Genomic DNA, 68,717 nt, shown 5'->3' on the forward strand with positions numbered 1-68,717 from the left:
CTATGGTCGAAATAAATATTGTTTTAAGGGCCCACATGCGCCACGTAGGTCAAACTGGAGATTTTATGGTATTTTCAGAGCATAATCCTAGACATTCCTTAAATTCGCAATTAGTAATGTGTGATCGTGCTGTTATATACACTCATAATACATCACACCTATTTAATTTACAATGCTATTTGATTATAGCATCATATAAACTTTAAGCTTTTAAAGTAATATAATATAAACATTTATGCACCCACTTGAACGTGTCAACTTAAGAAATGTTCAAAAAGATCTCACAGTATTCAGTTCAACATCTAAAAGCAGTATATTAACTAAAATAACGTCTTAAAGCACACCTGCAGAAATAAATAGAGTGATATATGTATCTTTTTATACAAATAACACTTTAAAACCAAAGTAAGAAAATCTCTCAACAGGTGCATCTTTCTCACCCCCTTTTAAAATACTGACACGAGTTAAGACATACACTTAACTGTTATTATTTACGAGTTCATGAAATCTATTCTCACCCTTTTGGAGTAAACAGCTGCATTCACCCCTACTTTAACTATGTTGATTTCAAACAAGTACATCATTATGAAATGGATCTGACGCTTTTGCAAGCTTAGAGATGAACCAGAAAAAGCACTTAACTGGTAATTATCAGTTTTATTTACGAGCTTATGTTTTATACTTGAAGAAGTAAAGCAATTTGTTATCTACATTAATTGCACAAATGTGCATCTTTTTGGATTAGTTTAGACACTTATGAACACCTGCACAGTGGAATAATGTCATAAATGTTATTTCTTGTTAATGTAAAAGCATATATCATAACGGACACGTGCAGTCTGTTCAAGCCAAAAACCCATTAAAGAGAATAGTATAAAACCTCAGGGAATGTTACCCCTGTTTGTCTTTTAGTCTCCAACCATAGTACTGTACGTAACTTATGTCTGTCAAACACTTTGTACTAAAATTATTACTGAAATAAATAGTAATGTTTTACTTCACGTAAAACACTATTTTCTCCGCTGTGTTCACAATCAATTACAAACGCCCACCGCTCAAGCAATCCTAAGAAGGTAAATCTCCTGACAAAACTACCTTCAAGACGTACAGTCTATAACCGTACAAGAAAACTGTGAAGAATTACATCAAGGAGATTCACAGAGTGTCCCAATTCTGGTAAGAAACTTAAGGAAGGTTAATATCATCAAACCATACAGGACCTGCCAACCCAGATCTCCTACTCCATTAAGCTACTCATCACTGGGACATAACAGTGCGATGAAATATAAATACTACGAAACGACAAATCAAGTGTTTCCTTAATGGCGGACGTGCTCAGCGTGTGTCAAAATGGAGCTTTTTTTCTATTTTCAAAGCATGATCCTGGACATACCATACACGTTGTAGATAATCTATTTATATAATTTTTAAGCCTTATTATCATTTATATTTATTTTAAACATTTGATGACTGCATAAAGTATTTTATTACGTCATAAAATAGTATTCTTTTAAACTTCTCGATCTAATATTTTAGAATATAGTCATATTTCAGTACAGCCATGTGCAGCGCCGGCGCCGCTAAATACCATCAATATAGTGTATACGGCGGAGCTACGGAATGCTGGTTTGACCTGGAACGAAGCAAAAAGATTGGGTAGGGACAGCGATTCTTGGAGGTGCCGCGTGGTGTCCATATGCTCCAGGGGCGGACATGGAAAAAGAAGAATAAGATGTATTGAGACGATTAATTGCTACAATAATTTAACCATCTAAACACAGTCTAAACTGTCAAAAAGTGCTATGTTTTAACAGCCTCTCCCTTGGCTGTGTTAACATTTAGTTAGAACGAGATAAACAGTTTTCATAGTTTATAGTGTTTATACGGCTAACTTATTGTAACTATTAAGCGCATCAATACATAAATATGATATTATTTATCACTTTAGTCGTCGATAGCCGCCTTGTGTATATAGACCCACAGGTGGTCATTCAAAATCTCACGGAGTACCATTTTATCACATATGCCCTAGGAATAGTCAGTAGTAAGTCGTCAATTTCGTACATATAGGTTATATAAAAATACATTAAGAACTACATGGTCCATGCACAGTTGAAAAAGCATCGGTATTTGAGAAACACTGAATAATGCGTGTGGATTATCGTATAGATTTAATGGAGGTTATTTTGCAAATTTAACGTTCATATTGATTTGGACGTTGTAACGAATACTCGTTTTCTCGTCTGTAAAACTTCAGTTAAAGTTATTTTGAAAGCCGTATGTGAATTATAATAAATGGTGAAAGAATATTACAATAATTATTGTTTTAAAATAAAAATATAGTGTTAAAAATACACACATCCATTTTTATAATTTATATGATTATTTTTTAGTACATTTGTGAAAATATTAGTGCAATAAACATGATACCTCGCAATATGCATAGGTGAGTAATTTTAAAATGTATTAATTTATGAAATAATTAATAGTAGTTTTTCAGCAAACACATTTCAGTTCTTAAGTGATAATTTTTTAAACTCGATTATTATTTTAAAACCATAAATTGATATGCATACGATATTACTTTGCATACAATATGTTTCATTTAATAAAATAATAATATTTTTAATTTTCAATTTTACATCTAGTACTACAAAATTTTGGGTACTGTTCGGTTATACCGGAGACAGCGGAAAACGCATTTTGAAAATAGCCGATAAACTGGATTATTTGTTAGTTTGGGTTAGTTTAGGTTCGGTTAGGTTGGGTTAGGTTAGGTTAGGTTAGGTTAGGTTAGGTTAGGTTAGGTTAGGTTAGGTTAGGTTTCAAAATGCGTTTTCCGCTGTCTCCGGTATAACCGAACAGTACCAAATTTTGTTTTAAATATCAGATACATAAAACTCCATAAAATTTCAACAAAATAAACGAAGTTTTCCTCAAGTTTTCATCATAGTAGTATTTACCATAATATACATACTGAATATCGGACTGTACGTACCTATAGTCAAATTTATTTTTCCTTGGAAGGTGTAATTTATTTATTATTCAATTTAGTTCGATGTTTTGTCATTTAAATTTTAAAAACCTGTTATGGAATTACGACTAGGTATATGACTTCTCCGTAAACTACAATTAATTACGCGTGTATTAAATACTGTGTAGCAGTAGCGAAGGGTGGAAGTAGGCTGTTAAGATCCGTCATAAATAGTGCACATTAAACTTTGTTGGTTATGCGTATTTGTTATTATTGAACTAAGACTACAATTTACAGATGATATTGGTATGATTTAATTGCATAATTTTAGATGTTTCATAGATAGACGACTATTTTGTAACTATTATTAATTATGACTTGGTTTTGCAGGGTTTAATTGAATTTTAAAAACTTAACATCAATCACCGTCTGTGTATTAATTGTATTATATTTCAGTATATAAATGTGCACATTTATGTACTGAAATATGACTATATTCTAAAAATACTATTTTATGTAATAAAAATACTTTATGCAGTCATCAAATGTTTAAAATAAATATAAAGGATAATAAGGCTTCAAAATTATATAAATAGATTATCTACAACGTTTAAGGTATGTCCAGGATCATGCTTTGAAAAAAGAACAAAAGCTCCATTTTTACCTACGCTAAGCATGTCCCCACTTAAGTTAACGATGTCGTGGTATTTCCAAATTTACTTTAGTACTTTAATGCCAATAAACTGCTAGACTGATCATTCATTAATTATGCCTAATGACATACTAAGCACTGACTTTTAAGATTATCTACATTTTAAGCAAATTTTAGACTGTGACCTTATATTTCTAAGACTTATGCACACATATTATTTAAATGTATACTAAATGATTCGAAGGCATGTACCAAACCTTAAGGTCCTTTTGGACGTTAGTTCTGTTGACGTTTCAGTCGAGGTTTCCGTTTTGGTCCGTTCAGTTTTGAAACGGTGGTGCATTTAGACGATCTGTTTAGTTCTCCGTTCAGTCTCAATTGCCAGTTCAGTTGGCAAACGACGATGTATATTTACGTATTTTAATCCATTAAAATGAATATTATTTTTATAATAACAATAACTTTCTAAACATATTGGTTGGCATACTTAATACAGTACTTATATTTGAAAAAATAATAATATTTCAAACGAAATTAGAAAAGTAGTGTGAAATACGGCAACACGGTAATTTACGTGTGAATTTAACTGGAAACTCTCGAAACGGATACGATAACTGATAGAAAATCCATCCTATCTCGTCTCCGTTTTGGTTTCAGTCAGCCGCGTCAGTTTTGCATTTCATTCGTTTAACTGACAGACTGAGTGGACAGCAAAAGTGATCGATTAAAAGCATCTATTGAGCGCGTATACCTACGCATTATGGCGACGAATGATATTATATAAATCTACTAATCTAATAAACTATTATGATCTCATCTTCTACGTTTGTTTGTCATATTTTATTTTGTCTGTACGAAAGAAAAACATATTTTTATCGATGATTTCAATGCGTCAAAATAAATGAAAAAGCGACTGGTTTTAATTTTTTTCTATATATTAACTTCACGAGTGTTTTACAACCTGATTCCGCGACAATTCGGAGAATTCCGCGAGAAGAAGCGGGCACTTGAGGTTTTTTGGTAATAAAGTAAACAAGGTCAACTTGGTTATAAATATCGCGCCAATCGTGAGACTGGGATTTATATAGCAGAATGAAGTATTTATTAAACATTGATGCCAGCTACTCTAACTTTTGTTTCTGGTAACCGTTTAATTTGTTTAATAAGTTTAGTATTTCAATTTATTGATAAAATTAGACCACAGTATTGATGAATTGGTATATATTGTTATGTATGTTAATTACCAAAACTAATGTTTTGGATAACTCAAGTATCCGAAGATGTGTATCTGAAACGTAGGCTATAAATTCTATTTTAGTATTTTTTACTAAAGTATTAGTTAATTTATTATTGTTTTTCAACCCTTCTAGAAGTGGCATCACGTGCGAATAGGCAGGTCGTGCAATGAATGCATGGGGATGGAAAATTTACAAATATAACTTATTTTGAAAATAAATGTCGTGGATAGACTTTGATTGTTTACGGTTGTGTATTTAGAATTTTAAATTTTTTATACGTATGTTTTCGTTTAATATAATACAGTAACAAAAAAATCGGTGTGTATACTTATGTACGCGCGTTAGAAGTTATACTTCTTTGGCGTAACAAAACAAAAACAAAACTCGTGATAACCTAGATTCTTCGACTAGCAGCTCTTAATTATCTTGTTAAATTACATACTCAAGAAAAAGGACCGCTTATTGGAACGCCGTTGGTTTATTTCTATACACTTTAACTTAAATTACTAAATTATGTACTTAATTATTTATCGTTGTTTTTATTTTTAAAGTAACAAATGCCACTATGATGTTTAATAGTTTGTTTACGTAAGGAATCGCAAATGACCGACAATAATAAATTCGCTGCCTAGGCAACGAAACAATTCTAAACTATAATATTATTCTGTATAATCGTCACGATTGGAGTATCATACTGTGCGTTCGGCTGATAACCGAACAATCGGTGGTTCGAATCCAATCGAGTGCGTTTATTTTTGTGCGAAAAAATAAATGATGTGTTACAATATGTTACACGCCAAAAATACACTCCGATCTGATTTTCCAAACGCACCTAAAGAAGTATAACTTCAAAAATATGGTAGGTAATGCATTTACATAAAAGTTTAGACAAAAACTAGTATTACTAAATTTAATTCTTCACCTTAATAATTTTTTAGCTAAGGAAGGGTTCCGCGAGCTTAAAAAGTGTCAAGAGTTCCGCTTGATAAAATAATTTGAAAATCACTGGCACACTTTAAAAAAATTAGCTTTATATTCTTTCGCAACACCATTTATGTTGCAGTAGGATTAAAGAAGTGACACACTGTTCATTTATACGACCAGTATTAACTACCACGTTTTTATTAGCTCGTATTCTTGTTTGTCCGGTATAGATTTTTTCTTGTGCTGTACAAATTTTTTAGCTAGACATTTGAAACTTTTAGAATATATCAGAACACGACGACAATGCATTCTTTTAATACTTTTGGCCATTTTTAAGCAGAATAGAATTCATTTTCAGTTAATTCTGTTTTGTATGTTTCGGAAAAAATTCGTTAAAAGTATTATTTACTACTCACTATTATTGGTTACTAAGTGGGTCCTAGCAACTAAATTATTAATATATACGTGCGTTACTATGGAAATCAATATGAAATGTCAAAATGACATATCTGTATTCTATAATATTTATTCAGTATTTCTATCAAGTACAATATTTTTTTTTATTAATACATATAATTTTCAAGTTTATATGATTCAACAGAAATTTAAAAAAACGTGGTATATAAAAAGTTCTTTTTATCTTGTAATTATTTTTGATTATATCGTGTGGAATCCATAATACATTACAAACGTAAACCTCCGCAAAGAAATACAGTAAATACACAATATGTAGATTTCTGAAGCACATACATATTGGTATATACTGTTATGATTCACAGGACCACCGCGAAGACTACAGCCACCTGTCTACGAAAAGAAATGCCACCCTTACCTAGAAATAGTCTGCAGATAAAAAAGCTCATTTAAATGCGGAACATGTTATTTTAAAGCCGGTTTCACTCGTTCAGATATATAACTTATTTAGATAGGTCTCTCTTCTTGGTCGTCCACTCATGGCTGAGGATCGTGACCAATTTTTAATTTTGCCATCCTTTGAGCGACCAAGACTTTCCATCCTTCTCGATCTTCCGCTTCTCTCAGGGCAGTATGAATGGTGTCCTCAGTCAGCTCTTTCACTTGCATGCATTTAACTTATACACAAACCAACTCAACACAACACAGCCTACTTTATTGTTTATCGGGCTTTTGTCTATTACTCTCGGTGTACCTATACCATGGCCCCTACATCCTGAAATGGGCCCTCAGGCTAGGATATTTGGCGGGCCCTATACCTACTGCTAAGATTAAAGACAGTGTGAAACACTACATTCACGTTTTTCAAATTGATATGGAAGGATCGGGGAATTTTGATGGCCACAAAAATGATGCTTGTGCAAACATTAGTGTTCTTGATATTTCTATACGGAGTCAAGTCGTGGACCCTGAAGACAAGAGAACGGAAGGCAATTGATGCCTTCGAGATGTGGTGTTGGCGTCGAATGCTTCGCATTTCTTGGACGGAGCACATGACGAACCAGTCGATCATCCAGAGACTGAAGATAAAGGAACGGGTCTCGACGATATGTCTGAGAAGAATTCTGAAGTTTTTTGGACATATTGTCAGGCGCGGACCGGACAACCTGGAGAGACTGGTAGTTTTGGGTAGCCTCCAGGAAAGACGAAGCAGAGGAAGAGCGTCTGCGCGATGGAGCGACCAAGTGAAAGAGCTGACTGGGGGCACCATCCATTCTGCCCTGAGAGAAGCGGAAGATCGATAAGGATGGAAAGTCTTGGTCGCTCAAAGGATGGCGAAAATTTAAATGTGGTCACAATCCTCAGCCATGAGTGCATGACCATGAAGCGATACAGTGAATTATTAGCGATTTTTAATACATCTACTTTAATAATGGAGCTGTCGAGTATCGATATATAATAATCAGAAAATATTCACTATTAATTCACAATAATTCACAATTATATAATTTTAAAATGTTCATGGCAACGAAGTATAAAAGCGCCTGGACTAGACTTTTTTTTACTATTAAAGCTTATTTATGATGTGTGTTTATCTCACTTATTTGGTCAACCCGACACGCCGGGCCCCCCACAGCCCGGGCCCGCAGGCTAAAGCCCCGTCAGTCCTCCCCAGCCATGACCTACACCACTCCAGAATTCGGGTGGACACCGAGAATTTTTTGACAGTTCCATTAGGGATTGGGTTTCTAAAAAAACCCGACATTGGTGTTTCGAAATTTTTGTGTTAGAAATTAAAATTTGAGAAATTTTTCTAAAAAGGGTGCTAGAGAAATCAAATCATTTTTCTGCCATAATTTTTATAGTTTATTGGCTTTCAATTTCAATGTTTAAAATCATTCTGATAATTTTTGGTTTGGCGGGTGCTAGGGCCCCTTGCCCCCCTCTCCCCTGGGTGCGCCACTGGTCGCTCCAGCGTGCAGGCGCTCTTCCTCTGCTTCGCCTTCCCGAGAGGCCACCCAAAACCACCAGTCTCTCCAAGTTGTCTGGTCCGCGCCGGAAAACATGTCCAAACAACTGCAGAATGCGTCCTAGACATACTGTCGAGAGCCGTTCCTTTATCTGCAGTCTCTGCCTGATTGACTGGTTCGTCCTGGTTCCGTCCAAGAAATACAAAGCATTCGGCGCCAACACCACATCTCAAAGGCATCGATTGCCTTCCGCTCTCTTGCCTTCAGGGTCCATGACTCGACTCCGTATAAAATATAGAGGACAGTCATGTTTCACAAGCATCATTTTTGTGGCAATCGAAATTCCCCGATCCTTCCATAGTGGTAAGACGTATCATCGCATTTTTTGCAATCTGTGTGCGCCTTCTTATTTCCGCTTCACATTCGCCCTTTCCACTGATGGTTGATTCCAGATATACAAACTCTTCCACTGTTTCTAAGGTATATAAGTTATATCATGACTATGAGGCGGTCGGTGCAAAGAACGCGACGAGTAACCGCCCCTTGGTCTAGCCGCACACATTACACAGAAGGGTACACAGCCCCTATCCACTGTTTATTCTATTTACAGCTTGCATGGCTTCTTGTAGCTGTATTTTAAAAAAATCGAATTAAGAATTAATCCGAGGGAGTGTATCAGTCAAAAAATGCTCGCAAGTATTATAGGTTTGGTATAATATATTTTGAGGTAGATCAACTCGGTGTTGTGTTCAAAACTATTTTACAACTGTCTTATTGAAGTTTGGAATTGTCCGTTAGTATATAATGTATTTTATATTCAATTATTAAACCATGTAGCAACATACGTCTTTATTGATTTATAATGTTTTTAAAAAACGTTTTTTTTTTATTTGAAAAATAGCTCTAACTTTTGACGGAAGCCGTCTTAATCGTATATTATAGTACCAACATTAACTTTAGCAATTTACTTCACCGTATGAATAATGATCACCAGTTTATTATAAAACTGCATTTTTAAAATAACAATAACTTTATTAGCTTATAACCATTATTCGTGAATTAAATATTCTCCATTATAAATTACTATTCACACGATAGTAAAATATTAATTTTCCAGAAAATGCAGAAGCATAATTATCTTTACTTCCATACCTACTGAATTTCACTACGCATGACTCAAAATATTACAAAATACCTACCCATTTTAAAATAACAAAGTTTTAAATAACCAAAATCATCAAGCGTTCTTAGTTTTTACATGTATTTTTACATACGAGATGTTAACACTATTTCCATGCCCGAAAAATAAAATGTAATAATTAATCAGTATAATGATGACGAAAAGGATTTTAACAGTTTCCGATGCTTAAGATTAATTTTATGTAAACACTATATTATCGTCTCTGTTCTGGCAGAACACACTAACTGGAGAACACTAATTTTGAGTAATTTGACTTTGAAGTTGTTAAAATGTTTGAAATAATGGTCTATCATGTGAGTTTATTAAGTAATCTTAAAAAGGATGACTTTGAAATAAAGACTGTTTATTTATTAAGAAGGTTTCCAGACGGTAAAGTTTGAAATAAGGAACATTTTGGTACTAACTCAATATGTCATTTTTTCGAATTAGTGTTTTCTGCCAGAACAGTGACGAATTATTGTAGATGCGCAATTGATCTTCGTTCAAATTACTATAATATATAATAATGATAATATACATATTAAAATATATAATAATATTGAAAACCCACGAAGAAAAATAATCCACAATGTTGAGCAATGTTTAAAAAATTGCAAGCAGTGCAGTGCACTTGTATGATGTTCGACCAGCCGCCACTGATTTTATAATATAATACTGGTTGTTTTCATAAATACAGAATATATATCTACCTAAAAGGTCGTTACGAAAAAAACAGAATTCAAAATGTCATTATCAGCACGAGGTTAAATCGAAGTCGAGCTTGTATACTATATCGCGGACGCTGAGCATTGATAAATTTGATTGAATTTAGCAATGTTGCTAGATATCAGTTATTTGCATTTATTATGTTTACGTTAAATTTTTCATTAGAAAGGTTGTACTTTTGCCACTTGTGACTAGAATGACACGATACAAAATACTTAATACATAGGGTTGAACATGTTTCATTTATCGTATTTACGCTTTACGTCTTTACGCTATCATATATAATCTAAATTAATCCCGAGATGTACGCGTATTAATGGATGTTTTTCTGAATATTGTCACTTGCTCACTTGGACCAAACATATATGCCTTGACTAAAGTTAAATGATTTTGTAGTACAAAGAATAATTACGTTGAAGCGATATTTATCTTATTTTGATAATTAGTATGTTCACAGTTCACCGTGAAATATTGTAACGGAAAACCGATGGCTGTATAGCATTGAGATGAATGTCTTAATACATAATAAAATAACGTAAAACAAACCACCGGAATACAAGGGAAAGACAGATAAAAGTAGATATCTAAGTAAATTAGAAATACAATTATATCGTCCGGACCCGAACCCCCCTCCCCCATTGTGTGCACGCCTGTCTAGTTATAATATTATTTACTGTACTAATATTATCATATTATTATTGTTACAGTTGGACCGCATCTGCAATAACTCATGAATTGATATCAGGAGATCGCAATAATTACACCAAAAATGATTCCAAAGCACGCAAAGAAAGATTTGAAACAGAATTATATATTATATATCAACGATGGTAAGTTATATACCATTATTTAAACCTACGAAAGAACTTAGATAAATACTAATATAGTAACATACAGTAGCACCATATCTTCTTCATCTTCAGTAATATACGTCACAAGTTCTTGGCACTGGGCAAGATCCTTGCATCTTACATTGACACTGTTCTCCCAGCGAATCCATGGTTTCCCGACTGGTCACTTTAGGACACTCAATCGCGTGAAAAACAAATGGTAGCAGAGCATGTCAAGATTCGAAACTCCTTTTGCGCGGTTGTCCGTACGGTTTTGTGTCGGAACAAGGAAGTGAGGCATGAATCGTTTATTACAATAGCGGTCATACACAAATCGAACCTGCACATACATGACGGGTGGAGATGGGGGGTAACATAATATTATAATATAGTTACACAATTACTTATAAATTATAAATATGATTACATTTATTTTCTCTATAATTTTATTAAAATTAATTAAAATAAATAATATAGGTACGAGTAAAAAATAAATATTTACATTATTATCTATGATCCTGGCAGTCCTAATTCGATATTTGAAAATTTTGTTCTGAAAAAAACCATGTTTTGTTTTGTTTATCGTGTCGTAAAAGAAAATAAATGAACTGATGTTACTCTGACAGATAATACGACAGATACATACCAGTTCGGTGTAAATCAAATTATATTTTTGTAGTAATGAGTGAGGGAATAGCCATTTTTTATTCTCTACTTCATCGTTTTAAGATTTAAATGTGCGAGAATAATAATTATTGTGATTTTTGATAAATCTAGTATAAAGTATTAAACAACATCACAATTAATTCGTGGCAAATTAGCGGAAAGGTACAAAAAAGTGTCTTGTCGGAAATGAAATACTATTTTGAAAATATTTCTGAAAATATCAATTTCTTTATGAATATGCTCGATTCAAATTGAGGACATTCCGGGAGTCCATAAATCGAAGTGAAAGAGTTAAAAAGTGGCGTTTAGATAATATATATAATAATATTAGTGTGTTATAAAAATTTAAGAGAAATAATTATAAGAATCCCTGCAATTGCAACAAACACTTAATACGTACCTACTCCAAAATACCTTCGTATATCTGATATTTTTTCACGATTTAAAAAAATATGTATCCCTGTAAATTCAAAAATATGTGTTGTATATTGCACTTAAATATTGTATTTTATTGATGTCTGTGTAAAAAATATAAATAACACTAAACTACCGTTATAAAAATTGAATAGGCAGTAGTATGGTTTACATCACATAACTATACAATTATTTGATATAACGCTTTTTTGTCACATATTAACGGTACACAGATTGACGTTTGAGTTTTTGTTTATACTATATCACTATTATAAATTATCAATGCTCCTTCCACTCTTCTCGTCCCTAGTTCTACGCTGCTGGATAATTCGTCGAGTTCGTCGATCTTTCGGATTTTTGGCTGATCATTTAGTGATCATTGGGTGTCATTGAATTATTGCATTTGTCGAGAATCTCGCGATTCTGGTCAATTTTACCAAACTTAAGAAATACATTTTTATCATTTTATCGCATTATATTTATAACATATTATTAATTAGTATTGTTTCCTGGTATCAGCCAATGTTATATAATAAAATACGTAGATTGATTTATTTGAATCCATCAACTGCATAGTTTTTCTTTAGCGATGGGATCATATGATAAATTGAATTTAATGATGGGGTCAAGAATCACGTCATTACCTACATTACAATTTATAATTAAAACATTTTGTTTTCACGCTTAATGTCTTTGAAATAGAAATTGTCCCAAAATACGTACGCTTAATAAATTAATAATAAACTTTGACAGAAATAAAATTAGCCGTGCGTAGTAGGCATTGATATTCATAACCTATTGGAAACTGAACTTTTTCAATCTGTGTTGCTATAAAAATCTAATTTTCAAGAAAACGCAATTTAAACATTACATTATCGTTGTTTTGTGCGTTTTACGAAGTGAGGGTGGGGTCTATCGGTTAAACGAAAAATACTGTATCATCATCAACATTAGCCGGAGTTAATCCACTGGTAGATGAAGGACTCCCCTAGCTCTATCCACTCTTCTCGGTCCCTAGTTCTTTGTTGCCACGTACATCCACCAAACTTTATTAGCTCGTCTATCCAGCGGGGCGTAGAGCGTCCTGCGGACGTTTAGTGCCCTTTGGGTATCACTGTTGTCTACTCGCCGAGTGACACGTCCAACCCATTGCCATTTTGTCTGCTTAGCGACCTCACACCGTGCAATCTTGTATCCTTCTTTATCCATTAGTATTTTGTGATCTTTACGCGTTATTCTCAACATGCACCTTTCCATGCCACGTTGCGCTACTAGTAATTTTTGGATTTCTCTTACATTAAAAGTCTATGTTTCACGTGGATACGTGAGCGTTGTTAGCACTCATTGATCGAACACTTCACTCTCTAGATACACTGGGAGGTCACTTTTGAAGATACTATTCAGGCACCCAAATGCGCTCCTTGCCAGTTTGGTTCTGCGGGCAATCTAGTAATGCATATCACTGTCTTTTTTTTGTTTCCACAGGAAAAAATCTAATATAATGTATTGTTATATTTCATTTTACAATCGTGTCTCATGGGAAGTAATAGGTATTAGACTTTCTATGATGAAATGCTTTATTTTTTTTATGTAACAAGCTAATATTAAATCACCTAATCATTACTGATGGTCCACGATGGCCGCGCAGCTTAAGCGTCGGCCTATGACGTCGTGGGTCCCAGGTCGAATCCTGGGTCTGGCAAGTACACATATTGTTTTTCAATTTGTGTATGATTCAGAGTATGTACCTTTTAGGTTGAGCAAGTGGTTAACATCCATTTCTCGTATAAACAAAATGTGTTAACACAAAACCTCCAATGAGGCCTATATCTTATTGATCAGATACGGTCAAAAATAATCACAACTTTGCTTTTTTACGAGTGTTTAATATTTTTTTCAATCAAGGTTCAATGATGAACGTTAGAAACAACGTTAGAAATTTTATGTTGTAAAATGGATTATTCCCATTTTTTATTTAGATTAATTTTGTTCGCTTTAATTTGGTATGCCAAATATTAATCTAACAGAATATGGCAAGCCAAGGAGATTTTATTAACATCTAAATAAAGAACTGAACCGTCACATAACACTTCGATCAATGTTTTTTGTATTCACTAAAGAGGTTATTACTAACTATTTATCTCGTACGATTACTACACTGATAGATTCATTCAGCCTCGGCAACGAAATTTAATTTAGATAATTTGAAAAATATCTGATTTCAGTGCTTAAAATGTACAAAATCCGACCGGCGCTATTGTAGTATTTTGCTATACATATTTTTCGGCGATTTACATTTCTATATAAATATGTACTTACACGAATTCACGTTAATATTAGAAACACACGCGACTACAACTTCTTGCACGTTTCGGTCGTTTTAGTAGTTATTGATATACAATATACTAATTTATGAGAATTTTGTACTATTCCAGCGACCCGTCCGTCATTCTTAAGTTTATCTAGATATATTTTGTCTCATAACAGACTAAATTATCCTAAATTAAATATTATTATAAGTACAAATCAGTAGCGCTCAGTATGAATGTGCAGGTCGAGCACTGCTTAGGGGCAGCAGATTAAGTAAGAAAATAGAATAACACTATTTTTAAGAGTACATTTAGTAAATATGAATAAGAAATAAGAAACAACACAGAGTTAAGTAATCTAGATTTAACGAAATACCTGATCATACCAATTACTAGGCATAGTGTCTAGTTCTAGTATAATTAGTATATGGGTAGGATATTAAATTTTATTAATTTGTCCAATATTTTATTTATTTTAATATTTTTTCCAACTTTCATTAGATCCTTGTACTATACTTTTGCTTTATAGAATCATTTTAATGGTACATTCCGATATTTTTGAAAAATAATCGAGCGTTCCGCTTTTTGAAATTTTATATTTCGACCACTGTCTGTACCATCGATTGGTAAAAAATAGTTACTAGTCACTCTTACACCATTATAAAAATGGAACGTACAACAGGATATTTGTGATGCAAAAAAGTATTGCGTATATATTTTTTTTGAATTTTGCAATTATATATTAACCGCTCAAGGTGAATGACTTCAGGCAGTGAATACTAAACTATATTATTATCGTCAGCTATAATCAAATGAAATGTTCTCTCTCCTTTGCTCGGTATTAACGTATGAATTAAAATGCTGTGTACTTAGCAAGTGGGTGAGAGAAAAGAAGTATTAAAAATAATGTTCGGGGCTCTTAGACCTTTCGCTCATTAAGAAACGAATGAACTGAATGCTGATGGAACTCATAATCTGGCCAATGATGATTCGCACACGGCGCTATTTGAAATCCACTTGAAATAATAATCTCATAACCTCAAACTGCCAAATTATAAAATATTATACAACATATAAACAGGAATATTCTGGCTGCCTGTAACTATACCGACTATACTCGACCTCTTCCACAAATTTTAAATTAAAAATCGGTTCGCCTTTCTTTAACCTTTGACGTCTTGACTTGTTACTGCTTGTTCAGTTCAGTTCAGTGCTACCAATTTTGGTAAGAAAATGTGATTTTTCATCGAATCTACCGATATTGGCACCACTGTTTTATGGGGGACTGGAAACTGGGAGACTGTGAGATTAGCATATGGCGTCTCAGTTTAATAGCGAGCGTTTTGAAACTGACAGATTTCAGTCTTGCCGTGAGCGAGCCGCCATTGAATTACATTAGCTAGATACTGGCTGGAATTTTAGTTTCAGTCTCCTCGTTTTTGAGTATTCTCGTAAGGCATTAGGGAAAATGACATTTCGAGGACGAGATAATAATATTATATTATAATGAAGAGTTATAGGTTCTCATTTTATCAAATTTCGTGTACCTTAGCGAAAATATCACGTAGCACATAAAATACAACGGCAGAACTGTTACGCATACTATATTAAATAAAAATACATATAAAGTGAGACATGATCCCCACAAGGGAAGAATTAACAGAACTATAGCCCTTTGGCCCAAAGTTTAGGAGGGGGGAGGGCGTCGTGGTGGGTCGACCAGTTAAATGAGATAAACACATACTTACCACAAATTTGCTCTAATAATAAAATAAGTACCTAGTCGATGCAAATTGATATGATATATGATGATTGATATAATTTGATGATAGCTCACGTGTAGAATATTATTTTACAATTATTTTTTTTTAAATATTATGACGTATGATTGACTTTGATAACTTTTTTAACATTGATTAAATCGGCCCATTGGAGACTCAATATGCGTATATAAATAAATATAGATTACAAGTTTACATTAGATATTATATTATAAGGTTTATATTTATTTTAAAATGTTCAATAGAATAACCGAGTAATTAAACTTTAAATAAATTAAGGTAATCAGTGGATAACTTTCGGGAATATTCTTTTATTTCCATCTACATACGCTCATAAGAGATTATCTACTGTACACCTGAAAGATGAATTCATTCAATAATAATTTTGAGTTGGGGTTGAGAGAGAGGGGTTAGTGGCGGGGTACGACTTGTGCTTAGGCACCAAAAAACTAAAACATTCGAAACGAGTCTAAAATATGTAGGCATGCAGAAAATTTAAAAAAACGTTTGAGTTATGCGGTCGGCGATATAGCGCGATACGCGTGAGGTAACCTCTTCGTTGTTCCAGCCATTTTGCTAACTGACAATGTTTGTTTAAACTTTAAAGTGTGGTTAACCAACCTTATTTCTGCCAAGCCTCACTTCAACGCATCAAAATTTTATAGTTACCTAATTCTGAAAAAAAAATGAATTACCTCAAATTAAAAATGTACACAAGCAATACTATTTTTAATTTAACTTAGGTAGGTAAATATGTATATCACATTACATGTACAACTCGGATTAAACAAATGTGTTAATCTTGCCCATTTTTTGAATAATAAAATGCCTAATTCTTGTCAAATTTGGGATCACAGAGATTATCAATATATTTTTTTATCGTAAATATTTCACTATAATAATGTCGACATAAATTATACTGATGGTTTTATAAATGCGTTTAAAAATTAATAAATGTAAAAAATCTTAACACCACTTCACATTTATGTACTGAAATATGACTATATTCTAAACTAAAACATTAGAGCAAGAGGTTTAAAAGAATACTATTTTATGTAATAAAAATACTTTATGCAATCATCAAATGTTTAAAATAAATATAAAGGATAATAAGGCTTCAAAATTATATAAATAGATTATCTACAACGTTTAAGGAATGTCCAGGATCATGCTTTGAAAATTCAATAAAAGCTCTATTTTGACCTACGCTGAGCACGTCCGCCCTTAAGTAATTGTCGCGATGAATTATCATAATATTATTTCGAAACAGAAAACATCCGTGATCCTATAATTATTGATGACCGTGCAAGCGTTGAATTTGAAGCTTTTCCTGCAGCCAGGACTTATTTGCACTTGATGAACTTTTGAGGGCTTTAGTTATAATTATCAATATATTCTAATTATTTGTAAAAAATCACTAGTTCTACAATTATGATGAATACATATTTTTGAATGTCAACATAATAAATGTAGGTATGTAGGTTATTGCTATAAAATGATATCTTAAAACGATTTTAATAGCTATATTTATTGATAAGCACCTACTTCTGTTTTTTTAATGTTTAAAAAATACCGGTATTCAATAAGAAATACCGAAAAACCGGTATTGACATTTTCATTCGGTTTTGCAATCCATAATCTGGATATACGCCAATTTTTTACACCTTAATAAATAACCTATCTGCAATATAAGGTACAATGAGGGTTTTAAATGTTTTATAGAGACGTTATAAAAATATAAAGAGATGTAGTAGCAGATAAAATGTCTTATTCTGATCCCTACATAATTATGCTCACTATAATTATTTTGATGGCTATAATTTCATACATTTTTTTTGTATGGTAACAAGTGTTACAAATCGTTCAGTATTTAAATTGCACACTATTATTCAACTTTACTGGAGATCAATTGAATAATTATACACATTTTATAATGATGTACTTAGCTGTTTCATATGTAAAACTAATCGCAAAAAATATTATTAACAATTTATTATCTGACTACCGTTATGGACTTGATTCGAAAAAGTTGTATGTATCAATCAGACAAAAAATGTTGGCGTTGTATCAATTAGTTTTTTTTTTTGAACTTACAGTTAGTAAAGAAAATGACACAATTACTATTATTATTTACATTTTTATTTATTTAGGTACTGCAATAAAATTGATCGATGCCTTCTTTCGATGGCGATGTCGATTGTATCGACTCCATGGATAGTAGAGGATGCATATTTCCGTTCTTAAATAAATAATTAACGAGATAATAAATATTTATAAAAAAAACATCGAGATGTGGCTGCATGATGAGGATTTCCTATGTTGATCACATGGTATATGTAGGAACCTATAGATGCTGTATCTGGTGTTTCTTGGTGGTAAGCAATGACATATCATTGGTGGCAAGAAATACAGCTTCTATTATATTGTTCGGCAGACGGTTGCTTCTTATACATGTGTGTGACAAGGAATTATCGGCACATTAAGGAAACACTTGATTTGTCGTTTCGAAGTATTTATATTTCATCTCACTATCACACATTACTAATTGCGAATATATTATACACATCTTACATTATAACGTTTTACAATACTCTAGCGTGCAACACTTAGGCTGCGCGCACACGGCAAAGCGAAGTTTCGGATTCATCCGCCAAACGACGTTTGCGTTTTATTTGCGTTTTATTTGCGAGCCGATTGCGTTTTAAATGCGTTTCAAATGCGTCAATATTTCGACAATGCTGTCCAAGAGAAAACACGGTTTTCAAGGGGATTCATAAACGCCTTTTTTTGAAACTGCACCCTGCTGCGAGAGTATTTATCTTTCATTACAGTGGCGTACAAAGGTAAATAAATCAATATAAAATCAGTACGTAATATTGCATTATACCTACATTTATTTTCCCACTATTGCTTCTTTTGGAGCTGGACTGTTTTATATCGAAAGCGTTTTGAAAATTACCTATTGTTGAGCCTATTATATACCATCATCATCAATACTATCGACCGAGGGTACTTGATGGAGTTTGAATTTAAATTCTAATTGATTTAAGTTTTGTACTATTATTATTTATTAATACAATAAAAAAAGATTATAAGTTAATACACGAAGAAAGGGTAAAAACCTTATTACCTAGATACCTACTAAGTAAAGGATTAAGTACAAAAACATAATATTTTGAATAATTTGAATATTTGCAGTATTCTAAAAACCTGTTGTAAATACTATTAATACATTCGGTAGGTAAGCAGTTTTACAAAATATAATAAAAAGTTGTGACACAGCACAGCTATGAGAAGAAGTATTTCACGAGAAGAAAGGCTCGCCATATCTATACGGTAAACTAAACTATTATTATTTATTTTGTAGTATGTACTTATTTAATTAATTTTTTTATTAGTTGACACTGTCATCTTCTATAGATACACTAAAATGGAAACGGGTACTAATAATAATATATTGAAGTGAGAATAATGAATACCCACCTACTACTATTGATAGGTATGTGCTTGTGTACTTGTATCGGTACAAGTATATTTATATTAATTATTGTTTTTTTTGTTATAATATATTAGTTGCGATTAATTGACAATAAAATTTTGATAATGTATCTATTTAGCCGCTACAGTACCATATTATTCAATTACATATTCAAAAAAAGTTGGTAGTTATGAATTCAAAACACCTTTCATAAAAAATAGATTGAAATATTAGTAGGTATACCATCATCAATACTATCAACCGAGGGTACTTGATGGAATTTGAATTTAAATTCTAATTGATTTAAGTTTTGTACTATTATTATTTATTAATACAATAAAAAAGATTATAAGTTAATACACGAAGAAAGGGTAAAAACCTTATTACCTAGATACCTACTAAGTAAATGATGAAGTATAAAAACATAATATTTTGAATAATTTGAATATTTGCAGTGTTTCTAAAAAAACCCGTTGTAAATACGATTAATACATTCGGTAGGTAAGCGTATTAAAATGTCATTTCTCGTAAACAATAGTTTTCTCGTTGTGCAATATGTTGGGAGTTTAATAATATTAACTAATGAGAGATGTCACCAACTGTAACTACTCACTAAATAAAAAAAAAACGAATAAACAATGTTAAGGTATAGTTCGTAATATGCAAATTTAAATAATTTTTGATGAATACCTATATACCTATACCGAAAATATTTATATAAGTACCTATAGATACGTATTGAATTACCCACCTACCTATTCATATTATATGAAATACATATTTAAAATAACACCATTCTTTTGGGAAGAATACAAGTAGGTATGCATTTGGTTATATTCGATATTAAATAAGTATGTATCTTTAATAGAATCATGCCTCCTTTTTAGTAGTAGAATCTTTATGTAGGTATCGAATCTATAAAATATTTTTATTAAATTTAATCTGTTTTTAAGCGTGAAGGCTCGCCATAACTATAAGGTAAACTAAACCATTATTATTTATTTTGTAGTAAGTATGTACTTCTTTAATTATTTTTTTATTAGTTGACACTTTTATCTTCTATAGATACACTAAAATGGAAACGGGTGCCAATAATAACATATTGAAGTGAGAATAATGAATACCTTCCTACTACTATCGATAGGTATGTTCCTGTGTACTTGTGTAGGTACATGTATATTTATATTAATTATTGTTTTCGTGTTATAATATATTATTTGCGATTAATTGATAACAAAATTTAGATAATTTATCTATTCACCCGCTACAGTAAAATCTATAAAATATTTTAATTAAATTATATCTGTTGCTCTACATTGCATGAACGCCACTGAAGCAATGGAGTAATTAATTATGTCATACAATACGTGCCATGAATATACTACCTACCACATGTTCTTTTAAATCTTCCCATTTAGGCCAGGACCGAACTTTTGAAAGCTTAAATTTATGGGGGCGCGTATTAAGAAATATTACTGATTAACCACATAATTATGTTCAGAAAGGCCTAATAAATTTTATTTACCAATGACAAACTCATGACCGGATGAGTGGGTATTTTTCATTAAAAACTTGGGTATAATGTAAAGGTTTAAGCCTACGCAATCTGCACCTAGCACATTGTCATATATAATAATATGAAGAATGTTAAATCTCAGTCGGTTCCATGACAAAACAGGACAGTGACAAAACAGAACATGACAAAACAGAACACCTGGAGAAAACCTGGCTGTTCTGTTTTATCATGTTCTGTATTGTTATTGTTGTCGAAGTCATGATGAATTGTTTGCAACCAGAAAGATTCACTTGAATGATTAATGCTTATTTGGACTATGTCTGCATTTGCGTATAGCTAACAAAAATCCGCATGAAAGTCATTAAAAATAATTTCTACACTATGAAAATATCATCAAATTAAAAAACGCTTTCGATATAATATAACAGAATTCTATTCCAAATCAAGCAATAGTGGAAAAAATAAATATAGGTAAAATGGTAAAAAAGAAATACTTAATAATTATGTAGGTAATGTTTACATATTATATTTTTATATTTTATTTATCTTAGTTCGCCACTGGCGACAAAAAAAAGGTTTTTTTTAATTCTTCGGATAGTGCAATAAATAAATTCTTACATAATAACACTAACGGTGAAAACAAAAAGTACTAATATCCATAATAGCTATAAGTTGGCGAACACAATAAGGCACATATTGTATGACATAATTTATTACTTTAGTCCGAAAAAATTAAAAAAATCTTCCTTCTTTCTTAATTAGTGTCATCAAGAATTTCACAGTGGCGTTAATGCAATGGGGAAAACAGATATAATTTAATTAAAATATTTTATAGGTTTTTTGTATATAATTTGTTAGAACAATGTAATATATTATTATACCTATTGTATCTTTTATTAAATAAACATTTAAAACATATTATTCATAAACATTTGAAATATCTCCCCTTAAAATCTGTTCATATTTCCAATAGAATATTATTGCTTAGAATTCAATAGCTACACATTAAAAAGATAGCTATTGTAATGAGACTCGACTCGGAGACTCAGGTAATTTCGTGTTAGTGTACCTACTAATATTTCAATCTATTTTTTATGAAAGGTGTTTTGAATTCATAACTACCAACTTTTTTTGAATATGTAATTGAATAATATGGTACTGTAGCGGCTAAATAGATAAATTATCAAAATTTTATTGTCAATTAATCGCAACTAATATATTATAACAAAAAAACAATAATTAATATAAATATACTTGTACCGATACAAGTACACAAGCACATACCTATCAATAGTAGTAGGTGGGTATTCATTATTCTCACTTCAATATATTATTATTAGTACCCGTTTCCATTTTAGTGTATCTATAGAAGATGACAGTGTCAACTAATAAAAAAATTAATTAAATAAGTACATACTACAAAATAAATAATAATAGTTTAGTTTACCGTATAGATATGGCGAGCCTTTCTTCTCGTGAAATACTTCTTCTCATAGCTGTGCTGTGTCACAACTTTTTATTATATTTTTTAAAACTGCTTACCTACCGAATGTATTAATAGTATTTACAACAGGTTTTTAGAATACTGCAAATATTCAAATTATTCAAAATATTATGTTTTTGTACTTAATCCTTTACTTAGTAGGTATCTAGGTAATAAGGTTTTTACCCTTTCTTCGTGTATTAACTTATAATCTTTTTTTATTGTATTAATAAATAATAATAGTACAAAACTTAAATCAATTAGAATTTAAATTCAAACTCCATCAAGTACCCTCGGTCGATAGTATTGATGATGATGGTATATAATAGGCTCAACAATAGGTAATTTTCAAAACGCTTTCGATATAAAACAGTCCAGCTCCCAAAGAAGCAATAGTGGGAAAATAAATGTAGGTATAATGCAATATTACGTACTGATTTTATATTGATTTATTTACCCTTGTACGCCACTGTAATGAAAGATAAATACTCTCGCAGCAGGGTGCAGTTTCAAAAAAAGGCGTTTATGAATCCCCTTGAAAACCGTGTTTTCTCTTGGACAGCATTGTCGAAATATTGACGCATTTGACACGCATTTAAAACGCAATCGGCTCGCAAATAAAACGCAAATAAAACGCAAACGTCGTTTGGCGGATGAATCCGAAACTTCGCTTTGCCGTGTGCGCGCAGCCTTATGCGGACAGGTGCATCCAGGCGAACACTACTGACGGAAGCGAGTTAATAATATCCTGTCATTTGGGGATCCGTTTCTCGGTTATTTATGCGCCAGTATGGGCATAGACAACCGTACGAAAGCTAGGTAAAACCTCTACAAACCCTCCATACTTTGTGCGTTGGAGACAGTGACCTGCCTAATTTTTAGTCCTAAATTGTATGAAAATTTGTTAATTACCTACCCAGCTATTTTGTTATTTATTTCGAGCCTTAAACAAACATATGCAACAAAAATAAAAAATTACATCCACAATATTAACTATCTACTAAGGATTAGAACATTTCCACGAAATATACTCGCAGACAACGATGTTTCTAGATACGTAAGGGTCTGGGGCGCTGCTAGTTATAAAGGCTCCTTTGTAAAAAAATACCTGTTGTCTGAATGTCACTGGTTAGAGATCTGTGTGACTGACCCATGATAAGGAGATGTTGGTACTGCAATTTGAGCGCCAACCTTTCATAGAAGACGAAAACCGAAGAAAAAGAAGGACATAAAAGACCGACTTTTTAAAATATGTCTCCAGAGAATTCTTCGGTTCTCCAGAAGAATCCGAAGTCGACGTGGATGAGTGGGGTCGACTACACGATGATCCCGCCAAGCGAAGGGCGCTACGGGCCTCCCAATACAACCAGTTAAGCTGATGGCAGCATGCATGATCGCTGGATGGACATAACTCACATACAAATGACATTTAAAATATTCTCAACAGTGATGGCCACAGAAACTATGAATTATAATAACTATCTTGTTATTTATTGAATTATTATGTCTATCTATAAAAAAAATGTTATTGAAATTAATTATACATTACCTATGTATTTCGATAAAACTTTAACTTGTTCTTTCTTTTTTTTCAGCTATGATTTCTTCTTATGGTGTTTTGGGATTTTGCAGACTATTATATTTTTCCCCTCATCCGCCGTGAAAGTTCTGGGATATTTTGGATCATATCAAAAGTGAGCTTATATTTATATTAATTCAATAATTTCTTAAAATATAACTGATCAATATTACAATATCTTTGTTTTTTTTTAATCTCTACCTAATGCGGAGTATTTTTGTTTTTATTATTATTACCTTTTCTCTACATAAATACATTTTGTCAATTTTGAAACTTATTTTGGAAATATGCCATATATCTATTTACATGAAATGACTATCCTACAGTGGCGAAGGGTGGAGGTAGGTAGTTAAGATACGAAATAAATAGTGCACACTAGTCTATCAGTCATACGTATTAATTGTTTTCATTGAATTAAGACTACAAATTGAAGATAGTATTAGTTAGTTTTTAAAATTCAAGTAAACCCTGTGTATACCAAGTCGTAATAAATAGTCAAAAAGTATTCTATAAAATATATAAAATTATGCTATTTAATCATAAATAATTTTGGATATTTAATCAATCCTCAAATTGCAAGCATTATATTTTCCCGTCAGGTGCGTTCTTCTATTGTGTTGATTGTGGTTTCACGCAAAAATACGAGTATCACGTAATTTTTGCTGCACAATTGAAATTCAACTATTATTTTGATAATATTTTTTTACGATTTGTACCCGTTGTAAGTTATGATTTTCCACAAATAATTTCCCATAACCCTCTATACTAGAATTTCTCAACCGGAGATCACAGAAAATGTCAGGGGGAATAGCAAACTCTGGGAGCGGGGCAGACGGAATACAATATTTCAATAAATTATACAAAAACTATGTAATGAAAACGATTAAAATTTATACATTACTAGCTGAGCCAGCTGGCTCTCGTCAGTCTGTCTCGCTAGGTCTTGCAGACGGCTTGGCGGTATTGGATATTAATATAATTGTGTAGTATGCATAGACGGCGCCATAGTTTTCCCTTCGGGATGGATTTTCATTCACCTCAGACAGTTTGACATTTCGCAGATTTGTCAGTTTTACGATTTGCAAGTCGTCACTGCCAATATAAATTTGAGGTCATATGCGTCTATTCTGGAGTCTGGCCTTCACAATACCGTCTGACTGATATGCCTAGTAAAACAGCTGGCTATCGCCGATTGCTACCACTGACATTTTAGTAGAATATGTTTATATATTGCACTTTTTCATTCATACTTATTTGTTTTCGTTGAACCAAGAAAACATATTACACATGTTGTTTGTTAGTTTTTTTATAATTCATTAAACCCTGCCTAAGCCAAAAAATAGTAGATAAAATATTATTATATCTATAAAATATCCAAAATGATGTATGATTTAATAGCATAATTTAAAATATTTTATGGACAGATACGTATTATGGCTTTATTTCCCACGGATTAATTGAATTTTAAAAACTAACCAACACCATCTGTAAACTGTAGTCTTAGTTCAATGTAAATAAATACGTATAACTGACAAAGTTTAGTCTGTACTATGGTGGATCCACCCTACCTCCACCCATCGCCACTGCAGGATAGACTTATTTTTTATACATTTAGATTATAGCGTTATAATACGTTTTATTTATTCAATGGGGGAAGATTCCATTTGAATGAAAAAAATGTAAAAACTATTTCTCATAATAAGTCTTTTAAGATACTCGTCATTACCACTCTGAAGGGGTGTGTCCATATTATGCTTTGCTTCGGAGCAAAGATGGTACTTTATTGTAAAATTCGTAACTACTTAACTCATTTAGTGCTAACACCGCGACTGGCGCGTTTGGTGCAATTGGCCATTATATATAATTAGCGTGTTATTTAAACGCGGTAATTTAAATGAATTTAAAACTTCAGCAGTGATTGTGAATACTAAGGAATAAATTTCAACATGCTAAAATTATTATTTAACAAATTATCTGTGGGAAAAAAAATATATAATATGTATATACCTATATCATGTAACAAAAATGGAAAAAGTAGCAGGTACTTACTTATTGTACCTAATTGTGTCGTAAAAAGGTGATAATTGACTATATTTGACTAAAAATATATAATATTTCACTTAGAAGTTATCAAAAATAAATTAGCAAACAACGTGCATAATGTCTTTATTAAAAGAAACATTATTGCAATTTATTTTTTGTTGAGTATTAATAGTTACTTAAATAATGATATACCTGAAAGAAGAAGAAAGGTTACTGTAATTTTATATATAATTATTATTATAAAATATATAAACATCATTTATTTTTAATTAAGTACTTGTTTGAAACCTCACATGAATTTCATTTACCTACCTAAATGTAAAAATAATTCAAAAATATTACTGAATCACGATAAATATCTATCTATTTTATATGGAAGTATATGATACTTACTATAATATCGAGAAGAACGTAATATATATAATATAATGTAGTTTCATATATTACTCGTAAGTCTGAAATTATTCAATTTATTGATAGCAGTATTAAAATTATCTTCATCTTACAATAAATGTCTTGATTGAAATTGATTATTTATGGGTGCTAATAGAAATGTCACATTTTTCTAAATTCTAAATTTGAATTCTGACTCGTCAAATGAACTTGTTTTAGGTGGCTCGCGAAAGAAAACAAATGACAATCATTAGTCTATTAGTTTGACAGATAAGTGGCAGTAAAGTGGTTTTAGATTATATTTTAGTAGTAATTAGTGAGGAAACATGCATTTAATTCTTGTTAAATTTCTTAGTACGCCAATGTGCTGCTTACAGATTTGAATAGTTCTGTGGAATATTAATTTAGATTTGTGAAATATCGGTTATATAGAAAGTATTAAGCGACAATATAATCAATTTGAGGTAGACGGACAGCAAGATGCGAAAATGTATGGTGACGGATATAAAACGCTATTTAAAAACGATATTATCTGTGATTGTGTCGAGTTTTATCAGATTGTGCCGGATTCAAATAGAAGTAGATTCTGGACTGCAAAAATTGAAGTAAATTCCTTTAATAATCAACAAAACGGTATTTAAATAAAAAAGTTGGTGCGTTTTCCAAAATCTCTTAGGATAATAATATATAGGAGATGCATACATACATACAAGATACTTAATAAAGAAATTACAAAATTATTACAATTCAAAAATATATATAACGTTGCACCTACGTAGTTCATAAAATATATTTTAATTATTTTTATTAAACATTCATTTTTAAATTTTAAAATAAGCTGTCCAATATGTAATGTTTATTTCAAAAATATTCCTCCAATAAACTATTACGGATGGAGACACCATTGTAAGATGGCGGCAAAATTAAAACAGTCGACCCTATAATATGCACTAAATAATATGTTTTTTTTATAATGTAAATTAAATAATAAAATTTGTGGTTAAATTGATACTTCTATTGAACTAATACGTAACAGGTAATTTTGTTATTCAGGTTCTTATCTCCTCTGATATCCGCACCGCTATTCAATGGAGTTTGTAAAACCGATGCACGACTGGATGGAAAAACTGCCATCGTAACCGGATGCACTTCGGGGATTGGAAAAGAGACGGCGTTAGAATTTTATAAAAGAGGCAAGAAACTTGGCTTTTTCTGTAAATGTTTAACACACCTTTGCACGTTCACTTTTGATTCAATTAATACGTGTATAATATAGATAATTACCAGTAGTATAGTGGTACATAAAAATAAGCAGATGGTAGTTTTTAAACATCCTAATTATCAACGAGCCCGAAACGTTGAGGAAAGAAGGAGGAAGAACACGTGTTGAAAACTCAAAAATCTCTTACGATCCTAATCCCCTCTCTCCATTCACCATTTTTCTAAAGCATAATATGTTTTAATAACTGCAATGATAAAGATTATTAATAAATCAAATGGAAGCGATGGGATGCATTTTCCCATAATCACTCACAGGAATTGAACTGACTGATTGCTTCTTCACATATTTACGCCCAATTTTATAATTGTTTTTAAGTTAAAAATAACAATGGCAATATATTTCTTTATTCACGAGACTCAAAACTACGTAGAACATAATATTGGTGAAAAATACATGAAAAGGTCCCCGGCTTCACTACATCACTGGTAATTATACTAACTATACTAACGGATCCAGAAAGATAGTCAAGGGGAAGAGGGGTGGTGATTCAGTATGAAAACATAAGTCGAATAATAAATGATTTTTTACAGGAGCACGTGTTGTAATGTGCTGCCTTACCACCGCAGAAGCTGAATCTACAATAACTGACATCGAACAAAAATGCATCGGTCTAACAGGACTTGGGAAACTGGTGTACTATATCTTAGATCTTGGGTCATTGGATTCCGTCCGTCAATGCTGTGAGGAAATCGTGGCAAACGAGGCCAGCGTGCATATTCTAGTGAATAATGCCGGCATCATGATGTATCCTCAAGGAAAGACGGTCGATGGATTCGAAACGCATTTCGGAGTGAATTATTTGGGACATTTTCTTTTTACACTGACGCTTCTGCCGATTGTGGTCAGGTCGAAAACGGCGAGGATTATTAATATAACATCAAGCGTGCATTTTTGTGAGTATTACCTAATATTATTTATAATAATATACCAAGCATAAACATATACACAGGCGGGCGTGGAGCCTTTGGATTAATTGAATTTTAAATTCATTCTATAAACATTTTACCATTGTGATTTAACTATTAGTGTCATCGAGCATCGAATATCAACCCTGGTTGGATAAGATAATAGTGTTCTACGCATGTTAAAGCTTTGTGTAAGTACTCGGACACTAAACAACAAAATAAATAATGTTTTCAGTCGGCTTAACATAAAAAGTAAAATTAATTAAACTTCAAATACTCGTAAACACAACCGGTATATTAAAACGTGTACTTTGTATTATAACTTTTGATTAACTTATGTTTTCTTATTATTAAACCACTGTTGTTTTATTATTAATAACCATGTCCTTGCTTTTTCGTACAAGGTGGTTGTTAGCAATTTTTAACAATAACAAAGCACCAGTCTTTGAGAAAATCACATAAATATATTGTATCATCACCGGGAATCGAACCCAGAGCTCCCGGAAGGAAGGCTAGAGCCTTACGCACTTCACCACGAGAGCAACCTCAAACTAATGTTATGAAGCGTAGTCTACCCCAGATAGGCTGTTGATGGTGATGGCAATGCATAAAAAATCAAATATCGTTTTTCAAGAAAATTTTACTAAATACACCACGTTACTTTCTATATAATAATACTGAACATACATATATTTGAAAAAACCTCTGAGACGCCGCCCGACGGGACTGGAATCTGTGATCACTGGATTCGCGCCGATGTATTTTACCAATTAAGCTGTGGGCATAATAAGACAGCAGAGGAAATAAAAATCCGCCTTATCTCCGGGAATAAATGCTGGCATGCCTGCAAGCGACTGGTGGGGTCGAAAATTCTAGGCCGAAGAAGTAAACTTCTAATTTATAAAACAATTATAAGGCCAGTGGTCACTTATGGCTGTGAGACTTGGTGCTTAACTCAAAACGATGAAAACAAATTAGCTGTCTTCGAGCGCAAAATACTCCGCAAAATCTTTGAACCCACATTGAAAAATGGAACTACAGAATAAAAATGAACCACGAGTTGGAAGAGCTGATTGAACAGCAAACAATCATAAGATACTGTAAGTCCCAAAGACTACAATGAGCGGGACATGTGAAGAGAATGCCTGAAGTTAGAGCACCAAGGATCATGACAAAGTGGCTACCCCAACGGAAGAGACCCAGAGGCCGTACAAGAAGGAGATGGGCTGACGCCGTAGAAGTGGACTGGCTTCATATAGGAAGACATTGAAGTTAAAGTCCCTCCACCAAACCCGCCCCATACCACCCTCGGTCTTAATCGAGAGTATCACGGGACCCATCAATTGGTGATGTGAAGCATCTAAGAATTGGCCTGGGAGTGTCCTGGGAGAAGATGCCCAAGACTTAGATTGCTACGCTCAGAGTGAGCTCTGACTGAGTTTACTGAGTTTACTCTAATGCAAAGTGCCAGGGAGAGAAAAAGCACATGGAAATTACTAAAAAGAAAATGAATCTACTTGTTTATTAAATTAAAGAACGAAGCTAATCATACAGGCAGCAAAATTTATGTGAAGAGATCTTCACGCCCGTAGTAAGACGCCGCAAATTTTTTGAAAGCAAGATAATTGGCCTTAGTAGCAACCAGGTCGGACGGGCCGATGGGTCCAACAACTGGTTGGACCGACCTGAGCATTTCCTCCCGTTCGGAGCACATACTCAGACACTCCCATAGGATGTGGTTGGCATCCTGTATTTCCCCTCCGCATGGACATGTCGGACGGCTTACAAGTCCAAGCTCGAAGAGCTTGCCAGCGAATCCACCATGACCAGTCACAAATTGACTGGTGTAATGGTCTGGAGTCAGATATTTGGTTATCTCCATTCGCCACTGTATGTTTGGAAAAAACGTATATGTGTGCCGGCCCTTGGTCGATTCGTCCCACTTTCGCTGCCAGGTTGTAATGGCCGCGTTGAGCGACATGAGTCTAATTCTGCGCCTCAATAATGCTACTCCTTCGCCAGCTAGCCGAGGGGGAGGAACGAGGTGAAAATCACCAACGTCGGCCTCCTCGCCATTGAGGAGCAATATTGAAGCGCCGCTGACCTGAATATGCAGGTCAAGTGGGAGAATGCCGGCCAGGACCGGGAGCGCGTCAGTTGAGGAAGTACGGTAGGCCTTGGTAATGGACAGAAGCGCGATGCGCTGTCCTCTTAAAAGAGAGATTCTAAGTTTGACACTTTTGGGAATGCGCGGGCACCAAGCACTGGCGGCATAAGCCGCGATTCCCATAAAAATGGCGCCGTAGGCGATCTTGAGCGCCCTATATAAGAAGCCTCATATAGGAAGACCCGGTAACTGAAGAAGTGTGGCGAGAGACCGGAGTGAGTGGAGAGCGGTTGTGGAGGAGGCCAAATCCCACCCCGGGATGTAGCGCCGTGGAAGAAGAAGAATAAGCTATGGGCATACTGTCTAATTTAGAGGAAATTAATGGGTGCATGAAATGTTTATAGAATTACGTTAATTTTGGATATCGGGTTTTATGTTTTAAATCAATTAAATGCCCTAATTACTAACCGACGTCCAGATCACTTATTTCCTTATAGTTATATAACGTACTTGCACGTGCTTATAATTTAATAAACTATTTTTTGTATTCAACACATAATAATAATAATAATCTGTTAATACAAACCTCTACTCTGTAGAGACCCATATGACCGTATTAGGATCAGACAGGGTCAAAAGAAAAAAAGAGAAAAGAAACCGAACCATAATAGACTAAAAATATTCTTCTATCATATCATATAAGACAAGTAATGCCGCATATTATCCTACTATGATAATGATTTGTACCTGTGTCGAAGAATATCTGTATTCTCCAGGTACGATTTAAATATGCAGATTAATAAATGTCAGTCATTTTAAGTGTTTAAATACATTAGTGATTAAACTTACTTCTATCATTTAAAATTTATAATCCATACCTATAATTTTTTCAAATAACGCGACAAAAAGCCACAGCTGTTTACTGGGTATGGAATATGGATATTTTGAAGTATGAAAAATAGAACAATTTGCCAATTAAATAAATGCTTTCAATACATATTTTTTGCGTTAATTCATTACCTATGTTTATAATAAGAAACTATTTGTGCAAACTATGAAGAGTTTGTCTCGATTATGAAACTAATAGATCATAATATAGTGCAAGGAAAACTTACACTATTTAAAACACTTTTTTTCAGTTGGTGCCATTAATTTTAATGATCTTCATTATGACAACACCGAATACTGTTGCTTCAAGGCCTATGCCCAGAGTAAACTCGCCGTTATTTTATTTTCAAAGGAGTTGGCTAGACGACTTCAGGTAACGTACCTATTATTAATTAGTTGTAGATATTATAAAAAAACTTAGCAATTACTGGACCAATGTGGATGAATTTTTCACAGCTTACAGATATTGTTAGTACTAGTAGCTTAGCTTAATATGAGTTTGGTAATAGGATCCGATTTTAAGATAAAACTTATCGAAAAAACGCACTTGCATCAATTCATCAATAGAGGTTGTGATCGTCATTTATTCGTCTCGAGAATTCTCGACATATCATGAAAAAAAAATCTCATTACTCGAGACTTTGTTCTTTAGAGAATTTCTTTGAGAATTTCGAGATTCTCATTTCTCAAGAATGAAGTTAGAAAATTTTAAGTTTAAGAGTTGAGAACCAAAAAGGTATCGTTTCTAAAATTTCTTTGAATGAAAGAGCTAAAAAAATTGGTTTTCTTAATTTTTTTCATTCGCGAAAGACAATTTTTCAAGCAAAACAAAAAAAAATCGAGACCGTCGGATCTGTACAGTTTTTTTTCAGAAATTTACAGTACCTACATAGTCTGCTCGTCTTATAACTTATATCTTCAAAATATATTAAAATCTCGAAGAATATAAAAAATCTTAATCTCAGACGAGAACTCATCCTTCACAGGGCGGGGCGGACCGCTTAATTTTAATCCCCTATTTCTATTAAATGTAACGTAATGTTTGTAAACTGTACGTTATTTAATCTTTAAACTGTTCTCTCCGGCAAGTTGTTGTTTATTAGATTCACCACACCATAGCTTTAACACCAAGTACATTGTATTTTCCATAATATATATATTTTTTGATACGGCTACACCGCTACATAGTGGACATTTACTAAGTATCTCCCCTTATTATCCGTACATAAAAATGGTTGAATGTGTGCGACGAATTAACTTTTCTTTGTTGGCAAACAACATTGAGGAAGTGGTCGTGCACGCAGTCCACCCGGGCGTCCTCCGCTGCAAAATTGGACCGCACTTAGACCAACTTCTGGTCAAGGGCGCCAATGTAATGTGGTACATGGTCGGATGCGTCACGCTGAAGTCACCAAAATCTGGAGCACAGACCACGCTGCACTGTGCACTAGACGAGTCGTGCGCCAAGGAATCCGGACTGTATTACTGGTAAGTCGATCTCTGAAGTATTTTTCGTCTTCTATGCCCTGATATTTTGTAATCAATTTGATGACGGCCGTTCATGTGGCATGCGAAAAAGGTATTCCTCTCGTCGATATCCAATTCGGTTACAAGAGTCCACCGTCTGCCAGCTTGTCATCACGCTTCGATAATACCTATCCAAAGAATAATTATTATGAAGCTTGCCCATGTGTAATTATTATATCGACCAACATACATTCACTTTTCGATATTCGATTGAATGATAAATTGATAAAGAACTATGGACGCTTTTAAATCAACGATTTGGCGATAGATGTCACTCTAAGCTTGACGGAAAATAATAATTTATAGAATAAATCAACTTACCTCGCAAAAGACGCGTTGAAAATATAGATCTCTAAAGTAAAAGATAAATAAAATTAATTTTGCGTGCAATTTGAGACAGAGTTATTTTTTGAGTATCACTTAAAAAGGCACACTGATTACTAAAATAATTGTTATAACTCATTTATTATTCATTTAATTCAAATAAATCCTTTGCATATTTGTACGTATTGAATTCTTCTATTATTTATTTATATTTTAAGTTAATTTTATGTATCAGTGGAATCCAGAAAACATGTCAAATAATAGGTTTTTGTGTTTTTTAGCCTTTTTTTATGACAAATGACAAAGGTAAAAAGTCTATGATAGAATTAAAAATTAAATGATAAAATAAAACTGGAGCTAAATATACTCTTCAAGATATTTAGATAATAGAGGGCCGTTATATGTTTTTTACTCGCTCAACACCTCATACCTACCAAACTGGTCATTATTTTGACAGATTTAAATAAAAATAGATTGTATAACTCAAATAATTCTTAATAAATATATGGGACTCTATATAACTAATACCATAAAATGATGGCTACATCTATTATTAAGTAAGTAACTTAAACTTTAAAAAAGTCAAAATATGATTAAAAATATTTTATTTTCACCATGTCCTGCACCCTATAACGATTGTCTCCAATGGGTTAACGTACAAAGCATTTATATGTATGTTATTTAATTTACATTGTATTTACGGCAAATAATATTATTTATTATGTAATGATTGTATTATTTCTTGGTTCATAGTGACTGCACTCCACAAACCCCATCCGAAGAAGCCAGGGATCCTGAAGTAGCCTCAAAGTTATGGGATGTCTCATGCCAAATGGTGGGATTGGACGTTAACCAAAAGAATCAGCTGTTACCATGCTCAAAATTATTATGAATACGATTAAATAATAAATTTAAACTATTATAATTATTTATTGTCATCTAACATCTAAGTTGTATACGGAGCTCTTTGAGGTTTTCGTATTAAAGTCACTGGCGAATTGCAGTTTGTTATATCTCTACGTAACACACAATGAGTTTCTTCTTTTCTTTTCACAGTTTGTATGAAAATTATAATACTAGGGTTCTTTTTTGGCTTCCAATTAATATAGTTAGGTTTTATCTCTATAGAAAAGGGTCTTCTTCAATATCGATGTAGAAACGTCATTTTAATTATTAATATTAATTCGATTTCTACATTATGTGTCAACGTATCTGTATATCTTACAATATGTATAAAGTTGTGTTGAAATGCTTTAATGCTTTGATGTCCTTTTATTTTTAGTATTCAGTAACGTCCGTTATTATGTAAATTATCATGAATAATGGTAGCTAGATGTAATTACATGAATATGTAATGTGCACGATAATACGGATCATAGAGAAATACTGCCACTTTGGGTTTTTAAAAGGTTCTTGAATTCCCGCCTCTTAACCAGGCAACAAGATCTTATTATAGCAATAATTATAATTTATTTCAATAAAATATATCATTAATTTATAATTGAAATTTTAGTGAGTATAAAAAAATCGCTAAAATATGTGGAAACGATTTTCTATAGCCTGATAAAAACAGCCAAACTGTATGTGGAAAAGATATAACTATGACTTCGATCAAAGCGAAAGTTTGAAGCGGAATTGTAGGAACATGGAATAAACTAACATTGTCCAAAATTTTAGTGTACATATTTGAGGTGTTGAATCTAATTATGTACCTAAAATAGTGGAGGTTATGAAAGACAATATAGAAGTTTGTATTTAAGGAATATTTTACGTGCACACAATAAATACAACGAATACACAAGATTTGAGAATGCAACTGACCTTTTCTTAGTGAGGTTTTCCAAAGTATGTATATTTAATAAAGAATAATCTCATGTGAAATATTCATTGAATAAAAAATTGTCTGTTATTGATTATTAGCTAGTGCCAGTGTCTACGTTCAGACTAAAATTTGAAGAGATCTTGACACTGGCTAGTAAATCTACTATTTGTACCTTGATTGAAAATTGTAAAGCGCTTAAGTTGCATGACTATTAGTTCTGTTGTAATGAAGTAGGGGGCAGGTGTCAAAGCACATTAGTCAGAATTAGATGTCCTGCGCCATATTTTTTCAAGACTTTTTCTAATAGGTATGCTTCTGAGGTGTTGTAAACTTAAATGCTGAAGAACCCATATACCTCAACATTATTTTGTCTACTTCACGTAGACGCGGATGTACTGTGATATCATAATTTTAGGTATTTGCAAAATGATTGTTTTTATCCCGGTGATTGACTTTTCAAATAAAATAATATATGAATATTATTTCGTATATTTTACTGCAATAGTTTTTATTGGATTTAATTGTATGTTGCTGGCTGACGTATAAAATATTAACTAACTTGGATTTCAATACTTTGTAATTACATTACCAAGCAGTGTTTCCATCTGTTTGTCACCGAATTATAGTACACAGTCCCAAAAAGTATAGTACGCATTATCTTCGGTTGAAAATGTATAGGTTTTTGTTTGTCACAAAAACCTAATGGGGAATTTGAGTCATATTTTTTTTATCTCTTCCGGTCAAACAAATTTTATTTTCTCGGATCGACAAATTTTTTCCTCTATTACGAAATTAAAGTACTTCGCTCCAAATTATGGTACGGAAATACCGAAATTATGGTAGTTTTGGTGATTTTTTTAACTGTATAAACGAAATCATTAGGAAAAAGGTACATTTTCCCGATACCTGTTAAAAATTATAGTATTTCGGGCGTACTATACTTACCCTTTTTATATCGTACATAGTACGCGGACCAAAATTATAGTACAACTACTATTAATAGTTATAGTACGGTTGGCAACACTGTTACTAAGATAATTTTATTTTATCTATTCTTTATGTTAAAACAGGATACAGTGACATAATTAATGATTTTTAATTGTGATTTTCACGTTGTTAAACTTAAAAATATATTAATTAGTAGTAATTTAAGTATTACTTGTTTTAAACGCCCAAGATGGCCGAGCGGCATATACGTCGGCTTATATTATGGTCGTAGGTCCCAGGTTCGAATCCTGGGTCTGGAAAATACACATATTGTTTTTCAATTTGTATTTGGAGTCAGAGTATGGACAGGTTGCGCAAGTGGCTAACATCCATTTCACGTAAAAAAACTGTTTGTACAAAACCTCTTCTCTGTGGAGGCCCATGTGATGTTATTAGGATCGGACATGGTAAAATAGTAATAATAATAATAATTTTGGTATATTATTGTATTTATCAAATATTATATTGATGGTATGTATAGGTATAATAAATAATCTTTTTTATGTAATTTAGATTAACAATTTATTAACCGAACGATGTTGAATACAACCTTATTTACATATGGATCCCTCTCCGTTTTTCCTATCAATTTTCAGTTTGTCAGTAGTACGATTTCTATGCAATAAACAATGAATGCCTTTTTAACTTTTCATGGTTCGTTTGCATATTTTTAGTAGGCCAAAGGTAATTTTTTTACATTCATATTATTATATATTTTTTGGTTTTTAAAGAACGAGGTTTTCTTAAAAATCTTTGAATATACTCTGAGAATATACCCATGCGTATTATATTTTGTTAATTAGTATTGATTGAAATGGCAATTGTGCGCAGTAATAATGTACCTATACAATAAATCTTATTAAATTGGTCAAAATTGTGTTTTTAATTATTTTTCTCTAAATAATATCCATTTTTAACTATTTATTATGCAAAAATTAATTTAAACAACGGTGATATTTAGTTTTTTTGTAGCATGAATATTATCCCACACTGCATTTTATTTTTTGTACGCGCAATATGGCATTACGCGAAAACAATTTGCAGATGGTGCTGGTCAGTTTATAAAATGCAATGAAGCCCTGTCTAAATCAAATCATATTAGTTTAGATATGCTATGGGCGACCCGAAAAACATAGTGCACAGTTTTTCGTGCATATATATTTGTTTTAGTTGAATTAAGAGTACATATTTATGGTGTTGGTTAGTATTGTAAAATTCATTAAGCCCTGCCTAAACCAACCCACAATCGATTAAAAATATTCTTCTACTTATCTGTAACACATCTAAAATTATGTACGCTTTAATTGCATAATTTTAGATATTTTATGGATAAAAGAATATTTTTTTACTATTATCTACTATGGCTTGGATTAGGCAGGGTTTAATTGAATTTTAAAAACTAACAAACACTATCTACACATTGTAGTCTTAGTTCAATAAAAACAAATAACCACGACTGACAAAATTTAGTTTGCACTATTTATGTCGAATTTTAACAGCCAACCCCCTTCGCTTCTGCAATATATTGTATTGAATACACAACGTTCGATATATTGAAATATAAATAAAATGAAACCATGGGTTGATAATAATTTCTTTTTACCATTGAAATGTTTTTATATTACCTAAACAATCGAATCTACACATGACTAATAGATGGAAAGAAATGGGGACGTCTGCAGACTGAAGAAAACTTAATCTCAAGCCAAAATAATAAATTTGTTTGAAGTCAACCCAGTGACCTAAACCCAAACGATGCAATACGAATTGGGGATGGAGGGTAAAAAACTGAGGCATTCAGTTCTGGCACTGTATATTTTAATATTTACATAGGTATACCCTCTCAGGTTATTTCACTTTCGTCATCATATTACTTCTTATCATATATTACGATTAATGATGTCAAAAAAGAATGAATACTTTTTATTCAATACCTAAATACTTTTATTTTAATGTGGTACCGGTATCGATATTTCGTTTATATTATTTTCGGTATTCGTTCTTTCAATAGAATACCGGGTATCAGGTATCGAGACGATATTATTTTCTTTCAACACATGCCGTTTTTTTTATTTTTAGGTTGATTTAAAAAAAAGCTCTTCTTTGGATTACGGCCGGTATTTGCAAGTATGGACAATTTTTGTTCCGATATAATATCAATGCCAGCGGGTCTATTCTTTACACATATTTTTATAGTTACAATAAGTTAGTCGTCTAAACTGTCAAAACTGTATATCTCGCTCTAAAATTTAACACAGCCAAGAGAGGGGGCACTTTAGGTTATCATAGCACTTTTTGACAGTTAACCCCTTGTAAAAATTATTATAATCATCAATACATAAATATGATAAACTATCGTCGATAGCCGCCGATAGCCACATTGTGTATAGAATAGATCCGCAGATATCGATACCATTTCCTGTGACACGAATTTTTCTTTCACGTCTTGCGACTTTCTTTGTTGTTGAATGAAACTTAAAATTATGCTTTGCCGACAAAAAAATTCGTTCGATGGATACTACCCACCACGTCTCCACACCCATTATACAGGCGTATGCCGTGGCGTAACCAACGTTGGCGTCCATCAAAGTTGTGCTGAGAGTGTCCCAGGAGAAACTTCCCAAGACCTTGATTGGCATATACGGTCAATTTTCAATGAGAAAAGACCTTCTCGCTCACCGTAAAATGCCGCAAACTTTTTGAAAGCTGACAAATTTCCCCTCATAAATATTGAGTTGCAATGGCCAACCGGTCCAACTGAGAGTCGGACCGACTTTAAAAGCTATTCCCTCTCAACTGAGATATGGGGACACTCCCAGAAGATGTAATCGGTATCCTGGATACCTACAAATATTTTCAAGTAGGTATCAATACTTTTTCTTTCGATATGACATCCATGTTCACGTGGATTATTTTTAATAGTTTGTAAACATGGTGATAGCGACTAATTTATTATTTTTTTATGCATTCGACGTTCAGTTCATCATTCTGGTTGTTGCGTTCGAACATAATATTATATATATTTTACGTTTTACAAAACATCCAGTAAATTAAAAAATTCCACGAAGTCATTTGTAGAGATCACATTTAAAGTATAATTTAAAAGGATTTGATCCCATTGTTTATTTTTAATAATAAGTTAATAGTGCAGTAATATATAATTTTGTTATATGGAGGATTATAAATAAAATTTAAAGAAGTATAATGGACATCATAATTAATATTATGTATGTCAGAAATGTCAGATGATGACAATTATTATTAGTAACAAATTATTAGCATAAAGTTTAATTTAAGAACTGACTGTTATTAATTATGTCTAATGAAATTTTGTGAAAATGCATTCAATTTTTTATTACCCATTGGCGACCGACTTTATTTTTGTATACAGAATACAAAATTGACTTCAGACTGACCAACAATCAAATGTTAATAACATAAAAAGTGTTTTTTCAAATTATTTGATTTTTTGAACATAAATAAAAAAAGATGCTTTAATATGATTTAAAAGACAGAACAGAAAAAAATATATTTAAAGCGAGATAGGGAGGGATCAAAGTTTAATACATAAAATAAAAACTTTCGTTAAGTTTACTTCAGAATTTTAAGTTTAGTTCTAAATAAAACCCAATTGTTTACCCTTGTATTATATAGCGTAATCTATTTTCATTCGATAAGCCATAGAATTTTTGAAAATTATTGACAAATGTCGTACTTTTCGCGAATTTTTTCGGAAATTTAAAGTTACGATTGTTTGTTCCTACGCTTCAAAATATAAATGATAATTTGTAATAAAACTGTTCCCTGTATTATCCTATATCTAAAATCGCTTCCATGGTTTCAAAATATTTTAAAAGCTGTTCATTCTTAACGCCGATAAAAAGTAGGTCAATAACCTTGATAGAATTAATTTTTAATTGGTTCCATCACGGAAACATGAATACATAATTTTATTCTGTGAAGGGCACCGTTTTACTACCTACATATTGGACTAAAGATTCAATCAACAGATGTCACAAACGGAAAATTAAAAAAAATATTTAAAATGCTGTACCCAAGGCCTGAACAAAAACGATGCATGAGTGCGAGTGAGAAAGTATTCGGCACCCTTATAATCTCTGCGACACGCGCTAGAGTAAGATAAAAGGTCTACATATGTTTTCGTTAGTTTCCAAAAGTATCGCCAACAAATCGTGGAGAATCGCTTCACGTAGCATCGTAGCTCGTGTTGCTAAATTGCTATTTTTTGTGTTAGACATAAAATCAATGGTAAATATTTTTTGTTAATTAAGTAGGAAAGATGGTTCTGTGTATTGTATTAAAATATGGTAGCCATACTGATAAGCAAGAATATGGTATTACGTTTCATAGGTACGTTGATACATGTTCATGATAATTTATTTGTATATTATTATATATATTATCAGTGACCTAGTGTTTCTTTAAAATAACTTAAATTATGGATATCTTTACCTAATGGTTGCATTTTGACCGCTTAAAAATACTATATAACGCAGCGGTTTCCAACCTGGGAGGCGCGATCTATTGCCAGGGGAGGCGCCAAAATTTTTGAATAAATTATTTTTTATACCATAATATCTACAAATAAATAAAAGTTCATATCTTAACGTAACAGTGAAAATTCAGTGCATCAATGTTTATTTTAATATATAATACATATATTTAAATCCTATTAAAAAAATATTTGGAGCGGAGAAATTTAAAAATGGCGCTTTTGCAAACGCTCTGTTTCGGTAATGCACAAAACGACCGCTGGTTGCATGAAAACAATAACCTCAAATTTAAATGTCACTCGTAGCTAAAGTGTCAACTGAAGCGTGTAGGCAGGGTGTGATATTTTTTTTTTAAATTGTTTTTGACGTGATTTCTTTAATATAATATAACAATAATACATGTCTCCACTTTAAAATGATTTCTACGCCAGATATATTGAAGCAAACAAAAATCTATTTCCTGAGTTCTTGGTTAGTTTGCTAATGCATTTTTCATATAATTTTATTAATAGTAAAAAAAGTCGCCTGCGGCGCTGCTTTGTTTCAGGGCTATTAAATATTTTTAATATATGGGTGAAAGATCCTGGCCTGTGGGCCCTATTCACTATGTGGAGAATCCATTAATTTTTGTCAATGAACGATGATGAATTTGGTTGACTTCTTTTAAAATTGATTGTGGTAATAAACAAGCTCATTCGTCGCATGAAAATAAATTAATTAAAAAATGAATTTGATATAAGTAAGTAGTAAAAACTTGTGTGTTAAAAAAGTGTCTGTATTATTTAATGAAATAAAGGGGGGGAGGCGCCAAGATTAGATTTTTTTTAAAGGGAGGCGTAGTAACATAAAGGTTGGAGACCACTGATATAACGTAAACAAATAGAAAATTATATTTTAATTCTGAGCGTCTAGTGCGAGCACTTTGGGCGAGCACTACCGAAATGGTCTATGGTCTCGAACATTTGTAGACGAATGCGTTCGCTCGCTCACAAACCAAACGCATGGCACGCAGCTTCATTTAGCAATGCAACGGGTGGTGTCTAGATGTATCTATAGTCTATGGCTGTACCATTTTTTTTGTATGGTATTTTTAAAATCCAATATTTATACTGGTTGGTAAGAATCCCTGTTATCTAATATATTCACAATGTAGCGAACTTATTTATAAACACATTTAATACCAGACATTTTCAATAGATGCCCTAATATAGTGGTCAGCAAATAATTATAAGATAAAAATAACTTTTAATATACATCGTTTTTAAATTCTGTTGAACCATATTATAAACTTGACTTGACTAGCTTAAACGATCAAGAAAATTTGTACTTGACATGTCATATTGATTTCCATAGTAACGCACGTATATATTAATAATTTAGTTGCTAGGACCCCAGACCCCTAGCAACCAATAATGGTGTCGAAATAACTTGCCATACAAAACAGAATTAACTGAAAATGAATTCAATTCTATTTAAAGATGGCTAAAAGTATTAAAAGATGCATTGGCATCGTGTTCTGATATATTCTAAAAGTTTAGTCTAGCTAGTCGGGAAGTTAGTTAAACATTTCGTTGTAACGTTGTAAAATAGGGCATTTTTCGCATTGAAATGTTTATGTAGCTCCAATATGATCCTATATCCTGATATGATAATCATATCCTAGAGATAAAATTCTGGGTATATTATTACGTGATCGTGAAACCAATCGTTCTGTTGGATGTGTTTTATGCAACCTGAAGCCTAATATGTAGAGACGGGAAAAAACTGAGCTCTTTGAAAGATATAAACTTAGTACACTTAATGTCTTGAGGGCGCGAAGTCTCAGATGGGCTGGTCATATTATAAGATATGATTGATCCTCAATGTTTAGAAGTTACCCCACCCCAGTAGAGACTCGGCCTCTGGGCGACTCCCAGGGGACGCAGAAAGGATAAGTCTAACCGACTGGAGAGAGAATATCTCGGGGTAGATATTTCCACAGTCAGCCATGAACTTAAATGATTGATTAGCTACAGCTAATACCAGCGTAAGTAAGTAAATTTCCGAGGAATTCCATATTACTTATGTACCATTGAATATTTATTTGTCATATAGGATAGGCCCTTCCCTAAAGTTATATAGATTTGATGCATACATATTTTCTGATAGTTCGTAAAGAATTCGGAGCCCTTTATTGGTTGGCGTATTGGTATAAAATAAAGGTATTTAGCCAATGAGAAATTAATTGATTAGTATGGAATGATTTTCAGCCAATGAGATTTTATATTGGGTTTGCCCAAACTGAAAGTAGACATTGTACGATTTTCATTTGGAAGAATGTCTATAAGCACAACGAAAAAATCAAAGCCATTGGTATAGTAATATAATAATTCTGTTTCAAGAATTTTTTCACTTATTATTATGAAAAATACAGATCTCTTGATGATTTTGAAACTTTCCTATGAACCAAAACAATTCACGAGTGTCAAGGAAACCATCACTGTATTTATTACTATCCAATAGGCAATCTTCGCGTTTCACTGGTGTAGTCTATAGAATTATAGCGCCTGTACACATGCATGGATTTATTGGAGACAATAGTGCGTATTTTAAATAATCATGACAATAACTGTTTACACGTAAAAATGCCGACTGTCTCTCCAATTTCATTATTCAAGAGTAAGTGAGACGCGACATGGTCATTTTGTAGAACTAATTTTGACCTGCTGGTAGTAAAAATAGGTTAACCTAAAATTAGTACCTAGTTCGTTTTTTTTACCGCAGTTTCGCTATTATCGTTCTACTGCGCAGGCGCAAGATCGAAAATAATAATACTATCGCGTTGAATTTGGAACCTTCCAAACTTGTTTGATTGTACGCAATCTTGCCAACTGCAGGATAATACATGTTTCCCCATACATTTTCTTACTGTGCATAGTAAATCTATGCACGTGTAAACAGGGTATTACATTACTTATTATAAATTTATTATTTGTTTTAGGTTCCAGAGTAATACTTGTTTGAATGATACTGAATCCGACATTGCAATGGAAGGTGTCAAGCAACGATGCAAAGATGATACAAGCCTAGGTACATTAGCGGTCACAAAATTAGATCTTGATTCGCTAGCATCAGTGCGAAAATGTACCGAACATATTATTATCATGGAGACCGAAAAGGAAATTCACATATTAGTAAACAATGCAGGCATTATGATGTGTAGTGATGGTATGTGATGCGCAGGGAAAGACCATTGACGGATTTGAATCGCAACTTGGCATCAATCACCTTGGGCATTTGTTATTCACATCGCTTCTGCTTCCAAGAATTATTGAATCCAAGCCATCTAGGATCATTGGGATCTGTTCTGTCCTTCACTACTGTGAGTATTAATTCACTAATAACTTACATAATATTATGCTTTCTGCTTATTGGGATAATTTCTTTAATTTTCCTTATTTATTTGATGATGTCAATCATAACACGGTTTTGATCTGGTAAAACTCGCTGCACTCCTTTGCATTCGCCTTTTTTGGTAGAGTGATGAATGTCGATTTCAACCAATCATCGGGAAATATGCCCGTTTCGTAAATTTTATTAAACAAATCAACGAGAATTTCTAATTGATCTTCTTCTAATAATTTTATCATTTCGTTGTGAATATTATCAGGGCCGACAGCTTTACCATTTTTAGAATTTCGTATTGCGTTTATTATTTCTGCCCTCTTTATGCATGGGCTTGTTCACATTCATTAAAAGTATAGCCAATAGGTCCCTATCATCATCAAACAGATTTTCAATATTATGTCTTCCAACGAGACAGCTTTTTTTCCATATCTCTAATATAATACGCCCATCTTCGTCTTTCAAGATAGTTGATGAGGTTCCTTTTGTAATTCCCAATGTTTCCTTTATCTTCTTGTGCATATTTTTGCAATCTCATTTTAATTATTTTGATTTATTGCCATCCAAATTAGCATTACGAATTGCAAGTTAGTTCTGCAACTTTGGAGAATAAACCTCCCGATTTCTAAGATAGTTATCAGGGATAAATAGATCAACACTAGCAAGAATGGCAGAATTCGGAAAAATACGTGGCCAATTATAAATATCGTCTAGTGTTTAAACTACAGTATGTAAACATACCTAAGAGGATGCCAGTTGCCAGAAGCCACGGGTAATATCCATACAACGTTGTCAAGGAGTCTCAAAAATTTCTTTCGAACTCGCTCCACCATAAGGTCGTATTTCAACTGATGCGGGGCCCAAATAATCGACCCACACTCAAACCGGGTTCTAACTAAGGAGTTATAGAGAATTTTTAATACCTTAACATCCGAAAAGATACAGGAAGTACGCAAGATGAAGAAGTCCAACATTTGTAGTGCCTTTTTACAAATGACAGCCATATCACCACTAAATGAGCACAAGCATAGTGAACCAAGTCCATTCTGGCTATTTTTAAGTAAGCTCTAGGTTCAATAATAATATTTTAATATTTCTTATTCTGTAATGGTATGATTTCCCTTGCATAATAACTTAATTGTATTTAAAATAACACTTCAGAATTGCAATCATACCCTTACAGAATTAGAAATACTCAAATATTTTGTTTGAATCTAGCTTACCCAAAAATAACCAGAATGGACTATGTTTACTATGCTTGTGAACCACTAAAAAATGAGCTTACTATCAAACGCAATGCCAAGATCCCCTTACGCGAGAGAACTCTGCCATGCATCGAATATTGAAAAAATAATACCGCTCACTAGAGCTAAAACGATACAATATTGCATTTATCAATATTTAAGTCAAACTTGAAGGAGCCAACAAATGACATCTGTTTCAGCACAATAAACATGAAAGCATTTTACGTTGTTTCTGGTGAATTAATAATTCAATAATTCGCGAGTGAAACAGAAAAAGATAGACGTAATAAAATATATTATAATATATTACGATTTTTTCTAAAGACATAAATTATATGTAATATAAATCATTTAAAATTAACATGACTGGCTTAAACTTTTTTTGATCGTTTAAGCGATCAGAAAAAATTGTATTTGATAGAAATAATGCGGAAATGTCATTTTAACATGTCATATCGATTTCCATAGTAAGGCACGTATATATTAACAATGTAGTTTCTAGGACCCTAGCATCTAATAATAGTGGATTGGATTACGGATTTCTTTTTCAATAAGTTTTTTACTTATTAAACCTTGAAATTAACGTAAAAAAGTTACCTTAGGTAAAAAAGTGTCGGGAATTAACCAGAGTTTGGAAACCATTTTATTATCGACGCCGTTTGTTAGCTAGCAACCGCTTGAACGAAAATACAAAAATAGATAAAACATACCTACTGGCATGATTCATTATGTATTTATAAAATTTTATTTTTAACAAAGCGTTAAATGTAGAAAAAAGTATTTTTTTTCAAAAATACGATTAAAACTCGCCGGTCCCGCAGAAAAACTTGGCGGGCCGCTTGCCCAGACCTGTTCTATATAATCCAAATATTATAATTTGTATAGGTTTTTTTTGCACGTCCTTCAACTTGTGTTTTAATAATCTGAATTTTTCAAAGTGATTTTCTTTGATCCATATTTTGTATTCGATTCGCTATTGTGCATGTCTATTTATATACTCTGTAGGTATATATTTTTAGATGATGTGATTTCATACCTTTGAATTATTGATACTTGTAAATTAATATGATAATTTGTCAGTTTAATATTGATTATACTCATGTACCTACTTAGTTATTTACTTTGTTAATTTTAATGTAAGTACCATATTATTATGATAATTAAATAATAATACATTTTGAAGTTTCTGTATTTATTATATTGAAGATATCCACCAATGAACATCAATGAATATTAATAATATTCCGTTTCTCCCGCACGCCTATGGTCTCGAACGTTTGTATTCGTATATGTCCACTCACTCACACAACCAAACACACGGCAAGCAGCTTCACGTACCAAGGCAATGTGAAGCGTCTATCTGTATCTATTGTCTAAGGTCCATACCGATATACCTACATCTCTATAAACGTACATATGTCTTAATTTTAATAACTAATAAATTGTACAACAATGCATTGAATTGAATTTATTGGTAACAATGAAACACAGTATTAGTGATTAAAAATTGATACGAAAATTTTTAATAATTAGTAAATAGTACTTAATTTAAATTTACATTTTACAACGTTTTTATTAGCTCGTATTCTTGTTTGTCCAGTACAAATCTTGCAATCGATTTTTTACTAACTTCCCGACTAGCTAGACATTTGAAACTTTTAGAATATATCAGAACATGATGCCGATGCATTCTTTTAATACTTTTAGTCATCTTTACGCAGAATTGAATTCATTTTCAGTTAATTCTGTTTTGTATGGAAAGTTATTTCACAAAAATCCGTAAAAATTAAAAGACTATTATTGGTTGCTAAAGGGAGGGTCCTAGCAAATAAATTATTAATATATACGTGCATTACTACGGAAATCAAAATGAAATGTCAACATGACATTATTCAGTATTCTATATTTGTTTGTTTGTTTTTTATTTACTTCTTATCAAGTACAAGTTTGAGCATATTGAGCATAATAATTCAACAGAAAATTTAAAAAACGTTGTGTATAAAAAGTTCTTTTTTTCTTGTAATTATTTGAATATGTAACCATCATTTATGAAATTTCTGTTCAATTAACATATATGTTTTCTTGTCGGTATTAAATATATTTTTAAATACCTACCGGGTATCTACTAATAGGTAGAGAAAAGAAAGTTTATTCTGGCATTACGTCCACAACGAAATCACTTTGGGACGGTGTTAGACCTAAATGAGTCGCCTGCACTGTCACAAGAATTTGAAACCTTCTTTTTACTATCAACCTACTACATATACCTTTTGCTTGTTTCACGTGGTTGTTCTATCACGATATAAATGGTGGCAGACGCATCATTATTTTTTATGCGACTATTCTTTTGAACTCATCAATTTCAGCTTAAAAACGAACTCTGTCATACGTTTCTGAAAGTTTTCCACATTGTCCAAAGCTTATAAATAATATAAGCGTCCGGATTTATGTCTGAAAGGCCGAAAAAAGGATTGTATCTATTGACAAAATAAAAAAAGAAGTGATTCTCCAATAAAAGTGAACTTAAAGAGTTATTTCTCTTTTGTTACACCAACGATTGCCAATTAATTTTAGCCACAGAACCCTTTTATATTTTTGTACAAAATAACAGAACCCCTTGAATATTTTATTGTGGCATGTTATAATAAAAATGCACTTTTGGCTAAATGTTTCTCCTTATCTGTCATCTAACGAGATAGGTACATGGTGAAAAAAAATATCTTTTGCAAATTTGTTTTTATCGAATTTCCTTGGAGTAGGTGATACATATATTTCATAAAAATTCTGAGAATATGTTTGTTTAATTAAACTGTATGTTATGAGCTAGAAATTCGTATGCCGACAACTTTACTCTTGCCATATTTAAAACATTTCAACGATGATTTTATGAGGGCCGAATGACTTCATATTGTATAATTTTAATTAATTATTGTGACTGTAATGGTCAACTTTTAGTCCTAGAATTATTTGAAGTGTAAGAAGTGAAGAATATTATTGTTTTTGAAACCAATTATTGTTAATGAGGACTTCAAACATTGTTAACGCGGAGAGTAATGTTTTTAGCATTACCTACCGGCAATTTAATACATTTTACTAATAACTTTAATTTTAAATAATCTTTTATTAAAAATTTAGTTAAAAATAAGCTTATATCGTATAGAAAAAAGCCCGAGTTTTATTACTACATCGTATTTTTGCAATATTTTAAACCTTTTAGTTTGATAAGTTAATTAAAAGGTCACAAAACGATTTTTGAAAATGACATAGTTTTGACGTATTTTTTATTTATTTAAAAACTATAGATTTTTATATAAAACAAATGCGTATAACTTGATTTTTTTTATTTAAGTATGTTAAATTGATCTTTTATGTGGTCACAATACCAAAGCTCAAATTGATATAAATAAAAAGGGATTCAAAGTTATAATCATTTACATATTTGTTAGGAAAATTAATGTTTTTTTTTAAATTAGAAACAAGATACCATTTTTTAATAATTTTGTGACCTTTTAAAGTACCTTTAAAATCACATTTTAATGATAACTTTATACATAAAATATGATGTAGGTACTAAGAGAAATCTAAATTCAAAAACACATCTAAAAATAGTAAGCTGACAAAACTGATCTTGTTCTAGATTACGTTAGAATGTCAATGTACTGTTTGTATTTATTTGTTTAACAAGTGGACGAAGCTAAACATTATTTAAATTGCCCATAATACACGAAGCTGTCGACCTCTGACGTGTAATCGGATAAAACCATATTATAAGGGTCCATATTATAACTAATACAGGTCAGTAGTATTATATTGAGCATAGGTACCAGTGTCCGCCCTGTGTGTATTTTTCTTACTAAATCCTTGTTTAGCTTACCTATACCTATAGTCTTTTGAAGTTATTGATGATTGTGTGGCCATTATTGACAGTTGATACAGTTATTTTTACACGTGCCATTTTTCTTTCAGACCCTGAAATATTATGCCATTATTCAGTGGAAGATGTTACAGTAAGGTTCGGCTGGATGGAAAAACTGCCGTTGTTACAGGATGTAACTCGGGAATCGGAAAGGAGACAGTGATCGACTTATACAGACGAGGTCAGTAAGTCAAATTAATTGTTTTTAATATTTTCGGAGTTTGACAACCATACTTTTGTCAGATCGTCATTTGTAAGTATTGGTACACTTCTGGATGAAAGCTTTCGAGTTAATTGATGGTGATCTGGTGGTACAGTAGTACCCTGAGTACCACTACCACTGGGTTTTGTCAATAAACATTTTGACATGGTGATTTCTGATTAGTAATAATTATTCTTAGTAGGAATATCATTCATATCATATGTTGTTTTTAGGGGCACGAGTTCTAATGGCATGTCGTAATATCCAAAGAGCAAACGAAGCTTATAAAGACATCCAGAATAAGTGCCAAAACGAAACGGGACTTGGGTCAATTCAAGTGATAAAATTGGACTTAAACTCTTTGTATTCAGTACGGGAATGTGCCAAGACCATCATTTCAACGGAAAGCCAGATCAATTTGGTCATTAACAATGCTGGAATAATATGTCCCGAAGGAAAGACTGAAGATGGAATTGAGACACAAATTGGGACTAATCACCTAGCACATTTTCTATTTACTCTTCTACTTCTTCCTCTAATCATTAGGTCTACCCCAGCCAGAATTGTGACAGTTTCGTCTATGTTACATAAATGTAAGTGGCATATTTAATGGGGTCTAGGACGATTCGGCACCGGGACAACTGGGCGCCACACAGTCGAATGACTTTCGAAATTATATAGACGCTCGTGAATTATAGGTACTTTTAAAATATATATTCAATATTATTATTTAAAATTAAATTATTATATTACCATTTATTACCCGGTGAGAATGTAAATATGCACACGTAAATAATGATTTAATTGTGAATATTTTTAAGTTTCAACGAGAAGAGAGCTCTTTTATTTTTGTATAAAGCCTCAGGTATGATAATTCTCAATCCGCAATAAAAATATTATGTCAAGAGCAAAATAAATTAAAATTACCAAGTAGTAGATAAAAACTGATTAAAATTCGTCATCTACTTTCTGCATAAAATCGTAACGAACGTCTATTTATTTCATTCGACAATGCGGCGTCCAATTTTCGTGGCGCCCAGTTGTCAGCCCACATCTTAGACCTAATAATATTTTATAACAATACTAATATACATTTATCTTTTATTGATGATGATCTGGGCTATAAGCATCCTGATCGCCTAATATAATTAATAATAATTGCTTGTAATTCAATGCAATGAAGAAATTGAGCGATTAATAAAATTATTCTTTCCTTATTATTTCAGATGGAACTATAGATTTTGATGACTTGATGTTTGATGAAAAACCATACAAACCACTAACAGCATATTGTCAGAGCAAATTGGCAAATATTCTATTCACCAAAGCTTTGGCTATCAAACTCAAGGTGACCTATTATTTTCATAATATATTTTATTATTTAATATACCGTATCTATTAGAGGTGGCAATTTCATTAGTTATCGAAAAATCTCGGAGTCCCACCCGATTTCTTGATCAGTAAATTAATTGGGATATCGAGTACAGTTTCCAAGTAGGTAAACAAAAAATATTTAAATTTATGTAACTTACGATTTATATCATTGTGATTTTATATTTATGACAAAATCGTCAAGTTTGTCTAATTCACGAATTTCGTATTATGTCACCAGTCAGATGTTCTCATAAATACCTACCCTTTATTACTCTTTATGTAGGATTTAGTTAACCTTGTACCCCGTTTACACTACATGGATTTACTGTTGACAGTATTAGTAGTATAGCGGCCATAACAAGAAAGTGTATGGATAAACATGTATTATCCTGCAGTTGCAAGCTTGCATGCATGAATCAAAAAAGTTTGGAAGCTTCTGACTTTTCATGCGACGGTAGGGATTTTTTCGATTTGCGCCTGCGCAGCAGAACGGTAAGGCGAACCTGCCAGCAAAAAAATCGAACTATACTCATATTGAGGTTAACCGATTTTCATTACCTGTCAAATGATAAAATCGCGTCTCGTTTACTCTTGAAGAATGAGATTCGAGAGACAGTCAGCACTTTTAGGTGTAAGCAGTTTTTGTCATGATAGTTAAAAATACGCACTATTGCTGCCAGTAAATCCATCCACGTGTACACGTTATTATAGATTTCATCATTATAATCGAGATTGGTTAAAGATTTTCTGAAAACTAGTTTGAATCAAGTATACGTACCTATTTATTGGAATGATGGATTAAAAACCTTTTTATACGATTATAAAACTTCTTTCCTGATCAATTATAATTAATTAAACAATGTATACCTATAACGTGCTTTTTTGCACTTAACCATTGCAAAAGTTCAATTTAGTACAAAAAATATACTTTTTTTTTTTACAAAATTTCAGTTCCGGGATTCCGATTTTTAATAAATACTGATCCCAAAACACCCCTAATATCTACATCTGCCTAATATCTACGCGGCTGTATTATCATTTATGTATAGGTATATGATGATATTATAACTTACTAACTGACCCGGCGAACCTCGTACCGCCTCAGAATCAATAATCTTGTGTTAACTTATTAGCTGAATTAAATTCATTTTTTTTTTTATTAAGTTAAAATGAATATTCAAAATGAATTCAGTTCAATAAATGTGCAAAAATTAAACCAAAATGAAATGGATTACATAGTTTTGGTTGGTTCAGATTTCGAAGCATGATGACTACCGAGCCAACCTTCAGTTGTAAATTGTGCGGTGGCAAGCCAGGAAGATCCAATGAGTTTAAAAATTCAGTTGGCTAGTTGGTTGCTTCGTCTTCGTTTGTTAGTGCAAGAACGTAGTGGTCGCGCGGGGATTGCGCGCCGGCATCTTGCGAAACTCAAACGTATAACCGTGTGTAAAATGTTCGTAAACAGTGTCTTTTTTCGGGCATAATACACATGGCTATACGTTTGAGTTTCGCAAGACGCTGCCGCACCACGCCCGCCAAATTACCACGGCCGAGCACTTACACAGTCGATAGATTTGAAGGAATGCAGTAGACCAACGATTTGATTTTGACTTGTGAAGTTTAAGTGATCCACATCTTTGTTCTTTGCCGCAAGAATTGCTCGATCACTCAACCAATTGTTGACACGAAATTGCAAAAATTCAGCGGAAACAAAATCAATCCGTTCGATTCGTCGACAGGAACACGGCCGTTACCGATAGTCAGAAATTGCTTAGAGAAATCTTCGGCAGATGGATCGTTTAGCAATGTAACTCGCATGTTTGTCGTCAGCTGAAGGTCCTTCACATAGCGCCACAGAGTCAATGATTTGAGGCAAGCATTTATTTCATCGGCAGCGGTCGATCTTGGAATGACTGGTAGTGTTTGGCGGAAATCGCCAGATAGTAGAATCATTGCGCCTCCAAAACATCTCTCACAATGCGCGTTTGTGCGCCATTCTACATTCATCCCAGGTGATGATTTTACTTGCTACCAAAACTTTGGCCATTGCTGAATGTTTCGCAATATTGCATATCGGTTTTTCAGTCGTTTGAAGGTTCAACGGCAATTTCAACGCTGAATGAGCCGTTCGGCATCCTTTTAGCAACGTGGCCGCTATCTCGGAAGAAGCAACTGCTACAGCAATTTCGGATTTCACACAAACAGTGGCCAAAATCAATGACATGGGGAATGTCTTCCCAGTTCCACTGGGCGCATCGAGGAAAAATAAGCCACCATTTCCATCATCAATTGCCTTCATTAACGTATCGTGCACTACCTTCTGTTGGGGGTTCAATATTGGTACATTCGTTCAAACTAATTAGTTCAATGCATCTCGATCATTTTCACGTTCACGTTCCAATTCTAGAATGAAAGCGTAATTCACTCCACGATGTGGCATTGGCATTCCTAACTTGACTAACAAACTGCATGAGGTAACACATGTCTTCGATCAAAAGGAAAACCTGGTTATGTATATCCTTATTCACCTCGAGATCAGGATTCCCTGAAATGACACGAATTCGATGTAAAATGTCTTCTGACATGTCATCCTTGTAGTTTTTCTACAGTTCGGGTGGAGTCGATGGGAAGCATGTCGGAATAATGATAGCAAATAATGTGCGTATCTGACTTGGAGATGCAGAAACAAATGCTTTAGCGATTGTCATGTCCCAATGAGTATCATTTTCAAGAAAATTGAGCTTTTGACATGCAGCACGAAATGTTGGGCACACTACACCATTGACAGTTCGAAGTGATTCAAATGATGTCGGCCCACGAAAATTTACCAGCAACAACCGCAAGTAGAATCATTCGCCATTCTTCGGATGAACTGTGTAAATGCGACCAAGAGCATCAGTAGAATGCACATCCGAATGATCAAAAACCGCATTGCCTTGCTTCCGACGTTGAAATTTCTTCGATGAAGCGTTCCAAGTGTAATAACGTGGCATCTTAGAGTAGAACAACGTTCGTGCAAACGGATCGCTTTGGCAAATCGAAAAGAAACTGGTCAATGTTGGCGCTGGAGATATTTCAGCACGTTGAGCAACATTCGATGCGTTGAAATAAACTTGTTGACCATTCTCCAGATGCTCCGCCAAATGTATAGCAGTGGGATGACGTTCATGAATGAGGAATGAGAGAATACGCCAAATTGCTTCATTGCAGCTCACATATCGACCAACTTGATAGTGCATGATTTCATCGTTGGTATTGGGAGTTTGAACGCCAAAAACTACAATATCGCTGCCTTTGGTGACATATTTGCAGATGTATTTGATGGACTTCACTGAATTGCAAAATTCCACGTTGCAATGCGCCTTGAATGTTTTGGAAAAAGTGGCGAATACGGAACAATTCAAGTGTTGTCAACCACGATATCATTTCACTTCATTTTCGTTGTGATAGTTCTACCGTTATCATTGGGTGATCGACGCCGATACAGTGGATAACCATCATTGGCAGTGATAGTCTTCGCCGTTAAACTTCATGGATAACGCTTGGAACACTTGCCGTCGACCATGCACGGTGATTGGGGATTGATGGCGCCACACTATCCATGAATCATGTAAGTAATTACAACATCATGCAGGTCTGGATCGGTTTAGGGATCAGGAATCTCGGCACATATGATGTCATCTTTTTGGTCTGGTCGAATTCTTTCGACTAACCAAATAAGAATGTGTGCATGCGGCAAGCTTCGTTTTTGTCATTCAATCGAATACATCCAGCATCGAGTTTCCCAAAGACGCGATGCTTAACAATGTAGTTCATCAGCGACAGGATTTTTTGTTTGAAGACACGTGCGGTGATATCGTGCCGATCACTTGATGTTTGTCCGGGGAGTGGCAGTTGAACAATTTCTATTCATTTCGGATTTCATGTAAAGGTGATGAATAGATCTGGACGACCGTAATGACGAACATATTTCATTGCATCTTGCGCATATTCATGCATATGACGTGGGCTGCCAATGTACATCGCCGATAGAATAGTCAATCGACCAACATTAGCTGCATCTCCTACGGTGTTGATTACATCGCGTAAATGAATATACTCCTCCGATCGCAGTTTAGCTTGGTTCAACCGAATGAAAGTAAGGCGCTCCGTCTCGATTTTAAGCAATCGACGAAATCGAAGCAAATAGTTGTCAGCATTTTGACGAATCATCAAATGATAGACACTGGAAAATTAATCACATTATCTAAAATTACATAATGAAGCAGTTATCGATGCTTACACAATCACAAATTTGATAACCTCACAAAGTGAACATCTTCGAAGGCAACTTACCGTTTGAAAATCACGATCGAAATAGCTATTTGCACACCTAGCTGGTAATCGGCTCGATTATTCACGTAGATCGATTGTCGAATGAAGTTCGAAGGATAGATTTTGAAATTGGTAGGTAAATAATGAGCAATACCAGTAATGAGATCATGTAATTTTTTTCCTTGGCTTTATTTTTGGACGCTGTCGAAGAAGTAAAAAAGATCAACTGTCAAAGGATAGATAATGCACACAACGCTTTTCATTTGTTTCTTGTTTATTCTTTCTATCATGTATCGTTGTATATGGATTTAAATTTTTTGTGATTTTCTTTTATTTTCGAATGCGCGAGGTCATTTTTCAAAATGTCAAAATGTATGAGAAAATGAATTGTCTTCATAATGTATTTTTTCCGTGATTTATCCGATATTTTAATAGTTATTCTGCTATTCGGGGCGGAGACAAATCTAACAAATCAAAGATCATAAAAATCGGTCCAGCCGTTCTCGAGTTATAAATGGTGTAACTAACCCGACTTTGTTTTATATAATATATAGATTAAATATATTATATTAACTACCCTCAAAAGAACCATACATACTTGTGTATTTTGAAAGTTGCAAAACTTCCTCTTTGGCGAGGGTTGTTTGTTACTAAAAAATAGGAAATCACTGTTATAAATTCACTGTTATAAATTTAATCTAGTTATATAAACTTGAAAATGAAAAACTGACTGATATAATATTTATAACTCAGTTTGTGACAAATACTGATCTTTTTATAATTTAACTATAATTTCATAATTTTATGACTGATTTTTTGAACTGTTTAATGGCCTCCTTTAAATTTTCTGACGAATCGATTGAATCTAATAAAATCTCATCTGGAATCATTCCCCGTATTCCCCGATATATTGATGTAGATTCTGAAACAATAATTTTAAAATGTACATAAATATAAAATGACAATGGTCGCCATTTACACTTTTGTAAGAATGCGCAAATATAATATAGATATTTCATATAGGTAGGTACGTAATTTACTGAAACATAATCTTCTTTATATACCTAGGTATCTATTTTTTATGTTTGCGTTGGTAGATTTGCAAACGTGAAAATTACAATAGGTAGGTACTATCATTATTTCAATGCGACGACTGCAGAGAAATTTCAAGGGGCATACAAGCGTATAATACCTATAAACTAATATAATAAAAGTAGACTTACCTATTAACTTATTTTATCAGCCATCGGATTGCAAAACCTTTTTATCAATATGATTTAAAAACGCCGAACAGCAATATTATTCTGACACTTGACATTATGTCAACTCGAAAAATATTAGAAGACTGCTTTTGTTTTGAAAATATCATGTAGAATTGACATGAAATTTGAAAAGACTGATCGAAAGCTCGAATGATGATTGGCTTGACCATGGGTGAGCTCTGATTGGTCATTGAAATGGCCTTATATCATGCGACTTCGTGTGTGACCGTGCTACCATCTATTCTGAAAACTGAGTATTAGGTGGTCACGTTCGCTGTATGGAACTTTCATCCCCCTGGGCTGAACTGAATCAACTGTCAAAGGATAGATAATGCACACAACGCCTTTCATTTGCTTGTTTGTTTCTTGTTTATTCTTTCTATCATATTGTATCGTTGTATATGGATTTAAATTTTTTGTGATTTTCTTTTATTTTCGAATGCGCGAGTTCATTGTTCAAAATGTCAAAATGTATGAGAAAATTAATTTTCTTCATAATTTATTTTTTCCGTGATTTATCCGATGTTTTAATAGTTATTCTGCTATTCGTGGCTAAGACAAATCCAACAAATCAAAGATTGTGAAAATCGGTCCAGCCGTTCTCGAGTTATGGTGTAACTAACCCGACTTTCTTTTATATATATAGATATCGTATATATATCCATTATATGATATAGAAGCTTATATATGTTAAATCAATTTATGCCTAATTGGTCGTTTTTAGGCTCATAACATCGAAGGAGTTACGACATATGCACTTCACCCTGGAGTGATCGGTACGGATCTCGGGAGACATTTTGATAATGCTTTCTTCCCTGGGATGACCTACCTCTTCAACGCTTTGAAGTGGATGCTTAAGTCTCCGAAACTAGGAGCACAGACATCAATTTATTGCGCCGTCGACGAAAAGTGCGCCAAGGAGTCAGGATTATATTATAGGTAAATACTTATGCTAACATACCACACCATTACAATTTTGAAACATTGAAATGAATCGCCATGTATTTGGATAGCTTTGAGATTAAAAATAATATCAGTGTGTGTACTTATGTACGCGCGTTAGAAGTTATATTTCCTTTGCGTAACAGAACAAAAACAAAACTTGTGATAACCTAGATTGTTAATTATCTTGTTAAATTACACACTCAAGAAAAAGGACTACTTATTGGAGCGCCATTGGTTTATTTCTATACACTTTAACTTTTATTACCAAATTACATAATGGTTTCTCGTTGTTTTTATTTTTAAAGTACCAAATGTAAATCTGACATTTAATCGTTTGTTTACGTAAGGAATTGCAAATGGCCGACAATAATAAATTCGTTTCCTAGGCAAGAGAACAATAATTGCGTTAGAGCGTAGTTATGCACAAAGCAGCCAAGCCACAATTTTGAAAAAAATGAGTTAAGCTGCTGTCTTACAAATATATCATATAAATGCGTTTTAAAGATTTTGCAAATTGCAGAATATGACATTTTCGATTTGCATAAAGCAACCAAGCTGTTGTCATACAAAAATGTCATATAAATGCGTTCTAAAAATATGCAATATTCGTTCTGCAAAAAGCAGCCAAATGATAATATTATGTACTTAAGTAAATTCATTTTGTTATATATAGTATAATATACAGATTTTTCATTTAAAAAATAGTGCCAGGCAGCTAAATATTGATGTATAATTTACAAGTTTTTCGAATTATTTTCAGAATTTTGAAATTCCCATAATACTTTAGTAACTTAGAAGGCTATTTTTAAAGAAAATAATCAAAAATAAAGACTTTTCTTATAAAAATAATAGATGGCTGCATCTGCAGAATGCACATTCTAAAAAAAATCATTTTACTCAAAACACCTGGACTGCTAAAACACCAAAATTTCATAGATTATATGCTTTTATCTCTTCAAAAGCTATACAAAATCATATATATATATATAATATCTATCATTCAAAAAGTATACACAGTATACAGAGGCTTTGCTGATTTAAAGAAACACAATTTACATAAAAGTGCTTCTATCTCTGTTTGAGGTTTGTGTGGCTCGGCTGCTTTGTGCATAACTACGCTCATTATTCTTCGTACATATTATAATAAATTCGCTGCCTAGGCAACGGAATATATACGCAATATTATTATAGTGTATAATCGTCACGATTGGATTATCATAATGTGGCGTAAAGGTAGTGCGTTCGGCTGATAACCTAAAAATCGTGATTTGAATCCAATTGAGTGTGATTTTTTTCGTGTGAAAAAATAAATTATGTGATACATGTCACACGCCAAAAATACACTCTGATCTGATTTTCCAAACGCGCATTAAGAAGTAGGTATAACTTCAATAATTATTCGAATTTTTCAATCAGTATTATCAACAACTTTTAGGTTAGGTTATGCCAGTAGTTTGATATACGTTTTATCTATTTTTGTGTGAACTGTTTTTACTTATACGACTCATTTAAAAAAAATGTGAGTTGTTCAAATGGCATCGAATACTTCTTATATGTATTTTTTCAGTGATTGCATTCCCATAAACCCGACCAGAGAAGCCATGGATCCCCAAATAGCTGATAGACTTTGGGAAGTTTCTTGCAAGCTCGTTGGAATTGAAAACTGGGATCCATTTACTGGAGAAGACAAAATAAAATGAAAAGAAAAATATTATGTTTTTAATGCATGTATTTTCTATAGGTATAAAATAGACTAGATATAAAATGATTATAATCGCGTTCTAATTTCGTTAATTCTCATTCATAGTCAATCTCGAATTTGAATATTATTTCAATCTAATAATATTCTGTATGTATTATCAATATTTTATTGCTATTAAACATTGAAATACAATATATATACAAACATATATCAATGTTAATCAGCTACCCAGATTTTTCTTCTTTAATATCACCATTACGTATATCCCTATTAATAATACCTATAGTTGAATATATATTATGTAAAAGATAGGTACTTAAAAATATTATTTTACTTATTCCAAAACATTTGGGCACGTGCGTTGTATCTTCGGAAGTGACTCCCATTGTGTCTTAAGGGAGATGCTTATACTATCAGAGGCGAAAAGAGGCACCTAACGGAAAAATACGAAGCTTGCAATTTGAGATTTTTTTTTGATAATTTACAATTTCAACTGTAGTAATTAATAAATATGTATCTGAAAACACTAAAAAGATTTTTTATTTTTTTTTAAATTTAAAGATAAACTGGCAATTGTAAAAAAATGTAATAAAATGTGAATTCGTTGCAGGGTCAAACTTATTATCACATTATATTTTATGGCCATATTTATTATTAAAATTTAGTTTATTAGGTTTTAGATTTTATGTGGTGTATATTTTTGACTAATTCATCGTTTTAATATTTTTTATATATATTTTAAAAAACATCGATTTAAAAAAAAATATAAATGTGTATAACTTGAAATCCTTTTTATTTATATCAAATTTTATTTTAGGCATGGTCACAATATTGAAGCTCGAGTTGATATAAATAAAAAGGATTTCAAGTTATACACATTTATATTTTTATAAAAATCGATGTTTTTTAAAATATATATAAAAAAATATTAAAACGATGAATTAGTCAAAAATCTACATTATATATAATGCAATAATAAGATGTGACCCTGCAACGAATTTACATTTTATCACATTTTTTTACAACTGTAAGTTTATCTTTCAATTACAAAAAAAATAAAAAATCTTTTTAATGTTTTCAGATACATATTTATTAATTAATACAGTTGAAATTGTAAAATATCAAAAAAAAATCTCAAATTGCGAGCTTCGTATTTTTCCGCTAGGTTAGACATTATTCTTGGTGGATAGACATTAAATTAATTAAAATAAAACACAATGTGTAGTTGGTAGGTATTTATTCTACTTGGTTATAATAATCAGGACCGGTTTTTTCGCATTAATGGATCACTGTCAACTGATAATTATCAAGTGAAATGTAGTTTAAAAGTTAGTTAATGATCAAAAGTGTTTCCCAAGTCATGAGTTTCAGCGACTGGTGATAGAGAGATCCATAAACAAATACCTAAATAAGACAGGATTGCTTATACGGTGGAATCAAATCGAAAGATATCTCTTGATATTATAATATAACCATTCGAAGATTTGCATAATTCGAGTAAAGACTGAAAACGAAACTGGAAATCTACATTTCATCAACGAAAAAAACAACATGCATGTCTTTAAAATATTTGTTAAATTATTAATGAATAACAATAATATCAAGTACCTTTGATGAGATCTTCGAGGAATTTCACCAGTAACATAATGTATGTAATTTATAGCTGACTATTAGTTCGCATCCACTACCTCCACCGTATCAATTAATTGAGCTTGAAAATGATAGCTTTTCAATTTAAACATGATGATTTTATGATAAACTTTATCGAAAGCTTTTGAGAAGTTTATATATTGAATCTTCTTGCTGCTTGTTTTCATAAACATAGTTGATAATAGCTGGTATATAAGATTGGTACGAGTTGAATGTCCGGGAAGAAAACCATATTAATTAGGTATATTTTTCATCTGATATAATGATATACTTAATGTATATATATCGCTGCCTTAGTACAAGGGTACACTATTTGCCACAAACCTGTTAAAAGGAGTTACTAGGAATACCAATAAGAGAGTAATTAGATATTTTCATAAATTATTTATTTATTATTATTATGTGAATATCTTAAAAAATTAACATTTTATCTAATATTCATGTAATAAAGTGTAGTATTGGACTACGACTATTTATGTCATACAAATTTATCTGAAATATTTTGGTAAAATAAATTTCTACAAAAATAGTGCAACCTTGCCAAAAAAACTTCAACTAATTCTCCATATTTTGTAATTCATATTGAAAATCCAAGAAATCCAAATTGGACCACGTGGAGATCACTTTCCGGATGACTTTCGCATTTAATATTTAATCCGTCTATGATTCATGCGAATTATTTCTAATAACTATGTTTTCAAAACATATAATTTGGCTTAATTGATCACAGAGCAGATTGCGTTCTAATCGGTGTGATTTGAAAAATAAATGATAAAAAGTTAAATTGAAATACATGAGTCCGAGTCCCACTCGGTCCAACTTATATATATATTTTTTTCTCATTTCCATTTTTTTGAATACTGGCAATTCTGGGTAGTGGATTACGATGATAGTGCTAATTATGTATTATCTTCAGATGCAATACGGTAAACTGTTTGTAATAAATGAAGATTTTCGATTGAATATTTTGTAGAAATTATATAATGTACTCGTATTACCATTCTACAATAATTATCATTTTCTACAGACAGTATAGTATACTATATTACATTCGAAGAATACGCAAAAACTAGCACTACGGTTGAAAATCACATATTCGAGCCCCGGCCTGAATATATTCTGCCTTGATAAAATAGTATGATAGTATGAAAAATCTAGAGCTAAAGTAGTTACTTAATGCTTTCTTTTTATTAAAAAAAACTTTTTTTTACTTGACCAATGTTTTAAAATAAAATAATATTATAGTTATAAACGTTTTAATTTAAGTATGTACGTAAGTCCTTTGTGAACATAATGCATTAGTAATCATATTTCATTAGACATAATTGTAAAAATAATATATTAAATCACAATACGGAAAAATAGAGACAAATTAGTCAATCATAAATTTGAATAATATCTATTCGATCTCGAGGAAGTAGACATGTGTTTTTTGTAACTAAGTTTGTTTTGTTATTTTTTATAACGTACCTAATATATATATATAATTAAAGTAATACATACATAAGTATGTAGGTAAGTATGTTCAATAAAAAATCATATTGGAAATTAAAGAATAAAACTACCGAATAAAACCAGTCACGTACCTACTTACGTTTTGTTATTTTGCAGTCTTACCTTATTCGTATATTCACCAAAAATACACTATATGGTCGAAATAAATATTGTTTTAAGGGCCCACATGCGCCACGTAGGCCAAAATGGAGTTTTTATGATATTTTCAGAGCATAGGCCTGGACATTCCTTAAACGTTGTAGATAGTCTATTTATATAATATTGAAGCCTTATTATCCTTTATATTTATTTTAAACATTTTATGACTGCATAAAGTATTTTTATTACGTCATAAAATATTATTCTTTTAAACCTCTCGATCTCGTTTTAGAATATAGTCATATTTCAGTACATCCATGTGCAGTGGTGTTAAGATTTTTAAGATTTATTAATTTTTAAACGCATTTATAAAACCATTATTTGTAAAATTATTTGCTATTTAAATAATAGAAATATTTACGATAAAAAAAATATTTATAATCTCTGTGATCAAAAATTTGACAAGAATTAGGCATTTTATTTAAATTATTGTAACAATTAAGCGCATCAATACATACATTATGATAATATTTATCACTTTAGCTGTCTATAGCCGCCTGCCGCCTTGTGTACATAATAACAGGTGGTCATTCAAAATCTCACGGAGTACCATTTTATCACATATGCCCTAGGAATAGTCAGTAGTAAATCGTCAATTTCGTACATATAGGATATATAAATAAATATACGATAAAAAGAACTTTTTATATACAACGTTTTTAAATTTTTTGTTGAATCTTATAAACTTGACTTGACTAGCTTAAACGATCAAAAAAATTAGTACTTGATAGAAATAATACTGAAATGTCATTTTGATATGTCATATTGATTTAGTAACGCACGTATATATGTAGTTGCTAGGACCCCAGACCCCTCTAGCAACCAATAATGGTGTCGAAATAACTTTTCATACAAAACAGAATTAACTGAAAATGAATTCAATTCTACTCAAAGAAGGCTAAAAGTATTAAAAAAATGCATTGGCATCGTGTTCTGATATATTCTAAAAGTTTCAAATGTCTAGCTAGTCGGGAAGTTATTTAAAAATCGATTTGTACCGGAGCAAGATTTGTACCGGACAAAGAACCACCGGACAAATAAGAATACGAGATAAGAAAACGGTTGTACAATACACTTGAACTACATGGTCCAGGCACATTTGAACTAAGAAGCATCGGTATTTGAGAAACACTGAGTAATGGGTGTGGATTATCGTATAGATTTAATGGGGGTTATTTTGCAAATTTAACGTTCATATTAATTTGGACGTTGTAACGAATACTCGCTTTCTCGTCTGTAAAACTTCAGTTAAAGTTATTTTGAAAGCCGTATGTGAATTATAATAATTGGTGAAAGAATATTACAATAATTATTGTTTTAAAATAAAAATACAGTGTTAAAAATACAAACATCCATTTTTATAAGTTAGGTATTTGATTATTTTTAAGTACATTTGTGAAAATATTAAAGTGCAATAAACATGATACCTCGCAACATGCATAGGTGAGTCCGAAATTAATTTTAAAATGTATTAATTTATGACATAAATAGTAGTTTTTCAGCAAATAAATTTGGTGAAGTTTTTACTGAGCCTTTTTAAAGAGGCACCTAGCGGAAAAATACGAAGCTTGCAATTTGAGATTTTTTTTTTTGATAATTTACAATTTTAACTGTATTAATTAATAAATATGTATCTGAAAACATTAAAAAGAATAATATTTTTTATTTTAAGTCAAAGATAAACTCACAATTGTAAAAAATGTAATAAAATGTAAATTTTTTGAATCGGACCGCACCCTATTATTACATATATTTTATGGTCATATTTTTTATTAAAATTTAGTTTATTAAGTTTTCTAAGCATTGCCTAAGAGATTTTTGACTAATTCATAGTTTTAATATTTTTTTATATCTATTTTAAAAAACATAGATTTTTATAAAAAATATAAATCTGTATAACTTGAAATCATTTTTATTTATATTATATTCCATGCCCACGTTCGCTCATAATCTGCCCTTCCATTGCGAATATGGTATTTTTCACTTGAGTTAATTTATTTCGCAATTAATTTTTCACATTCAAAAAATGGGCAAGATTAACACATTTGAAGATAATTCTAAAGATACTCATTATAAGCTATGTTTTTGACCATTCACGTGTGATAAACATCCTACGAATAATGATTGCTTTATAATAATTATTGACCTAAGAATAAGGTAGTGTTTTTTTGAAATACGCCATTTCTTTTGGCATTTCCCAGTGGTTAAGCTACAACACACGGCCGTAGCCATAAATTAACAACCTATAATTGAACATGTACCTAACCGATATTTTTAATTATTATATAGCAATCATTATTCATAGGATGTTTATCACAGGTGAATGGTCAATAACATAGCTTATAATAAGTATCTTTAGAATTATCTTCAAAAGTGTTAATCTTGCCCATTTTTTGAATAATAACATGCCTAATTCTTGTCTAATTTGGGATCACAGAGATTATCAATATATTTTTTATCGTAAATATTTCACCATAATAATGACGATATAAATTATACTGATGGTTTTATAAATGCGTTTAAAAATTAATAAATCTAAAAAATCTTAACACCACTGCACATTTATGTACTGAAATATGACTATATTCTAAATAATTAGAGCGAGAGGTTTAAAAGAATACTATTTTATGTAATAAAAATGGTTTATGCAGTCATCAAATGTTTAAAATAAATATAAAGGATAATAAGGCTTCAAAATTATATAAATAGATTATCTACAACGTTTAAGGAATGTCCAGGATCATGCTTTGAAAATAGAATAAAAGCTCCATTTTGACCTACGCTGAGCATGTCCCCCCTAAAAACGATTTTGAATACTGGATAAGTTAATCCTCCCAAGTAATCCTTTTATACTTTATCATATTATAAGGTACACAGTTTGAGAGTATCCATAATTTTACAAATAACATGTTTTTATTTGATATAAAGTTAAAAATCTATACCTACCTAATAATTAGTTAGTGGATACTGACATATCTGGTGGGGGTGTCGGGTAGCTCAGGTGGTGGTGTTTATCACCCCTCGATAGTATAAAAAAAATAACAATTAATGTATATTGTTTTTTTCTTTCTTTATTTTTTGTTTTTTTTTGTTTAGTATATTGTTGCATATCAACGTATTTTAATATTTGTTACATTTCGACACCTCTTACGTATAATATTGTAACTAACAAAATGACGTTTTTCATTGTTTGTATCCATAGTATGTATTACATATGATGCCATTTACAGAATTTCAAAATTCGTATTATAAGTGCGATTTTCAAGCATTGCATATTATTGTATCTCAAATTTCTTGAATTTTTTTTCGACGTGAAGTATGGTAACGTATTTAGCGACACTATACGCGGGAAACGCACAGAGATTTTGCCGCGCGGGTGTATTGTTACTGCTAATTACGATACTTCACTTCGGACGGGAAGCGACACGCCGCTACCACCACAATAAAATGAACTCGCGGCAAGTGTGCAAAATGGCTACGTTTTATTTATCTTTATTTTTCCCGGAGACAACATACGTGGTGTCTTTTCGAACGGCAATTTATAACTGATTTATTTAAATAAAGGGGTGGTCTTTTAACATGCAGCGGCCATTGCAAAGTTGTGATTGGTCGATTACCCAAAATGGCCGCCACAGAGTACATGTGTTTACAAAATGCTGAGCCGTTTGTCCACTTTATTCGGCGATCAGACAATTTCAAAGACTGTAGTTTTTTTTGTTTTCCTTCATATAAGTGGGTGTACTTGATTCAAAAAAAAAATCCGGAAAATGTTTATTTAATTTTTTTTGAAAATTTCCTACCCCACCTGTCAGATGGACATTCCGAAAAAAATGAACCTCCTCGGAATCAGCTCGTTGAGGTGTCAAAAGATAGGTGATCTTAATCCAGATGGAATTCCGACAGATATCAAGAAAATCACGAGCTCGCAGAATTACGATCGATATAAAAATCGTTTCTAGCTGTTTTTTTGTACACCGACCTATACGGTACATTCCTAGTCTAATCTTACATATTATTAAATCGCATATTGGTAAATTACAACTTCACTATTCCTAATACTTAATATCTAATTGTTTGCTTCCGCTCATCTCTTAAACCAGCAGAATCCCGTAAAATAACCAAGTGGTACGGTCATAGGTATTCCATTCCGCTAATTGACTTAGGAGGTCAAGAGCCGCTTTTTAGGCCTACAAAGCCTTATTTCCGACTTCCCATTTAAGATGGAAAGTCCATGGGCATGTCAATACCTACAATTTTTTTTAAATTGTTTTATTTATAAAAAAAAATTAATTTAAAATAGAATCTCAAGAACTCAATTATAATCTTTAAACTTTTTCAATAGCATTCTTAAAAACTGTTTTTTATTTTTTCTCATGAAAAACTGCTCGGTATGTCAGACAGTCGAAAAATTATAATAGGGAAATTTTGGCCCGCCAACCCTGATCGAGATAATGCTATTAGGCCTATTTTTTCTCCAAAAAGTGAGTTTTCAAACTGTGTTCACTCGTATAACTAATTCTGTTTAATATAATTTTTCTTTTATTGTGTTAACTGTCAATTCATGGTGGAAATGAATTGTATTATTGATTTCGCAAACGCAATTTTTTGTCGTACTGACTAGACTGCGGCTCTAGGTGAACGAAACCAGTCGCAGTTAAAAAAGGTTCATATTGTGAATTGTGATTGAGTCATCGATAAATTTAATATGTATACTGTTCAATTCTACTTATTAAGTCATATTTTGTGTTATGCTAATTATTTAATTTATAAATACGTGCTGCAATATAATCAGTTGTCAATTTAATGATTTATTTTCTTCCAAACTCAATACCCAGTATTATTTAACCTAACTAAAAAAATACGACATCCAACAGGATTCGCGCCCAGGTGCGTGCTCTGGCCACTAAGCTATACGTGTCCTATCTAATTGTATCGAAGTGAGCACTTTCTAAATTGCGTTACTTATAGGCAATCGGCTTTTGTATTTTAAATCAAAGTAGGTATTGAATTATCGATTTCAGGATCACTCCAATGTTTTATATTATATTTTGCTGATATTTTTGTTTGGCTAGGTATAATGAATCTGGACAAATCCACTGGACGGCCCAGCCCCTTAGACTATTAGCCGATGAGTTAGACATTTTTCGAAATTCTTGTCCTATTAAAATATTTTTAACGCTAATATAATATTTTGTATAATTCTCATGAAAATGACAAATCATTTTTAACCCCCTGACTAATGATGTAGTTAGATTCGATTATTTTTAAATACCTGGGGCCTTACCACTTACCCAGGTATTTCCACAGATAAATTAAAAATAACTCCCAATTACAAACATCGGCTTCCTAGTGATTATTATAATAGGTATTATAGATTTAGATGTAGTTACACAAAAAAATACAACCCATAAAATATAAATCAATGCTTGGTGAAGTGTTTCACCAGTCACTATATATAGTTTTTTCCTAAATTATTTATTTACTTATTATCTTCCCAAGTCATATCACCATTCTGTATCCACCATACTGTGTGGATGGTTTTTAGTAGCCTTTCAGGACGCCGGAATCGGGTTGGCTTGAAAAATAGGAAAATCTAGATCAGAACCAGTGCTATTACACACAAGGTTAACCCGCTTTGCGTTGATTGTCAAACCTACACGAGACGAATTATCTTGCAGCCAACTGATTGTTTCTTAAACGCTCTCGACTGAATTGTCGAATAGAACATTGTCATTCCAGTTGTTCCTATGCCTTGATCAGGTTACAGGTGGTGGTATTGACTTTTGTTGTCAAAGAGAATATATAATTATTAGGTTTACACTATTACTTATTACTGGGGTTAAGTTGGACTGCAGAGGTAGTACCTTTGTTCTGAGTAAACCAGACACTGGTCCTCGCTGTTCTACAAGGCAATTGGATGCGTAATATAGATCTAAAACAGATCATTTTTTTTTTTAGAATTATTAATAACCATGTCCTTGCTTTTTCGTACAAGGTGGTTGTTAGTAATTTTGAACAATCACAAACACCCAAGCTTTGAGAAAAACACATAAATGTTTTTGTCATGACCGGTAATCGAACCCAGGAACTCTGAGACCGTCTGTGCTTTGTTTTACTATTTTTGTTATATTATACGTATTCATAT

The 68,717-nt window shown here is 32.3% G+C and overlaps 2 protein-coding genes across 2 annotated transcripts; both read left to right on the top strand.

Moving 5' to 3' along the window:
* Positions 1–2,203: 2,203 nt before the first annotated feature.
* LOC147065369 (retinol dehydrogenase 12-like) lies at positions 2,204–34,856 on the top strand. Its single transcript, XM_085956971.1, has 8 exons — positions 2,204–2,446; positions 10,786–10,908; positions 24,151–24,249; positions 27,624–27,763; positions 28,383–28,745; positions 32,004–32,130; positions 32,941–33,240; positions 34,357–34,856. The coding sequence occupies exons 1-8, from the start codon at positions 2,424–2,426 to the stop codon at positions 34,493–34,495; spliced, it is 1,314 nt and encodes a 437-aa protein (XP_085813097.1). The 5' UTR covers positions 2,204–2,423; the 3' UTR covers positions 34,496–34,856.
* Positions 34,857–41,890: 7,034 nt separating this feature from the next.
* LOC147065370 (retinol dehydrogenase 13-like) lies at positions 41,891–59,495 on the top strand. The gene is made up of 6 exons (XM_085956794.1): positions 41,891–44,287; positions 49,521–49,651; positions 49,906–50,265; positions 50,899–51,020; positions 57,347–57,561; positions 59,135–59,495. The coding sequence occupies exons 2-6, from the start codon at positions 49,534–49,536 to the stop codon at positions 59,265–59,267; spliced, it is 948 nt and encodes a 315-aa protein (XP_085812920.1). The 5' UTR covers positions 41,891–44,287; positions 49,521–49,533; the 3' UTR covers positions 59,268–59,495.
* Positions 59,496–68,717: the final 9,222 nt, after the last annotated feature.

This window comes from Rhyacophila brunnea, unplaced genomic scaffold, assembly GCF_057557595.1.
Source record: "Rhyacophila brunnea isolate RB1 unplaced genomic scaffold, BYU_Rbru_1.0 scaffold_6, whole genome shotgun sequence".
Classification (NCBI taxonomy): domain Eukaryota; kingdom Metazoa; phylum Arthropoda; class Insecta; order Trichoptera; family Rhyacophilidae; genus Rhyacophila; species Rhyacophila brunnea.

Coding starts and splice junctions, on each gene's coding strand:
- LOC147065370 (XM_085956794.1), top strand. CDS start 49,534: ATGCCATTATTCAGTGGAAGATGTTACAGTAAGGTTCGGCTGGATGGA. Junction 49,652..49,905: donor GATCGACTTATACAGACGAG/GTCAGTAAGTCA, acceptor TGTTGTTTTTAG/GGGCACGAGTTCTAATGGCA. Junction 51,021..57,346: donor CTTTGGCTATCAAACTCAAG/GTGACCTATTAT, acceptor GGTCGTTTTTAG/GCTCATAACATCGAAGGAGT.
- LOC147065369 (XM_085956971.1), top strand. CDS start 2,424: ATGATACCTCGCAATATGCATAG. Junction 24,250..27,623: donor TATTTTGGATCATATCAAAA/GTGAGCTTATAT, acceptor TTTGTTATTCAG/GTTCTTATCTCCTCTGATAT. Junction 33,241..34,356: donor GAATCCGGACTGTATTACTG/GTAAGTCGATCT, acceptor CTTGGTTCATAG/TGACTGCACTCCACAAACCC.